At 34.8% G+C, this 72,089-nt stretch overlaps 7 protein-coding genes and 1 pseudogene across 7 annotated transcripts; 4 read left to right on the forward strand and 4 right to left on the reverse strand.

Annotated features, from left to right (window-relative positions):
- Nucleotides 1-6,840: 6,840 nt before the first annotated feature.
- LOC108329910 (putative pentatricopeptide repeat-containing protein At1g77010, mitochondrial) lies at nt 6,841-9,830 on the reverse strand. The gene has a single exon (XM_017564291.2). The coding sequence runs from the start codon at nt 9,586-9,588 to the stop codon at nt 7,552-7,554; it is 2,037 nt and encodes a 678-aa protein (XP_017419780.1). The 5' UTR covers nt 9,589-9,830; the 3' UTR covers nt 6,841-7,551.
- LOC128196261 (SWI/SNF complex subunit SWI3A-like) lies at nt 9,628-11,668 on the forward strand (annotated as a pseudogene).
- Nucleotides 11,669-12,276: 608 nt separating this feature from the next.
- On the reverse strand, nt 12,277-15,434 carry LOC108329863 (pentatricopeptide repeat-containing protein At3g26540). Its single transcript, XM_017564218.2, has one exon. It carries the CDS (start codon nt 15,329-15,331, stop codon nt 13,253-13,255), a length of 2,079 nt encoding a protein of 692 aa, XP_017419707.2. The 5' UTR covers nt 15,332-15,434; the 3' UTR covers nt 12,277-13,252.
- Nucleotides 15,435-26,588: 11,154 nt separating this feature from the next.
- On the reverse strand, nt 26,589-27,488 carry LOC108330431 (uncharacterized). The gene has a single exon (XM_017564916.1). The coding sequence runs from the start codon at nt 27,486-27,488 to the stop codon at nt 26,589-26,591; it is 900 nt and encodes a 299-aa protein (XP_017420405.1).
- Nucleotides 27,489-30,289: 2,801 nt separating this feature from the next.
- Nucleotides 30,290-32,405, forward strand: LOC108330705 (uncharacterized). Its single transcript, XM_017565216.2, has 2 exons — nt 30,290-31,165; nt 32,068-32,405. Exons 1-2 carry the CDS (start codon nt 30,417-30,419, stop codon nt 32,132-32,134), a joined length of 816 nt encoding a protein of 271 aa, XP_017420705.1. The 5' UTR covers nt 30,290-30,416; the 3' UTR covers nt 32,135-32,405.
- Nucleotides 32,406-38,988: 6,583 nt separating this feature from the next.
- LOC108331658 (TOM1-like protein 4) lies at nt 38,989-47,036 on the forward strand. Its single transcript, XM_017566501.2, has 10 exons — nt 38,989-39,153; nt 39,665-39,819; nt 41,315-41,393; nt 41,629-41,727; nt 41,830-41,943; nt 42,393-42,538; nt 43,221-43,302; nt 45,620-45,705; nt 45,790-45,981; nt 46,206-47,036. Exons 2-10 carry the CDS (start codon nt 39,710-39,712, stop codon nt 46,822-46,824), a joined length of 1,527 nt encoding a protein of 508 aa, XP_017421990.1. The 5' UTR covers nt 38,989-39,153; nt 39,665-39,709; the 3' UTR covers nt 46,825-47,036.
- Nucleotides 47,037-52,124: 5,088 nt separating this feature from the next.
- LOC108330991 (magnesium dechelatase SGRL, chloroplastic) lies at nt 52,125-54,615 on the reverse strand. Its single transcript, XM_017565594.2, has 5 exons — nt 54,279-54,615; nt 53,260-53,436; nt 52,975-53,133; nt 52,561-52,707; nt 52,125-52,459 (listed from the first exon to the last, which is right to left on the reverse strand). Exons 1-5 carry the CDS (start codon nt 54,435-54,437, stop codon nt 52,355-52,357), a joined length of 747 nt encoding a protein of 248 aa, XP_017421083.1. The 5' UTR covers nt 54,438-54,615; the 3' UTR covers nt 52,125-52,354.
- An 8,610-nt stretch (nt 54,616-63,225) lies between these two features.
- LOC108331784 (probable methyltransferase PMT24) lies at nt 63,226-69,791 on the forward strand. Its single transcript, XM_017566704.2, has 10 exons — nt 63,226-63,623; nt 64,566-65,695; nt 65,773-65,922; nt 66,620-66,890; nt 66,970-67,080; nt 67,169-67,343; nt 67,952-68,221; nt 68,918-69,118; nt 69,206-69,404; nt 69,665-69,791. Exons 2-10 carry the CDS (start codon nt 64,601-64,603, stop codon nt 69,725-69,727), a joined length of 2,535 nt encoding a protein of 844 aa, XP_017422193.1. The 5' UTR covers nt 63,226-63,623; nt 64,566-64,600; the 3' UTR covers nt 69,728-69,791.
- The last annotated feature ends 2,298 nt before the right edge of the window (nt 69,792-72,089 follow it).

Genomic DNA, 72,089 nt, shown 5'->3' on the forward strand with positions numbered 1-72,089 from the left:
GTTACATTGACCAGTTTAAGTATTCTTAACCACTCCTGGTTCCCTTAGTAAATCCTAGTAGGAATCTCTCTCTTCTTCAGATGTAAGCTTATGACTCTATAAAGCTTGGGAGTGTATTCTTAGAGCTTTTGTTCTTGTATAAGTGTGAGTTTCGCTTTTACATAATCTTTTCGTTATTCGTGTGAATATCCTTCCTGATCTTCTTTCAAGGGATTTTCTATTTATAGGCTTCATGGGAAAATATTTATTAGAAAATGTTTGTTTTCAATCTTCAGATCTTCATAGCCTTTTCGAAGGTGGCAACCATAAGTTGAAGTCAATGTTTCAGTATAAGCATGTTTTTTGCATTACTTTAACCAAAGTAGGTTGTATGAAATCTTCAACACGACTTTTGATGGAGAGAACATTCCATGAATGTCTTCTTTTGTTTCTAACGTCCAATTCTGACTTGTTCATGATGGAACAGGGTGGATACGTATAATAGTATCTATCTGCATATAATAGAGCAAAGATGTATGTTGGCAGATATGTCATTTTTCTTTATTACTTTTGTTGTTTGAAACGTTGTGCATTTAATGTTTTGCATTATGTGCTAAAAACAGTTTGGTGCTTATCAATTTTTCTATACTTATAGATCGTTTAAGTACTTCTGAAAAGATACCAAGTATTGATTCATAAAGATTTCCTTGTTAGATGAAAACATCGTTTAGTATAAGATATCGTTTAACCTTTTAAAGGCGCTTACTAACAGCTCATTGTTTAAGGATCTTTGTTTAGTACAAGTACGCGTTTAGGAAAGTGTTGTTCAACATATTGTTTTTGAAGCATTGTTTATAACTTTAGTGTATTTACCAAAAACATCATGTAACACATTATTGTATTGTTTAGTAAGATAATAAGAACGTATTTAGCAAAAATATCATATAGCATATTAATATGTTTACTAAAATATCGTTTAATGCAGTGAGTGACCCTTTCATAATAAATCATTGTTTAGTAATAACGCGTCTACTGTCAATAGAATCGTTTGGTCCTAACACGTTTACTGAAACGTTTCTTTGTTAATTCAGATGTCATAACGCTTGTTTCATAAGATGTCTTTCATTCAATGATATTATTTTCACAAGGATAATACTTTGTCAAATACTCATTTCATTTATATTGTGTTAGGTTCTTTTATGCATAGAACCGTAACAGATGATTCTCCCCTCTCACAACACTCAAACAATAACAAAGAAATGAATGTATGAGTATTTCATTAATTCTGTAAAGTATGTCAAACAGAATGACAAGTAGGAATCCCAAGGAAGCCTCCCTTCCTCCACTGGAAAAACAGTCCAGTCTAATTTCCCAAGAGTAAAATATTTGATAAAAAACCCCTCTCCACTTATTCTACTACTATTTATACTATCTTGCCCCTCTAACAAACTTCTAACAGACTTTCCCTCTTAACTTCCTTTCCCGCCTTTATTTCTCCTAACATACACTTTTATTCCTCTATCAATACCCCCCTCCATCTCAGCAACCTTGTCCTCAAGGTTGAAATTCGGAAACTGGTGCTTGATGTACCGTTCCTCTTCCCAAGTTGCTCCTTCTACTCCACCCTCCTGCCACTGGATCAGAACTTGGGACACCTTTTCTCCTTGTTGATCTATGTCTCGCCTCTGCAATACCTTCAAAGGTTTGTATAGTGGACCTTGCACCTGTAATTCTTCCGGCAATTCTCCTTCCACCTTATTCTCCCCTGCAGCTTTCTTCAATTGTGAGACATGAAAGATCGGGTGTATTCTGGCTGTTTCTGGCAGCTGCAATTTAAAAGCCACTGGACCCACTTTTTTTTCAACCAAGAAAGGTCCGTAATAACGAGCAGACAGTTTGGGATGCAACTTGGTTGGCATTGACACTTGTCTATGGGGCCTTATCTTAAGGAAGACCCAATCTCCTTCTTTCACACTAGACTCCTTCCTCTTTCTATTCGCATACTGCACCATCCGTTCTTGCGCTCTAGCCAAATGATGTTGCAATTGCTTGAGAGCTTCATCTCTCGTTTGTAAGTCCTGTGCCACCGCTTCTACCACCGTTTCTCCTGGAATGAATCTGTTTAATGTGGGTGGGGCTCTGCCATAAACCGTCTCAAAAGGAGTGCATTTTGCTGCTCCTTGATAGCTGGTATTATACCAGTATTCAGCCCATGCTAACACGGTGTTCCATGCCTTCGGTTGTTCTGAACAGAAACACCGTAAATAGGTCTCCAATATCCTATTCAATACCTCAGTTTGGCCATCCGTTTCTGGATGGTAGGCAGTACTCATTCTCAATTTGGTGCCCTGAATTCGAAACAGCTCCTTCCAAAAGATGCTAATGAAGAGAGGATCCCGGTCACTAATAATTGATACGGGTATCCCGTGCAGTCGCACCACCTCTCTTACGAAAATTTCTGCAATTACCTTTGCTGTATAAGGGTGCTTGATGGGGATAAAATGCCCATATTTACTCAACCTGTCCACCACCACCAGTATCGTGTCGAACCCCTGGGATTTTGGCAATTTAACCACAAAATCCATACTTACTTCTTCCCATATTGCCTTGGGAATTGGCAATGGTTGTAGAAGCCCCTGGGGAGATGATGCCATATATTTGTGTTGCTGACAGATCAAACAAGCAGCTACATAATCGGTCACCCTCTTCTTCATACCCCTCCAGTGAAAAGCCTGAGCGAGTCTCCTATATGTCCGATATACCCCTGAATGGCCTCCTATAGTCGAGTCATGGAATTCTGCTAAAAGCTTGGGTATCCATTCAGACTTCTCTGAAAGCACGAGCCGTCCTTTAAAATGTAATCTCTCGTTCTCCATGGTGTAAGCGGGATGGGAATCAGGATCTTGTTTGATCTCTTCCACTATTTTTTTCAGTCCTTCATCATTCTCTACTTCCTCCAAAAGCTCTTGAAAATCAGGCCAATATGGCCTGGATATCCCTTGCAGCATCTTATCCCCTTCTCCCCTATCTTCACCTTTTCTAAATAATCCATCGGCCACTCTGTTTGAAGCTCCCGTTCTATAATAGATATCAAACTCATACCCCATGAGTTTTGCTAATCAGTTCTGCTGGTTTTGAGTGGTTATGCGTTGCTCCAACAAATGTTTCAGGCTTTTCTGGTCTGTAAATACACTGAAACGTCTTCCCAGTAAATACGGACGCCAGTGTTGAATGGCTAGCACCAGTGCCATCAACTCCTTCTCATACACCGACTTGCCCAATGAACCTTCTGACAACGCCTTGCTGTAATAAGCTATGGGCTTCTTGTTTTGTGACAATACCGCTCCTATTCCTTTCCCGGAAGCATCACATTCTACTTGAAACGCCTGTGAAAAATCAGGCAGAGCTAGTACAGGAGCAGTAGTGACTGCCTTCTTCAATGCTTGCATGGCTGCCTCCCCCATTTCCGTCCACTCAAACTTTCCTTTTTTTAAGAGATCTGTGAGAGGCCTCGCGATCTTCCCATAATCTTTTACAAATCTTCTATAGTAACCGGTGAGTCCTAAGAAACCTCTCAGCTCTTTAATACCTCTGGGCGCTGGCCAATCAGTCACCGCTGACACCTTCTCGCCATCCATCTCAACTCCTTTCTTTGATATCAGATGACCCAAATAGCGAATCTGTCTCTTACCAAATTCGCATTTTTTCTTGTTTGCAAATAGCCTATGTTGTCGCAGCAACTCCATCACTTGTCTGAGGTGATCTTCATGAGCTTCCCACGACTTACTGTACACAAGGATGTCGTCAAAAAAGACCAACACACTCTTCCTCAAGAAAGGTCGCAATAGTGAATTCATCATATCCTGGAAAGTGGCCGGAGCGTTCGTGAGGCCGAAGGGCATTACGAGGAATTCGTAATGTCCCACATGAGTCCGAAACGCTGTTTTTGGGACATCTTCTTCCTTCATCCGTATTTGGTGGTACCCCGATTTAAGGTCCACTTTGGAAAAAAAATCTGCTCCATGAAGTTCATCTAATAATTCTTCAATCACGGGTATGGGATATTTGTTTGGGATGGTAACTTTGTTTAGAGCTCTGTAATCAATACAGAAACGCCAGCTCCCATCTTTTTTTTTAACTAAAATAACCGGGCTAGAATATGGGCTATTACTGGGCCTGATAATGCCCAAGCCCATCATCTCCTGTACCTGTTTTTCTATTTCAGTTTTCATCAGATGAGGATATCTATATGGTCTTACGTTTACAGGTTCGGTGCCCTCTTTAAGGGTTATCTGGTGATCAACCCGCCTGGCAGGAGGAAGTCCCTGCACTGCCTCGAACACTACCTCGAATTCCTGCAAAATTTCCTCTAAATTTTGTTTTTGCATGATGGTTAAGTCTTCTTCCCTTAGCTGTCCCTCTGCTGTTTCAGCTTTATTCAGACTCCATACCACCGCCACTGTCTCTATCTCAGCTTCCTTTTGCAACATTTCAGGGGTAATTAATTTTTTCATTAATGTGCTGTCTCCCCTTATCACCACCTCAGCATCTGCTGACCCATACTTCAATGTCATCTTCTTCCAATCCACCCTTATCTCTCCCAATTTTGCCAACCACGCCACTCCCAACACTACATCCACTCCACCTAAATCAAATATGTAGAAATCCTCTCGCACATCCGCTCCCTCCAACGCCACCGACAGCCCTTTGCAACACCCTTGTGTCTCCTTTCTCTGGCCATCTCCCAAACATACCCGATAGGGTGGCGTCTCCTCTTTCTCTAATCTGAGTTCATCGACCAAGTGAGCTGAGATAAAATTATGACTCGCCCCGCTGTCGATTAATACGATGATCCTCCGCTCTCGAATCCATCCGGCCAGCTTCATGGTGTTGGATTGCGTCACCCCCCCGGCTGAATAGACCGACAGCTCCATGCAACACTGTTCTGCCTCTTCCATCGTCTCCGTATCCTCCTCGTCGTCATCGGCTCCCATAATCATCACCTTAAAACTCCTCTCTGCGCAGCGATGCCCGGGACTATACGGTCCGCCACAGTGAAAGCAACGGCCCTCCTCCCTCCTTTTGAGATATTCCGAATATGGCAGTGTTCGCACTCCGCGATTCAACCCGCCACCACCGGACGTACTTTCGACTTTCAAACCGGCGGTTCTGGTCGTTGCCTCTTTCTTCTGACCCATACCTCCATTGCTGCTTGTGCGTCCCCCCGATGGCCCCCGATAGATCTCCGTGCTAGCTACTGTTCCCCCACTTACAGCGTATTTCCCCCACGTTGGTCCTCCTTTACTCCCCGCGCCTCCTTTGATCACCCTCGATACCAGCCCCGATTGCTCCACATCTCGTGCCCTTTCCATCGCGATTAACAAATCGCGAGGGTCGTATGGTCGGACAAGATCCCTTAATTCCTCTTGGAGTCCTGCAAAGAAATACCCCAACAACTGTTCCTCCGTCACGCCATCCGCCTGAGCCACCAGGATTTCGAACTCCCGAACATATTCCGCCACCGATTCCCGTTGTCTCACTGCCGCTAATTTTTCGAAGATCGTTCCCCGGTGTCTACCTCCAAATCTCCTGACCATCGCCTCCGTTAACGTCGCCCAGGTATGTTTCTTAACTTTTCTTCGCCAAAAGCGAAACCAGTAGTTCGCTTCTCCCTCCATACAAATATACACCAGCTTCATCTTCTCCTTTTCGGTTACACTCTGTATTTCAAAAAACTTCTCTGCTCTTGCGATCCATCCCGTCGGGTCGATCCCTTCGAAAGTGGGTAATTCCACTCTCTTCATCCAACTCTTCTGTACATCCGCCCTTTCTTCCTCCGATTCATCCTCCGCTTCCTCCTCCTCCGTCTCTCGACTTCCATTAACCGAATGACTGCCCTCCGAACTCCTTCCCTGGTTCCTTCTTCTCTCGTGTTTCACCAATCTTCTTCCACGGTCGCGATTCCCGTCTCGAACCCTTCCTCTCATCTCCTCTCGAATCTCTTCCAACATGGCTTCCATGGACTCGAACTTTCCTTCCCACCTTTCCTCCAGTGCATTCATCTTGTTCTCCATCGTGCCACTCCTCCGATCTGGATCCGGCAGGTCGGACCAAATCTGTTAGGTTCTTTTATGCATAGAACCGTAACAGATGATTCTCCCCTCTCACAACACTCAAACAATAACAAAGAAATGAATGTATGAGTATTTCATTAATTCTGTAAAGTATGTCAAACAGAATGACAAGTAGGAATCCCAAGGAAGCCTCCCTTCCTCCACTGGAAAAACAGTCCAGTCTAATTTCCCAAGAGTAAAATATTTGATAAAAAACCCCTCTCCACTTATTCTACTACTATTTATACTATCTTGCCCCTCTAACAAACTTCTAACAGACTTTCCCTCTTAACTTCCTTTCCCGCCTTTATTTCTCCTAACATACACTTTTATTCCTCTATCATATTGTTTATTAAATTTTAAAACATGTAACAAGATTGTCTATTATAAGACATGGAAAAATGAACCTAGAGGTTAAGCACAGTTAACTAAGGAACTATAACTAACTAAGCAATTAGAAAACTGAAAAATTAAAACTGGAACACAAATGAAATATCTATAGAAACAAACTAATCCAGTTTAGACTACTAATGGAAAACTGAAACAGAATTTTAATACTAAAAGCACTAGAAGAAAGTATTCAAAATCTAAAACAGTGAACTAGAATATCCTAAACTTCATGGGTTTATTTATACATTTAATTTCGGTTTGATTTACTTACATAAAATTTTCTTTAAAACTATTCATCTTCTTTCTTTAATTTAAAAATATAGTCATTTTTGGACTTGAACATGGATCATTTAAGCCAACTAATAAATTAGATATTTTTCAATAAAAATAAGTAAGCATGTGAAACATGGACATAAAATTCAGTCTGGTTAATTGTGGGCTTCATTGGAGCACTGCAGAGAGGACTAATTTACACATCTAAGTCCAAAACCAATAGCAAAGGAAAGGAGTGTAGAGAGTCAATTGTATTTGGAGGGAATGGTAGGGTCGGGGAATTATTGGGATCAAAATCCTTTTCCTCTTACTTAACGTCCCAAAACGTTTGCTTTATGATAAATACCTATAGCACCAATGCAATCACAACATTTGCATAATTCCAAATATTCCAAGTCTGCCAGAAGAGAGACTTTGTTCCAATCAGCTAGACTACTAAACCTGTGATAATTTGCAACGATCTGCACAACTGGGTAAAATGTGACATTTCAGAAACCATTTTTTGCTTTCAATAGTCCAACACTCAGTGTCATGTATTCTGGGTAAAAACATTGTGCTTCAGTCTCCTACTAGACACCCACAACACTTTTAGCAAGAAACGGACTTAATCCAACTTCTGCTACATACTTTTAAGCTGCTCGTTGAATCAGTCTCTTGAAAACAGCAAGTCAGCTGAAAATAAGCCAAAACAATTTGGAGGGTAACGGTGGTTCCAAGCTTATTGCGATCCAGAATTATCCTCTTAAGATTGGTTAATATTCACCTGGAAACTACAAAGGTCAGCAGATTTTCTAATTCAGTAATCTGCCCAACTGCAACCAGGAATCTTCTGAACATGCTTTTCTCTCATCAGTTCTCTTACTAGTGCTGACCCTTCCCAATCCCCAGAAGATGCAAGTATGTTAGACAATTGTATATAAGCACCTGCATTTTCAGGATCAAGCTGAATGATTTGCTCTGCAGCCGTCTTGCCAATACTCTTGTTTCCATGAGCAATGCAGCCTCTCAATACTGACAACCACATGTTTGCATCAGCCTGAAAAGGCATCCCTTCCATAAGATCCATTGCTTCCTCGAAGCATCCTGCTCGAGCAAAAAGATCAACCATGCAAGAGTAATGTTCACTCCCTGGATCTATATAATAGTTATGTTTCATAGTGTGGAACAGATATCTTCCTTCTTCAACCAGACCACAATGATCACAGGCTGAAAGAACTCCAGTAAAAGTAATGGCAGAAGGTCTGAAACCACAATACCTCATTTCGCTAAAGAGTGTCAATGCTTCATTTCCACATCCATTTGCGGCATACCCCATCAACATTGTGTTCCACGAGACTTCATCAGTTTTTACCATTCTATCAAAAACTTTACGCCCTATCTTAACAAAACCACATTTACAATAAAAATCAACGAGGGAGGTAGAAATAATCTCGTCGGAGTCGAGTCCAATGGTAATAGCTTTACCAAAGACCTGCTCACCAAGTTCAAGGGATGATTTGCTGCCACAAGCACTGATAACACTAGCAAAACTAAACTTGTCCGTTTTTAAGTCCAGTTTATTCATCTGACAAAAAACATCCAATGCTTCACTTGGAGACGCATTATGGGTTAAGCCAACTAGGATTGAATTCCATGAAATTAAGGTTTTAGTAGGCATCGTATTGAAAATCCATTTGGCATCTTCTATCCTTCCACAATTGGAATACACGGTGATCATAGTATTAAGTAAAACGGTATCATAAGCTTTGAGCTCACTAAACAACTTGCAAGCTTCACAAGGGCTTTGACATTTGGAGTACGCATCAAGCAGAGCACTAGCAACCACTACATCATGAGTAGCCCCAGCTTTAAAACCGTAGGCATGCATTTGCCTAACAAGTTCTACAACGAGTAAACCACTGCCTGCACTCAAAACATTAGCAACAGTAGACACGTCTCCCCTCATACCATTCCTAAGCATTGCCAAGAAAAGATTCACTGCTTCCGTCTCCTCACCGTTGGACACGTAACCTGAAATAATCGAATTCCACAGCACAACACAGGGATCAACCTTACTGTCAAAAACCCTTCTCGCCTCCCTCATTCTGCCAGCGTTTGCATAACCAAATATCAAAGCTGACAAGGAGAATTCATTCACTTCCCTCACGGAACTCATAACGCGAGCAGCACCATCCAAATCACCACACTTGCCATACAAGTTAATCAGCGAACTGCACAAAACCCTGTCAAGCTCCAACCCAAGACCATCAACGAAAACACGTGCGTGGACTTGTTTCCCACAGTTGAGAGCCAATAATTCAGCACAAGCCCCGAGAACGGTGGCCAGCACAAAAGCATCACGATACATTATTTGTGCAGGGTCAGAGTTCATGCTCTTGAAGAGAAAAAGTGCTTTCCCAGGATGCCCATGTCGGGAATAACTATGAATTATGGAATTCCAGACAAGGTGGTTCTTTGAGGGCATTGCATTGAAAAGAGAGTGCGCTAGTTGGAGGTGTCCGGACTTGGCGAATGAGGAAACGACCATGTTCCATGAGAAGTGGGTCTTGTGAGGCATGGCATGGAACAAGTGGAGGGCACTTTGGGTGTGGCCTGAGTTAAGGTGGGCTTGGACGAGGGTGTTCCAGGAGAAAGGGTTTGTGTTGGGCATTTCATCAAACAAGTGGGACGCATCCCGGAGAAAACCGCAGCGAGTATATAGTTGAAGAAGACGGTTTGCGACGGTGACTGAGTAATTCAGAATGCCAGTTTTAAGGAATGCCACGTGGAGTTGTCTGCCTTCATGAATGGAGGAGCAGGACTGAAACGTTCGTGCCAAAACTTGCAATTCCATACCATTGTATTTACATTCTTTGCATAGGAATGGGCTTAACAGGGATACTACGGCGAGCCCTCTGCTGCCGACGCGGAGAAGGAGGAGGAGGAGAAGCCGTGCAAGGTTCGCCTCGAAGAAGGAACCCTCAATGGGATTCGGGTGGCGGCCACGCCGAACTCGTTGAAGCCGATGTTGGTGCCTCGCGGTGCGAAGACTGATGGAAATGCGACCGGGGCTTCTCTCAAATTGCCGCCGCTCGCCACCTATTCAGATATTTATGGGGATTTGATTAGGCAGAAAGAGGGGAACCGTGGGCTTAGTGGTGGCAAACGTGGTTCAGGACATTACCGATGTACCCAGGTTATTTCTTTTTCTTAAAAAAATATTTTATTTTTTTTGTGTATTGATTGATTGTGCGATTCTTTGGTTCTATTTCCTCTTCATATGAGTGAAGGAGTGGAGGTCATCTAACATTTTGTTTCACGTAGTGCTATTTGGTGCTTTGCACTGGGTTCGTTTTAAAATCTTCTACATTAAATTTATGCCCGTAGAAGTGTGAATATGGGAGGGATTTTGAGAACTGCATGATAACCTTTATTTCTCATGCTCTGAATCGAGGAGACTGTTTTCTGCTTCGTATACTTGTAAACCATTTCCACCCTTACATATGTATTATATTGATCTGTTGGAAAATGGAGTTTATTGACTTCATTTAACATCCCCATGGCCTCTTGAATGTATGCTGTCGAAGCATGTTTGAGTGAGTCAAGTGAAAATAGTGGCAGGCATGACACTGTCTGGACCGAGGGTGAAATTCTTCTACTTTTGGAATCTGTTTTGAAGCATGGGCATGACTAGGAACTTATTTCACGAAGTGTTCAAACCAAGACTATACTTGATTGTATCTCAAAACTAATTGAGCTTCCTTTTGGAGACCTCATGTTTGACCCTGCTCACAGAAATGTAGTTTATTGACTTCATTTAACATCCCCATGGCCTCTTGAATGTATGCTGTCGAAGCATGTTTGAGTGAGTCAAGTGAAAATAGTGGCAGGCATGACACTGTCTGGACCGAGGGTGAAATTCTTCTACTTTTGGAATCTGTTTTGAAGCATGGGCATGACTAGGAACTTATTTCACGAAGTGTTCAAACCAAGACTATACTTGATTGTATCTCAAAACTAATTGAGCTTCCTTTTGGAGACCTCATGTTTGACCCTGCTCACAGAAATGTAAACGTTAGTAGTGCTAATGGCATCGTGGTTAACAATGCAAAACAAGTTCCATAATCTTCATCCGACTAGCAAGAAATTTCAAAAATAAAGGACCTACCTCCTAAGCTTACAAATGAAAATGAGCAGAACGGAAATGCTGTGAAGAGAAGTCCTTCCAAAAGACAGCATATTAATCCCGTGTCAGATTCCAGTGGTTCGATAATGAACCAGGTAGTCTTGAATTTCATGTCCTTCTGTTATTTTTCTAATCTGTTGCATTCCCTTTTTGTTGACTCGCTGTGGCGTTATCTTATGTGTAACATTTTTTAATTTTGTGAAAGGCTCATATCATACCTGTTTACAGTGTGTAAATGCCTCTTTTGCCATCTCATCTCTAGTATATATTGAATGTCCAGGAATAAAAAGCACGAAAAAACGTGCATATTGGTTGTAATGTTTGATATTTATTTTAAATAAAGTTGCTTTCGAATCAGTTATTGCTTTCACCTCCTTCAGTATGACCATGGATTTTATATGTATTGAATTAGGTGGGACTGATCTCTAACGTGGTTGACCCTCGTATCACAGCTGCTGCAGCTGATGCTGCTGTTTCAGCTCTGTGTCCAAGGGAGATATTTGACGTTGAAGAAGATTCAGCAAGGTCTGCCCGAAACCTTAGTTTATTTTCATTAATGACATTTTGCTGACTAGTAAAATGTCATACTTGTTATCATCTGTGTCAGACATCTTGAGGGAGAAGGTGGTATTTTGATATTCTTTTGACAATCCTATAATTTCAACTTCATTTTTTGCATACATTTGCATCCCCCAAATTTATTTACTTTCCAAGATATGTGAAACGAAAGAACTTTGGCTCCTTCGATGCAAGTTGTATAAATAATGATAATTGTGATACTTGTCCATTATTTTTCTTCATAACCTTTGCTGTTTTCCATGGTATACTTCTCAATACTTACAATACCAGATTAATTTGTCAGTAAAGTAAAGTTGTGTAATCAGGTGGGCATTGTATTAGGAAACCATATCAGGGAGGGCAATGGTTACTCAATGGTGAGTTCATGTTCCTTGTCAGATGAAAGTTTGAGCCAACACCTTATGATAGGGCATTTTAAGGATTTGGATGGGATTTACGTGGGATTGTGATGCTTCACTTAGAGCTTGAGCTATGAGAGATTTTCAATAATTTAGGATCATCTGCTAATTTCTCAATTTAATGGTCTCAAGTTTTCCGACGGTAAAATTGTCTCCCTGTTTCCAGATAGGAAACACTTAATATTTGATAGGTAACCCATTTTAGGGCAAGGATTGCTTACTTAACATGAGCTATAAAAGTCGAGGATGTAGTATAAAACATTTGAGAAAAAGGGAATATTTATAGGGCTGCTTAAAAATAATAAAATACTATAGACACGGAAGTATCAGGTTAAGAATAAAGAATTCAATAAAAGAAAACTAAGAAAAGAGTTAATAACTAAAAACAACAAAACAGTATAAATTTCACTCCCAAATTTTGGAACAATACACTAGAGCATAACAGGCACAACCCTTAGAACCTAAAGACTAAAGCTACAAGTAGAATTAGTAATAAAACCTGTCAACAACATTAAAGCAATGAAGAAAAGTAAAGAATCAAACCAGATAGAAAGAATGATACTTATTTTTAACATTAATTGGACAGCAGAAACATTAGAAATATTACGAGGGAAGTAAAGAAAATGAGGAAAACTTCTCCCTCTTTAAATGTTTACTCAGAATAATCCAGCTTCCTGCTTTACCATCTTGCCGAGAATAATCCACCGTATAGTTAGCAACAAACCTCCTTTCATTGGGGTAATTTTGATTGAGGTAGCAATCATACTTCAGCATGCCAACTGTCAATAACGATCCTTCACATTTCCCAGCAAATAATTTCGTTACGGTCTAGAATTTCAAATCCAGTGAAAAGCTTCCTTACGCAATTTATTCTCCAATCGAGAAACAGTTTGTTTCAAAATACGACACTTCTGGTCAATGCCTCTATGTAATATGATTTACTCCAATGAATGTTAAACAACAATCCAAGTATGTCAATCATCCCTCCTTGACGCCATTATCAATTGGCAATGTTGCGATAAAAGCGGAGTTTGTCCTTTCTCTTTGTATATGCTTATTATAACTTGAAACATAAACTTCTCATCGTAAATCTTAAAGCTTGCTGCATCCCAGGACAATAGTCACCACGATCATTTTGCTTCAGCAAAAGTGGAGAATGTCTTGCTCACTACAAGGGCAGAAAGTATCCATGCTCCGGCAGCACACCCATGTATTAACCTGATGGTCATCAATATAGACCTTGATCAGTCATATTCCACTGCATGTATTTGCCATGTGACTTACTGTCTTTATGACAACACCAACATCCTCTGCCCTGGCTGCTACAATGCACGCACCCTAAAGGTTGAAATTAATTAGTATTTGAATGCATTAATTTTTTCTGTAATACATTCTCCCAATCTTGACCACTCATTTTTCTGACAAGCATCAAGAACTCTCTCCAACATAGGAAGTGTGGGCTCAATGGTCATTGTCCTCATAAAATTTTCAAGCTCATGCATGGATCCATGCCGACTGTAGAGTTCAATCATGCAGTTATAATGCTCCAGCCGAGGAAGGACATTGTATTTACTGCTCAGTGAGAAGCATTCAGTTCCAAAATCAACTAGGCCTTCTTCAACGCATGCCAGCAGAATGCCCTTTAAGGTCACATGATCTGGCTTGACGCCTTCTGCTTCCATCATCACAAAAAGTTCAAGCGCTTCTTTACCCCTATGATTGTGACAACATCCCAAAATTATGGTGTTCCAAATTATCACATCCCTAGAAACTGCTCCCTTCAGAACCTCAATAGCAGACTCAAGACAACGGCATTTACAGTACATGTAGACCAAAGCAGTTCTCATTATAGTATCTATCTGAAATCCATGTCTAATGATGAATCCATGAATTTGTTTACCGTGGTAAAGGGCAAAGGTATTTGCACAAGCTAACAAAAGGGTTCCAAATGTATATTTGGTTGGTTTTGTCTCCCACTGCATCTCTGAAAACATTGTTAACGCCTGTTCACTTAATTGATGATGCCCATAGCTAGCCAACAAAGCATTCCAAGAAACCTTGTCACGCCACTTACTCATCTGGTTAAACCAAATCTTGGCGCTGTTCAAGTTCCCACACTTACCATACATGTCAAGAAGGGCATTGCTAACCCTAATGTCCAAGTGGAAGCCATGTCTGTAGATGTATCCGTGAATCTGTTTCCCCGTTTCATGATCCGAAATACCCGCAGAAACATTTAACATTAAACCGAGTGTGACATGATCTACATATTTAATCTCATTACGCATGAGATATACAAAATCTAACGCCTCGGACCATTCAAAGCACCGAACATATCCCGCTAACATTGCATTCCATGAAATCACATTCCGTTCAGGCATCTTATCGAAAAGCTTTCTTGCCTCCAAAGTTTTCCCACTCTTTGCATACGCCGAAACAATGGAAGTCCAAGACACCAAATCTCTCGAACCAAGCAGATCAAAAACCCGAGAACCATCCTCCAGCTTGTCACACTTGACATACATGTTCAGAAGCGAACTCGAAATAACATTATCATCTTGGAGGCCCAACTTCACAACCACCCCATGAATCTGCATACCCTCCTGGAGTGCAGACAAGCTTGAACACGCAACCAGAGCATTAGAGAAAGTAAAATTCATCGGCTGAACCGCCGTGGAAAACATCCTCGAGAACATGAAAACCGCTTCCCTTGCGTCACCAGCATCAAGATAACGCCTCACGATCACATTCCAAGTGACAGCATTAGGCTGCGGAATCTCATGAAACATCCTGCGAGCATCAATCATAACCCCGCACTTCGCATAGACATCAACAAGTGAACTCCCAAGAATCACATTGCCACAAAAGCCAAACTTTGTGACCAGCCCATGAACCTGCTTGGAAAGAAGAAGCTGAGAACCCGCACCACAAAAAGCAAGAACGCTTGCAAAAGTAACCTCCGAGGGCAAAAAGCCGGACCTAGTCATACAGAGGAACAAGGAAAAAGCCTGGTTTGGGAAACCCAATTGGGAGTAAGCAGTAATGAGGGCGTTCCAAGTGCCGCCATCTCGTCTGGGCATTTCGTCGAACAGTTCGCGGGCGTCCCGGAGACAGTGGCATTTGGCGTATGATTCGATGGCGCGGTTTAGGAGGAAGATCGGGGGATTGGGGGAGAAGGTGAGCAAGTGGGACTCGACCTTGCGAGCCTCGACGATGGCGCGGTAGGAGGAACATAGGCGAAAGAATTGAGCATAGAGAGAGTACGGGAAGGGTTCTGGGAAGGCGAAGAGAACAGATGTAGCTTTTCGGATACGACCCGCTTCGAGGTAAGTGAGGATCGTTTGGATCACTGCTTTGGTTTCGGGTGGTTGCCGTGGCTTCAGGTTTTCCTTGCGGAGGAGCTGGTTCAGTACGGAAGCGGCACTCAGGCCCATGCAACACGATTATCCCTCACAGCTATTCGCTCTTCACTGTATTTATTAGGAATGGGCTTCACTGGGATATTTTTTGCAACACCCAAATGCTTGGGCCCAAAACAAATCGCGGGTTTCGGCCCAAATCATTATTTAAATGAGAGTGTTGCTCTCTCCACCACCACCAAATCATTCACTGGAATAAATAAATAAAACTAATTTATTTATAATTATATAATAATGTTTTTAAAAAATTAAATAATATTTATATATTAATTTAAAATATAATAAATTAAATAAACTAAAAAAAACTTACAGATGTTATGTAATCACATCCGTTAAGAGATATGGGCACATCCATTTACTTAATAACATAAAAAGTTTTATAATAATTAATTAAATAATAATATATAAATTAAATTAATAAATTAGTATGTTACTAAATAAAATAAAACTAATTTATATATAATTATATAATAAATTTTTTTAAAAATTAAATAATATTTATATATTAATTTAAAATATAATAAATTAATAAAAAAAACTTACAGAAAACGGATGTACACATCGTTTACTTAATTTTTTGTATAATAAATAATTAAATAATAATATATAAATTAAATTAATAATAATTAATTTACTAAATAAAATAAAACTAGATTATATATAATTATATAATAAATTTTAAAAAATTAAATAATATTTATATATTAATTTAAAATATAATAAATTAATAAAGTAAAAGAAAATAAAAAAACCTTACTACACATCTGTTTAGTTAATAATATAAAAAATATTATAAAAATTAATTAAATAATAATATATAAATTAAATTAATAAGAATTATTTTATTAAATAAAATAAAACTAATTTGTATGTAATTATATAATAAATTTTTAAAAAAATTAAATAATATTTATATATTAATTTAAAAATATAATAAATTAATAAAAAAAAAACTCAACAAATGTGACACATCTGTACGGATGTAGCATATCTGTTTGAAGAATTTTTTCTTCAATAAATGTTGATATCTGTTAAAGAAAAGAAGTGGGATATAAAATATTTTAAATATAAAGAGTAATTTTAAAATTAAAAAAAAAACATGGTGGTACATTGATCAATATAGAATGCTACAGAGAAACCCTCTTTAAATGAATGAAACCATGGATAATAAAAGAAACGCGTGGAAGTAACAAATCCAAATAATTCAACAGAATTTGGCCACAGCAGTCTTCGCGCCACTCGTGGGGATTTTAATTTGTCTCTTTTTGTGGCTTCAGCTTATAAAAACTATGAATAAAGACGTTTTTGACTTTGAAATAGGCTTCTAGATGAGCTGCATCATTTTCTCTAGAACTTTTATTTGTTTAGTATTATTTAGGTGCTAGATTTCTTGGTGCTTGTTTGGTTATGTTTGTTGGCCCTGCCATAAAAAAAAATTGATGAATGAAAGAGAAGCATGAATAAGATTATTTGTGTTAGTTTATTCTCCCTCGTGATCTCGCCGGTGCTCTGTCTCACGTAGCTACCCTTTTCTTCATCAATATTCATATCTTGAAACACACGTAAGATAGGTATGCACGTTCCTAAAGTCCACGAAGAACATTTTAATTTCTTAAGGTTGTGCTTTGCAACAGGTGTAAAAGAGAATAGCGAGGTGAGGAACCAGTTGTCACTTCTAGAAAGCGAATTAATGGAAGAAAATCAGAAAAGGAAATTCAGCATGTTAACGAGATAGTCTCTGAAAATTACTTAGCTAGGGAAGAAACAACTATAAGAGGCCGTAACCACAGAATATGTTTTACTCACCAGTCATACACGTGTATGACATTCATTCAAAGTAAAACTCCAACCTTAATGAAACAACAAAAGGTGCATGTCATCAGTTGATATAACAACATCATTAAAACATACGAAGAAGATCAAAATATGAGCAAAGTCAAATATTAGCCGTCAGCTTTACGAACCATTATAAATCCTTTGGCTGCGCTGCAGGGGCTGCTGCCGATTCAATATGTTTACTTAAATACATTTTTCAATTCTCTAATATAATTACAATTTAAATTTTATTTATGTGAGGTTTTATCTCTCTGCTCTTAGATATTAAGTTATTAAGAAAGTGAAATTTTTATTTGTCCGCTCTTAGATATTGCAAGAAAGTGAAACTTTTTTATATATAAAAAAACTAGTACGGTTAAAACGGGTTATTAGATTTCATCAGGCTCGGCCTACCACGAGTCAGGTGAATTAATCTAATTTGATTCATTTATTAACGAATCGGAAAAATTTGAATTTGACCCGATCCACATTAAGTTGACAGATTAAACACTAACTCACGTAGTCACAAATTTTTTTAAAATAAAAAGATACAACCTTTTTGTAATTTAAATAAATTTCACTTTGATACAATTCAAAATAAAATAAAAAAGTAATATACAACTCAGATATAATCCAAAGTAAGTTTAAAAGACAAATAAATAAGTTTATAATATTGATTATTTTTTGTGTTACTAATCCACTTATAAGATTAGAGTCTTAAATGAATAAATTTATAATATTTTGCTCTCTTGAAAATATTCTTTATTACATAAAAAAAAAAGTGTGAACTAATAATATTGAAATACAAAATAATAAATAATTAAATTAAACTAGGTGGGTTGGTGAGTCAAATTGGCTCACCACGTGGACCAGGTTGAAAATTGACCCGTATAAAAAATTTCATTTTTTTCAAACTTAACTCATTCCAAACTTATGGTAGATCGAGTTGACCTACAGGTTATAATCAATCTTGACAGCACTAAAAAATTGATTAGATATTGCAAGTTAGTAAGAAAGTAAAATTTTCATATATAAAAGAACAATAAATTTAAATATGCTTTTCTATTGAAATACACTTATATTTATAGGGTATCGAAATCTTATATTTTTATTTGTGTAATTTAAATAAATAATATAACGGTTAAAAATGTAACATCCCAATTTAGTAATATAAAACTACTAAAATGAACATTACATGGATAATGATATAACAAGCACGACAAATTTACTATGAATAAAATTCTTCACCTGAAGAATAAAAGTACAACCTAAAGTGCAAGCTTCACTCCCAACCTCCCATTGAGTCAACTGAAAGATTGTATCCCTAAGCTCACATCATTAAAGTGATCATCGCAAAAGATAAACAACACACAAAAGACAACACAAAAACAAGGGTAAGCTAGATTTAAAAAGAATTCATACATTGATATAACATACCACATATACATAAGTATTCATGCAAAATAAACTAGTTCAAAACATCCTAACATGTTAGGACTTAGACTTGACTGTCCGGACTTAGAATGATTGTCGAGCTATGACGTGTTGTGCACTCGTGGTGGCTTCTACTGCTTTGCAAAGTCATTGTCAATGGGTTTCACCCTACCACACTCAGGAGGTTAGTCTGTTTCGGGCCTTGGAGCATACTGGAAGCCTTCAAGACTAAGACCTCCTACTACTCCTCACGACATGGACCAATCCTTTCTATGTGAGAATGAAAGACCATTGGAGTTTCAAGATAACCCCCAAGACTGAGCTCCTGCATTCATTCTAAAATACTTGAACCTCACCAAGAGCATTCACTTTGGAACTTACTTTGAAACCACATACTTTCACTTTAAATCATAACACTCGGCACCACCATGTAACCTCTCTGTGAGGATCATGTAATTACGTCCATCAACCATACTTCCAATACATAGATGACCTCAAGAATCAAACCTTATGTATTTCAATTCATATTACTATTCAATTCATACTCCACAACAAGTAGTAGAAACCAATCATTCAAACATTCACATACATTGTACACACTTTAAGAAAACATATAAATCTTAGTTAAAAAAAATTTGATATTTTCGCTCAGCGCATACCATTTGCTAAGCGAATAAAACTGACAGTGCTCCCAGACCTCAACAATTCGCTCCGCGCATACCATTCGCTAAGCGAAAGTCCTGTGGTAGAAACATCCACCTCTACCACCACTCGCTGAGCGAATCCACTCGCTCAGCGAGTCTGCATAATCTACAACACCAAATTATGCAGAATTACGCAACATGTACCAATTTTTTTACCAATTTTAACTATTTTTTCCAACTTCTAACTCTCCTAGATTGTGTTATATACTTAATTAAACTTAACTAAGTGTGTTTAAACCCTTCTACCATCAATCTAAACAAGTAGCTACAAGATCTCAATCAAAAACTCACAAAAGCTCAACTTAGAGACTCAAATTGAATTCTACCACTTGTGGTACAATTTCAAGTAACTTAAGAGCTCTAACAAATCTCAAATGACTTACCAAAACTCTCCAAACTGACCATTTGAGCACATAACCTCTAACTCACGTTTTCACTAGTTCACTTCCTCAGTTTGAGTTCTAGAATCAAGTTGAACTCTACACAATCACCACCACTCACTCCTAACTGAATTTTCTACCAAACAAAGTATTGAACGTGACTCAAACCAATTCATAAGCAACTCAAACTTCATCCAATTAGTTCATCAATCATTTCTCACCATTTCACTACGTTAGACCCTATTTTAGACCAAATAACCAACAACCAAGATTACTCTTTTCCTTTAACAGTTCAATTAGCACAATTCAGTTCATCAACATCAATTTCGCATCACAAACATACACACAACATGTTCCACATGTTTACAACATCCATCAACATACAAAACATGAATTTCACCCATTACTTAAATTATTACTAAAACAAAACAACATTTTTCAGCTAAACAGTTAAATCCTCATATATCATCAAACTCATACCACATACTTCAATTAAAAGCAATTATCTAGCTTCCCTTACCTCTATCCAACTCGCACAGCTCTAGAAATACCCCAACCGAGGCTTGCACCACAAAGAATTTCTAAAAACACCTACAAATCACCGATTGACAATTAAAGAGAAACCTTAGAACCTCAATTGAACCAAGAAACAAAGAAGAGAGTCTTGATCCATGCAAAACTGAAACATCGTGCATGATCAAGAACCCTAGAATACCAAAGAAAAGGGTTTTTGACTTACTTGCTCTAAACAACGAATTGATCGGTTGAGGTTGTAGACCTTGACGCCGTGATCGTCTAGGCACCTTCTGATCGTCAAATAGATGACTTGATATCAAGAACTCTTAGAGAAAAAGTAAAGAACTCTAGAAAAGTGGTTTCTAGAGAGATAATACGTTCTAAAATAATCAAACTCGCTTACAAAATTATTTATAATAAAAATGTTTAATATTAAAATAATCGAGTCTCAGTTTTTTTAGATTATCACCACTTCTAAAACACTATTTTTTCGGGTTTCAAAAAAAAAATATTATTAAAAGATATTTAATGACTGTTTAAAAAATATAAAATTATCAAAATTTTAGTAATAAGTCATTGTTGGATTGTGCTGTGTTGCCTGTTTGAACAAAAAATTACCATTTCTTTTGAAATAAATTAAAATAATTCATGCAGTATTCAATTTTTATGTTAGTTTTAGCCGTTAATTACCTAGGTAGAGGAATCAATGACAGTATGTTTCGGCGTCTCATGTAACACGTTACTTGATATAATTTTTATTTCAGTATACTTATTTTGATTTTAATTCCTCTATAAATAATACTTTGTTTTTATTTTAGTCCACAATTCCACCATCCTTTAAATTGTGGTTATAACAACTATTGTGAGTACTTTTCAGCATGATAGAGTAGAGTAATAGAGAAGAGTGTATCCATTGACAAAGCTAAAATCTTACATAATTTATTGATGCACAAATTTCATGAAAAAAGTAAAGATAAATTTGTGTAATTTTAAGGTTGTTAGTTAACTAAACACAACTAAAGATAATCTTACGTGATTAATTAATGCACAAATATCTTCAAACGGAGGTGAAAAGCGTGTAATTACTAATTAGTAGGTATTTGTTTATTAAAAAAGACTAATTATAGAGGATTCAGTAGTGTGTTTTTTTAGGGTTTTTCTACATCACACCATTTAGTTAGACTTGTGTTTATGAGGAAGTTGTTCCAAGAGAAATTTGTTTTATTCGAAATGTTTATCATCATTAACGTAAATTAGAAAGAAAATGTGAAAATGCAAGTTAACGAATAGAAAGAAAATTAGAATTAAAGAAAAAAATAGGGTCTAAACAAAAAGTATTAAGTTAAAAATAAATAATAATTTAATATAAATCAAAATACAAATAACATAAATTTATATATTATGACTTGACGTGCTAAATTTAATTAATGGCATTAATAAAAAAATAGTTAGATTTGTAACTAGTGAATAATTTAAAAACCAACCAACCTCAATTATAATAGAGAAAGTGGATTTTTCATTTACAACCACATAATAAATTATACAACTCTTAAAAACTCAAATTTCACTTTAGTATTATTAATTATCCTTAATCATTTAGTATTATCCTTTACCATTATAAGTAACATCATTAAAAAATTGAAGTGTCAGGTTCTATGAATACTATCACATAAAAATAAAATAATAATGTTTACATTTTTCTTTTTAACACATAACCCGTTTAATCCACCGCTTTACAAATCGAAAAGACTATTTGTTTATTCACTAAAATAATAATATAGGTTTCATTTTTTATGCATTAATTTACCAAAAAATATGATTTTTTAAATTTGTAATTTCATTAAATTATAATAGTACATTTTCTAGTACTACTTAGTTTCTGTAATTTTATTTATACAGCTTTAAGAATTGAATGTAAAATAGTACAATAATTTCAATTATAAAAAAAACTAAACTCTTTTGTATGTAAACAATGAATGACTTCAAGAAATTCAATCTTTGAACCTAAAGTACGCTAAAAAATGTTTATTTTAGAAAGAAACTCAAGAATATAACAAAAATAAGTTCAATGAATTGGGGTCGTGAATTGCTTACTACATGGATAGAACATGAGGAAAGATTATAAGAAGGATAAAAACGGTACAGTGTAAGTAAAATTTTACGTTTATATTAATTAAATAGTTTTGACGGATGACTTTGATAAGTCTTATAATTTACGTTTATAGTGTAAGTAAAATTTTAGTCACTTTTGTAATTAGTTCAAAGATTTTATACAGAAGTTGAATGTTTTCTAAGATAAATTATTTATAGTTTTTGTGAAAAAAAAAATAGTCTTATATGGTTAAGATAGAACTATTGTTTTTCATTTATCAATCATTTTGTATTGTTGTATCATTTTTTTTAGTTGAATTTATTAAAAAAAAAAAATCCTCTTCGTGATTCATAAGATGTATTTCATAATTAGAGTTAGGCAAATGTAATTTTATTTAAGTTATGAACCCATTTTGGTTTGGTATTTTGGTTTGGTATGTAATTAGTATACCAAAAATGGATTAAGTAGACTGATCCACACCACTAGAAAATAGGTCAAAAATTACAAGTTGTCTTATCATAGGATGGGTTGCAGATTGATCATCTAATTTTTGTTTTAATTTTTTTATTTTTAATATTTATTTATATACACTTATAGATAAATATTTAAAACATGTTTAATTATAAAAATATTCTATAAACTTTAATTAATTAATAATTTTAATTGAATAAATTAAAATAGTAATTATATTTATATATTAAATTATTTTATTATAATTAGTAATTGCATCTTTGTAAATATATATTAATGATTTAAATTATAATATTATTGTATATTTATATTTTTATAACATTATGGTATATATTTAATTATTTTAATTTAAAAAAAATAAAAATAAAAATAGATTTGGTAAGCTTGATGAGTTAGATAAACCAGACCAAAATTAATTAAGGAAAATATTCTTTTAACAATTTTTTTTATAATTTTTTTACATGATTAATTTGTTTTAAATATTTTTTTAAAATAAATTTAAACAAATCAATAAAATAATAATATATGACCTATTATCAAAAAGTTGTTAACATATTATAATCCATTAACTAATTAATTAATGAATTAAAAATGTGAATCTAACCCGTTCTTATTTTACAGGTCGCGGGTCATAGTCTTTGACACTCGTAAAGTAGCACTAACGTGAATGAGAATGAGAGTAAAAATCACTTATAAATAAGTTTATGGATATATACAGAGAGAGAAAGAAATGACGCACAAAAATTCCTAATAGATAGCATCATGAGTTCATCAGAAACAACTACGGAGTTGGTGGTGATCTCAAACTTTTGTTGGAAGAAAATCAGTGTTGATTGCAGAAACAATCCAAGTCAAAATGTTACTAAATGCAGATCGCAAATAATGCATCTGCTTGTAATTATTAGCACTCAATTTTTAACAAGAAATTGCAGAATAGAGAGGTTTGAAAAAATTATCCGGAAAATATTTAAAAAACGAAACAAAAGTAAGAATAATAATTATTATAAGGGAAACAGTAAATATAGTGTGAGGGTAGTTTATGTTATGGAATTGTGTGCAGAAGAAAAAGAAAGTGAATAGTGATAAGGTGTGGGTCCAAAGATTTAACGAAAGTGATAATTTGGTGGAGGATATAACGAAACGAGAAAGAAAGAGGGAGGAAACATATGCATTTGTTATGTTTAATTTCAACAAAATCTCAACAGAAGGAGTTAAATATCATATGTTTCCCTTTCACGTTCAGTAATGGAAACAGACAAATGCAGGGGCCAATTTATGTAACTTTGAACTAGCGGTGCAGAAACAATACAAAACTCTTCAATCTCTAATAATTCATCAAATCAAATCACCCACTGTCTTCTTTCGATCTTCTCCATTCTCTTTCTGCCACAACAACATCTGCATGTGCATGTCAACACTCTATTTAATGTGCCATGTTTCTCACAATTTCTTTTTAAGATTACTTTACTTCTAATAACCACTACATTCTATCTCACCAATTAATGGAACCTCTTTTCTGTAATAATTATTACATCTACTTTCTTTTACATTTTAACTTTTTTATTTATTTTTGCTAAGTAGATCTTTAATATCAATACCAACTAAATATTCTCGTAAATAGTATCTTCTAGGAATTCCATTTTTTCTAATATAATATTAGACTCTTAAATCAATTTTCCCGTATAATAATAAATAAATAATCAAATGTCTTTGAGTTGTAACTTTTCTTCACTTTCGTTTTCGACTTCCTATTCAAGTTTTACTGTATCATAAATCTTAGCCACCTACCACTTGACACTAGAGGTATTTTTATAAAATAAAAACTACATACACACACATATACATATATATATATATATATATATATATATATATATATATTTTGGTGCTTAAAAGATTATCATTTAATTTTTATAAAATGTATTTATAACATAATATTTTCTTATAATACTATAATGAACTTTAAAAATAAAGAGAGAACTAAAAAAAATCACCTAACTTTTTTTGCATCATGAAAATTGATATTAAGTTTGGTAAAGAATTTGTATTATATGGTCGGGTGGTCACTAAAGAAGAGTGAATGGCTTAGATATTAGATACTTTAAGCAAGACAAACACAAAGGTCATCTCGTCAAGCAAAAGTGGAGGTCAGAAATTGATCTCAACAACAAAATACTTCTTAAAGAACATAAAAAGTCAAGGTTAAGAGTAAGTACCAGTCTAATGAGTTGAGATTTGACCGTGATTAAGATTTCACTAATCTTACACCTAAATTCAAAAACTATAAATAGAGGATTAAGGTGTTAGAAAAGGAAGAAAACGAGCGTTTGGACAAGAGAACGAGCGTTTGGACCTAGTGCGCCTAACCGAACGCTAATGACCGAACACTAATGACCGAACGCTAATGCTTCTGCACCGAACGCTAGTAACGCACACCAATAGAACATTATCGTACTGACGCCAGAGAACGAACCAGCAGAGCACGAACAACACCGAACACTCAAGTACTGTTGCACCGCACGGTCAATGAAGTGACCAGAGAAAGAAAAGAGCAAAAATCTAAATGCACTGAAACGTTGTATTATTCACTGATCTCACTTACAAAATCAACTCTAAAATACGTACAGAAGTTCAGTATTTATAATAGGAAAACTATAACCGCCAAGACAGTTAAACAACAACTGCCTTGGCTAACTAACTAACTGAGTCGGCTTACACTCTAACACTCCCCTCTAAGCCGATCACCTAGGGAGGTAGCACCCATCCTCGCCAGCCTACCTTGCGCAGCATCGAGACTGAACGATGTGTTCGGTGACACGTAGAACTACACTTGCCAGTCCGTTGAGCAACTGTCCTTCCCAATCACGTGGCGAAGGTGGATGCCAATTTGAGCGAGCTGTGTGACCAAGACCAAATAGTGCGAAAGAGCGACTGAGTGACCTGACCGAATGGTGTGAGGGCACAAACTGAGTGCGCAGTTTCCAGTTTGACGCTCTTGAGCTACGCCCCGCTCGGTTGAATGAATGTTGTGGTCGTGTGTTTTGGTGTTCGCGTTCTTCATGTCTCGGTTCACCTGTGACTCTCGATGCCTCTTTGGCAGCATTCCCTTCAATGCTTTTCTTCTTTCCAGCTGGAAGGTCAACTAACTTCCAGGTTCCATTCTTCCCAATGGAATCAACTTTTTCTTTCATTGCCTCCCTCCACACAAATTTCTTTAAGTCTTCTATTTGATCGATCGATTCTGCACCTGCAAACATAGCTATGTGCACCAGATCTTCCTCATCACCAGTATGTGTATTAGTATTCACCTCACATTCACGAAATCTCTTGGCAACTTGTGTCTCCTTCTACTGCTTCTAGATTGCACATTTTTTCTGCTTCTAGAGTTTAATTTTGGCTCTACTGTATTGCCAGATTTTCCACACATTGTAGACTTCACTAGGTTGATCTGAAATATTCTATTCTTCGAGATCTTGCTCCTCAAGATCAGGTTTTTGCTTTTATCAAACAACTCAACCTTATTGAAGCCTCCCATTACTACTATAAAGCCTTTTTGAATTAACTGGCCAATATTTAGAAGATTGCACCTCATTGCAGGCACAAACAACACATTAGTTATAATGACACGTGAGCCATTCTTCCTTTTGATAACAACATCATCAATTCCCTCTACCTTTGAAGTGCTTTCATCAGCAAATTTCACCCTACTCTTCTTGGTTTCATCAACATTCAGCAATCATTCTCAGTGGCACATCATATGATTCGCACATCCCAAATCCAAATACCACAATTGATCTTGAGAGTATCTTGCTGTAGATGTAGTTGCCATCAATGTGAGGGGTTCTGAATCAAACTCTTCTTCAGCTACGTAGGCCTCCTTTCCTTGACCCTTCTTCTGCTTTTCCTTTTTCAGTATAATACTCATTAGAGTAGTGCCCATACTTATGACATTTGTAACATTCAACATTCCTTCTGTCTTTCTTGCGGAAGTTCTTATCTGGTTTGCCTTCTTCCTCTGTTGAAGACTTATCCTGATCTTCACTGCTCTTATCATTTCTCCACTTCCCTTTACCACGTTTCTTTTTCCATTTCTTGAATGTCTTCTTCTCTTCATTCTTGGAATGATGCACCTTCAATGCTTGATCATCCCTTCTGATTTGATTTCTGTCAAGCAGCCTCATCTCGTGTGCCTCTAGGGAACTTTGCAATTCTTTTATCTTCATCTTATCCAGCTCTCTTGACTCTTCTATAGCCACAACTATGTAGTCGAATTTCTGAGGCAAAGACCTCATGATCTTTTCAATGATCATTAAGTCCGAGATGATTTCTCTGCATCCCTTCATCTGATTGGTGATGACAATCACTTGGTCAAAGTACTCTCTAACTTTATCACCTTCCATCATCTCCATCAACTCATATTGCCTCATTAGCGTCTGCAACTTATCCTTCTTGATCTCACCTCCAGTATGACACCTGATCAAGATACTCCAAGCTTCCCTTGTAGTCTTTGCATGCTGGATTTTCTCAAAGTGAGCATCGTCTACACATTGGTGAATAATGAACAACGCCTTATTGTCTTTCTTTCTCTTCTCGGCCTCCTGATCATCAGTTGCACCTATAGGAAATTCTTGATGATCACCTTCAATCACTTCAAGCACATCTTGGTATTTGAGTAGAACCCGTATTTGTGTACTCCATCTACTCCATTTTTTCTCCGTGAGAATTGGTAGATTAGCGGACGACATATCACTACTGGCCATTCTTTACACCCTCGATCTTTCACCAAGAAACACAGTCTTGATCTTCTTCACGCTTCAATCACCTTTCCACCAAGCCTCCGCCAAGCCTTGATGATTTCTGAAGCTCCCAAGTGTCGAACCTGGCTCTGATACCATTGTTATAAAAGGAAGAGAACGAACGTTTGGACAAGAGAACGAGCGTTTAGACCTAGTGCGCCTAACCGAACGCTAATGCTTCTGCACTAAACGCTAGTAACGCACACCAATAGAACACTGTCGTACTGATGCTAGAGAACGAACCAGCAGGGCACGAACAACATCGAACGCTCAAGTACTGTTGCACCGCACGGTCAATGAAGTGACCAGAGAAAGAAAAGAGCAAAACTTTAAACGCATTGAAACGTTGTATTATTCACTGATCTCACTTACAAAATCAACTCTAAAATAGGTACAAAAGTTCAGTATTTATAATAGGAAAAATATAACTGCCAAGATAGTTAAACAACAGCTGACTCGGCTAACTAACTAACTGACTCAGCTTACACTCTAACAAAAGGTAGGAGATATTTGATCATATATTTATTGTGAATTTAAGACTTTGGTATGACCCATTCAGATTGTTTACTAAGCATCAGAGTACCTTTGACAAGTATCCCCGATCAGTTTCGAGAAAGGACGAAGGAGAATTTGGACTAAGGATGGATACAACTACCCAAACAGGTAAGGAGTAAAAGTGTAAAGGTGTGTTTTGTGGAATTATTTTACCCTGTATTCGAAAAAAAATTAATCTATATAATTCAATTTAATCACTAACCTAAATATTATGCTTTTTTTAGTTGTTCATTGGCGTTTTATATGAAGTTTAATAATTGTGGTAAAGAAAAAGTGCTCAATAAATGAAGGCAGGTTTTGTAGCCACTAAAAAACGAGAGAGAAAAGAAGACGTTACGCTTATAAAAAAACTTACAATAATAACTTTATCAAATGAAAAGGTGACAGACAGACTAGTTATTAAAATATCGTTTGTATCTCACCAAACACGTACTTGAATTTATCTAGAGTATGGTTCATCTCACTTGTGTCTTTGTTTAGAAATTCAACATTCTTGAATTTATCATCACCCATACTATTGCATAATAAAAGTTATTCGAAATAAAAGAAATTGGAAGTGTTGATTGAAAGCTAAAACTTGACTGGGGGACCAGTAAGCCTCACCCAACCAACGAATGTGTTTTAAAAGCTACAAGAAGCTTGAATTGTGGACGTGTAATTGTGTTGCCAAAACAATTATATGGTTTGGAGAGTTTGATTAGCACTCACTCCAAAATAACTGATTTTTTGATGTACCAACTACACATCTATGATGCTTGGGAAACATTCAATATTTTTTGTTAACAATCAGAATGATAAGCATAAATTCAGCAGAGATTCGTAATGGAGAATATTGCTATGATTATGTGTTGATGCATTGGAAAGAAAGATTAAGACGACCATGATGATTCATCGTCGCTAATTAATTCTTTCGTGCCGTTTTAGAGAATCTTTGTGGCATTCTTTAGTGTCCGAAGCAATAAATACTTGTAATGAACAATTATAAATAATTTCAAAGTATCTTCTCCTTGTATAAAACACAATAAACGTTGAGAAGAAATGGGCTTTACTGAATTCCATCGCCAAAAGCTTGTAATAAAAAGTGTGCAGACATGAAAAGGTCACACCCATAGGAGTCCAACGTATTGAAATCAAGTCCCTACATAATAAGGGCACTGCCTTTAAACTAGTAGGCCTCTCCATGTTTTCCTTTTTAAATTTCATTCAATTCATGTGTAATATTTGCAACTGTTTAATCGATAATTGGATCCATAAAATTTGGTGAAGAGGTGTCAAAGAATAGATAATGTTTGAATTGAAATATCAGTAAAATTTGTCTTCTCTTTGGTTAGCATTGGTACGTGTAAATGTTGTGAGTGGTTTAAAGAGGAAATGTTGATTATGTGGTGAGAGAATTGTGAGGTTGATTTGAAACGAGGGATGTTTAGGAATACGTGGTAGATCCATTTGGTTAATCTTAATGTTGAATTCTGGTATATAGTTAGGTAAACCCTCACCCAATGGGGCACAACGTTACATTTATTTTAATTTTTTTCAAAAATAATTTCGAGAGTGTTTAATAGTTTGTTTAAGAGATTATACAAAATGGAGTAATGGATAGATAAGATGGTTTTTTTAACATAATTAAAACTCATTATAAATATATATTTTAGAATATATATATATATATATAATATTTATATTTTATTATATATTAGCGAATAATATTAAGTCAACAGATAAAAATAAGAAAAATAATTTGAGATGATTAAGATTTTTTTAATTAACTGTTAAAAATACATTTAAAATAAATAAAAATTAAAAAATGATGCTCCATGCATCAAGTTTGATTAAGGTTGACTCAGAAACTTGTGGTTACAAAAACGTTTCAATTTTAATAAATGAATTTTTAAAGTTTATAACGATAATCTAAAGTATGATATGAATTTATTTTAGTTATTTCATAATGTATATAAAAAAAAGGCTAAAATATTGTTTGTGTTGTTGAGATTGATATAAAATATGGTTGAATGTATTATGCAGAGGCAGCTACAATTGAAAGACGTAGATATTAGAGAAATGTGAAAGGAAGCGGCAGGAATTGCAATACATGATCCTCAACGATCTAGAATCCTTGACTTTTTAGACCCCTCTTAAAGTCTCTCTCTTTATGTGTCATTTTAAATCTTCCTTACCACGAAATTAATAACATCACCCTACACCTTTCAGCCAAACTCTGACGTCCCTCAACACATCATCACGCTCTTCTCTTCTCAACACGGATACATATATTCGTTCCTTCATTCATTCCTCTGTTTACTCTAAAACAGAACACAAACAGAACAGAGAACCAACGCCATGCTTGATCCCAGGACACACCACCCCACCGATTCTTTTCATCTGTACGACGGAACCCGACACAGACCTCACACCACATGGGAACCCACCAACTCTCTTATGTGGCCTTCCAAACCGCCTTTGCAAGAACTAAACCAGGATGATTCCGGAATTTGTTCTCCTCCCATGTGGACCACCAGCCCCCCACACAGCAAAACCGACCACCGCAGCCTTTCACCCACGTCCAGGACCCAGGCCATAGTTAGAGGGCAGAGGGAACTCATGGAAATGGTCAAGAACATGCCCGAGTCCACCTACGAGCTCTCCTTGAAGGACCTCGTGGAGCACCACAGGCTAGAGACCGCTGTGGAGGATCGGAGGAATTTGACCGTCTACAATAGGGACAAAAGCACTGGCCGTGTCGGTGTCGGTAAAAGGGTTGATAATAAGATGACACAGGTGAAGAGAAACCGGAACATTGACCGTGGAGGTTTCTACCTCAAAATGGGGCTTCCTTTTTCTCTGGGATCTAAGGACAAGAGCAAGAGCAATAAGAAAAAGAGTGAGTCCTCTGGGAATAGCAGTTCAAGAGTTACCCCTAAACCTGATGGATCAACAAAGGGTGGTGTTGATAAGGAGTGGTGGAAGAAGAGCCCTTCGGCGTATAAAGGGAGTGACAGTGGTGAATCCAGTATCAATAGTGGCAGTTCCAAAAGTTCCGGTAGCAGTAGTAGCAACAGCAACAGCAGCAATAGTAGGAGTAACAGCAGGTATGTTCCATCTTCGTTCAAACCACTTCATAACAGAAATGCATTTTTTCTCTTTATATTGAAATGAAATGGGGAGTTATCGTGTGAATTTGTTGGGTGACTTGTTTCAGTGGTAATAAGTTAGCAGTCCATTGCAAAGTGGATGAATTCTGTCTAAGGACTAGACAAAATTCTTTGCGTCTGTTTTTATGCAATCCTCCAATCTAAACTCGGGTTTAACATGATTCATGCTGCCCTTTATGAAAGCACATAGGAAATTGCATGTTATTGGAGATTGAAAAGTAGCAGATTAAAACTACAGCTATAGTTTCTTTGATAGTTAAACCTTGCAGTTTTGGTTCTTGTAACAACGAGATCAGAACAGTCAGTCGTTTGTCCTTCAAATATAACTGGTTCTTAGGAAGCATATCTGCTTGAAAGCCGAAAAAATATCGTGGTGTCTCGATTGTTGCATTCAACCCAATACGTCAATGACTTAAAAAGTCAAAGTAAAATTTCAACGCCCAATAAGGTGCAACGCGCATAGGTTGTCGGGTTGCTTGAACTTCCCTTAAAACAGTACCTTAAATACCAATCCATGACTGTCACGGTTCAAGAGGCCACCGCACCTTTTTCAGTGCTTCTTTTAAGGTCTTTAATATCAAGAAGAAAATGTCCATACTCCAATGTCCAGTGTTCAAGATGTTACACCGAATGCTAATCTGATTAAGGATGGCATTGGTGTAAGACAACCTGGTATCGAGTGTATACTTTGAATTAGGAAAATCGGGTAACCAATTATGTAACATTGTTTATGAATAGTAACAAGGGTAGTAAATATAAATCCTGATACCAAATATTCATTTGCTTGTGTAATATGCCAGTTTAAATGAGTTGGTAATAAATTTTTGGATGTGATGCAGGCGTGAAAAGGGTGGTAGGCTTTGCTGGTTTTTCATTAGCAGACGCAAAAGCCAAACACAGAAGTAGTAAGATAAGGCAGCTTGTGATGGAACACAGTGCTCTGTGATGTTGGTGTTCATGATCCTCGGAAACTTCCTCACAAGTTTTACCGCAAGTGATTTGATAACTGGTGGATGTAAATGTTTATGAGTGATGAAGGTACACCACCTTGTAATCTCGTAAAAGTGCATTGTGGGGATGGAATCTGTATAAATGTCACTGTGCTTCGTGTAATTAAAGCTTTTCTGATTTCAAATATGATAAGGCAAACACAAGCATGCCAAGAGAAGATTTACTATGTTCCATTTTTTTTTGTTTATATCCTTGGATGAGTATGAAACTGCTTGGAAACATTTTATGATGGCTTCGATCCCACAATCGAGGTGGTCGTTACTTTAGTGTGATCCATAACTACGAATTAACATGTTCTACGCTGGTATTTGAAAAAAAACAACGATGTTCTTTACTTTCTTTCTATTTCTATTATTTATTTATTTATTTCTATTTCTATTATTTAATTTAGCGCCTCTATTTTAAAAATTTGATCCTCTAATTTAAAAACAAAGTACTTGCCTTTCTATTCAAAATGGAAAAATTAAATTGAACAATAACTACTGAATAAAAGGTTGAACGGCACTTTAAGAAATTCTCCATACTAAAACAATACAAAAAAGATATGTAGTGGTTTAATAGAGAAATTTTTTTCAAGTTTAATTTTAGTTTTATCACATATAAATTCTCTCAATATCAATAGCAAACATAATCATAACAAATATTCTCCTTTCTATACATACAATTATCATACTTACAAACATAATCAATCATAATCAATGATTACATAAATCAATACTAAACATTATGAAAGCCGAAAGAAAAAAGAAAACTAATATAAAGACTAATGCTTAAAAGTAACGACCAACGTGAAACCTTTTGCATAAAGATAACGTTCAATGACATTATTGATGCCCAATATCAAACATTTTGTGAAAGGTAGTGCTTAACGACAGTTTTAGTGCTTAATGTCATTCTTCTTGTAAAATGTCGCATTTAGCGATACTCTATTGCCACTCAAGGTCTTGAAACTAAATTTTTTTCCAGAATTGTTGTGCAAAATGGTGCTCAATAGTGAAAAGGAACACTTAGTTGTCTGGAGCAATTTTCCTTCCATATTTGCACAACTAAACTTGATTTCAATGCCACCCTATTACTCTTCAACGCTAAACCAAAATTCAGCATACTCAAATTTGTGATTTAAGGAAATTTGCAATTTAAGTGAGATGAGACTTGATCAGTTGCTCAAGTTAGTATTCTTTTTTCATATAAATGGTTCAACATAGTTTGTATACATTAAAATCATACCAATTTGTACAATTACTCAACTCTTCAATTTTCTCAATCACAATCGTCCAAACATAAGTCAAAACTCAATTCAATTAACAAACCATATCATTCAATTCAACACAAAACATCAATCACATTCAACAACATCCAATATAAATTAGAATTATCCAATAGATGCACATTCAAGCAACTAGTTTCCCTTACTTGAAAAATGATCAAACAACTCTAAAACCCTCAAAACATCTTTAAACGCACAAAAAACTAGAGCTAACAAAACGGGTAACCCGGCCCGACCCGACCCACCACAGGTTGGCCACTTAGTGAGACAACTGAACCCGACTCATTTATTAGCGAGCCAAAAAAATTTGAACCCGACCCGACCCACCACGGGTTGGTGGGTTAAACGGGTTGACTTATTGGCTCACTTAATTAACTTTTTTTTCACCTTCTTCTCAAATTCTTATAACATGTTACTTTGATCGATCAAATTGAAACAATAATAATTGGACCAATTGATATAAAAGAAAATGAAACAAAAGAAATATATTATTGCTATATATATTCTAAGCTATCAAGCATAAAATTTTGCCAATTAAGTTTAATGAGACATACACAATCGTTTGACCAAGAAACTACATATAGCCGTTAACAAAAATATACAGCACAAGATAAAACTGTCATGCTTGTAGATAGGTCTAAAAACAAGATAAAACAAATGATATATTCCTGAATTATCCATCTATTAAATTGGAGTCCTGAATGGATAAATTCACAGTATTATGCTCTCTTGAAGCATATTTTTCTTTATCTCCATCTATAATATTATCCAATCTATAATCTTAGGGTTTTATTTCCAAAGGAAAACTTTTGGAAAGACAGCAGCGCGAAAGACTCTATTGCTAAGTAAAGGTTGTGCATTTTGAATAATTAATTAAATTAATTTGATTTCAATAAAAAAAAAATAGGATTTGAATAATTAATTTAATTAAAAAAAATAGGTGGATTGGTGAGCCAACCCGACCCACCACAGGTTCAACCCGTGTGAGTTGGGTTCTTAGTGAGCTGGGTCAAAATTGACTCTCATAAAAGATTTTGCATTTTTTTCCAACCCAACCCGGCTCAAACCTGTGGTGAGCCGGGTTGACTCACGGGATTTCAACTCATTTTGACAGCACTACAAAAAACCATATCTATCCCCATAAATAACATAAACTATATCAAAGTACACTGTTAAAACCTCTAATAAGCAAAGATTCTTATAAAAAATTCACACCTTACATAAAAACCAGAATAAATCACATGCACCGAAAAACACATAGAAAAAAAAAACAAAAAACTAACTTACTCTATTTGAGAAGTTAATAAGATGAAAGTGAATAATAGTTCACTTCAAAATCACTTTAACGGTTTTCAATCTTCAAATAAATAAAGAAATAGTTAACAAGTTTAAAAAAAAATAAAAAATTCTAAATTTTTTTTAGAGAAATTATATAAGATAATAAAACTTATTTATAAAATTTTATTTATATTTAAAATTTAATTATTAAAATAATTAAATCTATCATTATATACATAGTATCAATTCTAAAATATCATTTTTTATAATTAAAATTTTCACGAATGTTTATGGTGTAGAGAAAAAAATATCTATTTACTCAAATTCTTTTATTTTTCAACGAAAACAATCAATAATAACTGTTTTCTTATTTTAATAGTACAATTGAAAATTATAAAACATAATAAAAAAAAAGCATTATTGACATGGATTAAATTTATTTATTAAAAGACCCATAACAAGTATGAAATATTAATGATCAACAAACGCGATTTCACACTAACTGTAATCGCATTCACACCTTTTTTTTTTCTTTTACATTTTCTTGTAAGTATTTTTTTTTTCAGGAAATAAATGTCCAAGTCAAGTCCAGAACCAAGTGGATCTTATTTTCAATCACAGACTTCTTTTAAAAATTCTATAGATCTTCTTTGCCTCATGTTATAAATTTCAAAACATGCATATAAAGTAGTACAACCAAGATTAATTAACGATTTTGTTTATGACGAGGAATAACAAGTCATGATCACCAAATATATAGTTATATTCAATGTTATATATATATATATATATATATATATATATATATATATAATTTCAAGTGATAATGTAAATAGTAAGAAATTTTTAATAGTAAAGTCTCTAAATAATAGAAGCGATCTTCTTCTTTCGTACTTGTAAAATCTATGCCAAATTGCAACGTTGTCTCTCCTGATTTGCAATTTACACCTTATATTTTATAAAAGTGTAATTTTGATTTGGTTTTTAATTTTGTATATGTTTTCTATTTCTTTTATTTTATTATAGGTAAAATTTAAAGCCATTGACAATAAACCATTTGTAAAAACTTAAATTACTTTACTAAAATATACTATTTGACAATTGTAGCAAAAAAAATCATGTTTTGATGTGTAATAATTGGGAAAAGAAATAATAAAAAGGGACTCTAGAGAAGTCCATAAATTATGACAGCACATGTTGGGCTATTGATACAAGAGTGCAAACAACACGGGTCTTAAAATGTCCTTGTTCGCCAAATCAGCAGGTTCTTCCTGCACCTCCTTTTCTTTTTCCTGTACCCATGTGGACTTGATAAATTGACCATTTTCCCCTCTCCTTCCCTGTGCCAGCCCCTCTTCCCAGCGGCGGCTTCTCTCTTCCACGGCAGGGCCCCTCTTTTAGCGGCGACAGCGTCACCACTTCGTCTTCATCTTCATCTCCTTGAAAATATTTTTATATTTCAAATTGAATATTATAATACATTTTTGGATTTGAAAATATTTTTCAAAAAAAAAAGGAGTGGAGATTTTTATTTTAATAAGGAATAATTTGGGAATTACAAATTGTATGGGATACAAGAAGAAAAAAGTGGGTGTACGAAGAAACACCGCACCAAATCTATTTACTTTTTTTTTTCTGTACTTTTCATGGCTCCATTTGTCCATGAGTAATTGGCCTTTGATGTTGATTCACCTCCATTACCACTCCCACTTTCACCTCATACATAATGGAGAATGTTTCTTGCATATCCAAAATAATTACCATATCTCATTTATACCTATAATTTCAATAATGACAAGGACTTAATTATGCGCATAAGAAAATTATGGAGTGCTTAGCAGCTACCATCGGACATTTACGTGACTAATCTCTTTCATATAGATGATGAAGAGAAGGTTTTCAACATATTCAACAATCAATTAATGTGGTTTCTGGCATCATTTATGCTATCTTCTCTTTAATCTAAATTCTATATCTTTCCTTTTTCTTTTCACCTTTTTCAACTCAGTATATGTCACTGATTGAAACGGAAGAATGGACGGAAAAGCGACACTGTTCTCAATTCAACAGTTTAAAAACTTTTTTTTATTAGGAAAATATATCCTACTCATTAAGCTGACAGATACACTAATTATCTACCATCACAGGAAAACATTATTAGAAAAAAATAAACAAAAAATATGGAGCCAAACCAAATCAAATATATAACATTAAAAAAAATGTTGAATGAATTCATCTGTTGTTCTTGGAGAAAGAACACATAAATCATAAAAAAGTAAACCTCTTCCAAGCACCTCCTTATTAACCGAAAGTCTCTTTTGCAATAATTTCCATAAAAGTATGCTGATGGGATAATAACATACCAAATTATATTTCTCTTTGCAATGATAAAGAAAATCTTTCTTGTTAATTTTTTAGTCAAAACTTCAGAATAATCTATTCTCCAAATTGAAATATCTTTTAAGAAAATTACCTCTTTCAAAATAAAAAGGTATTCTAATAAAAAAAAATATATTAACACTTGCTTACTAAAAAAAATCAATAATTACAAAAAGTAAAATAAGTTAAGTTGAAGTTTACCTATTAACAAATTAAGCTCATGTTTTTAATTAAACCCGATTAAAAATATACACGAAAATAAAAGAAAGGAAAAAAATGCTTTATTTGATAAAAGAACAAAAATCTAGATTATCAACCTTTTGTGTATACTTTTCCTTTTTGGTACATGTATTTATATATTTTTTATTTAATATTTTATAAAACAGTGATTTATTGATTACTAAATAGCATTACTGTACGATGGTTATTTCATATGGTTTACACTAGTTATTTTATACAATAGTTGTTTATTAATTACTATCAAGAAATACTTCTAAATAACCTACACAATTATATCTTACTTCTACATATTTATTCTTTTGCCTTTTTTCTTTTTTTACGTACAAGTGATATACTTCACGGATAAGAAAAAATGGGACTGATTGTCATTTTATCAACAAGATGGTTTGTTGCTTAAAAAATCAAATAGAAAAACAGAACATTTGATCTTACCCATGAGTTGATTCGTGGAAAAGTTCTCCACAAGAATAATATAGAGTATTATTTCATTGCATTATCTATGTTTTGATTTAAGGGGTGAAGGCACAAATAATCTTTAAGTCTCAAGGTTTAGATTCCTTTATCGTTTCGTCGAATTGGGTATTATTTGTAGAAAATATTTTAATACTAAAGTTAACGTTTATCTAAATGTTCTAATAATAAATACATAACAAAAGTAACTAATTAATTGAATATCAAATCTGCAATAAATTTCTTATTATAACTAGTTTAATTATAGTTCAAACGATAATAACTTAACTTAGTATTAATGTAATTTATTTTTAGCTTAATTTTGTTTGTAAATCGATTTACACGTAAGATCTATAAACTTGTTGATTATTCATTCATGACCAAACGCCAACTGTAAAATCTATATTTATAATACAAGCAATGCATACTTAATATATGTTTTGATCGTGTAAATAAATTGTTACAATAAAGGATATATAACATAAATGATATTTTTGTAAAAAAGAAAATTTATCATATTAAAATTTAATTTGTATTTGAAGTTTTAATCCAAAAAATAATGTTAAAATAGTAATAGTATATGTTTTTATATTGATTTAGTAGAAGACGTTAAAATGAAAGATTTGACTAGAACGTTGAATGGGAGCATCGAGAAGAGGGGTTTGTGTTTTGATTTGTAGGATGATAAAATGAGAAGTACAAATCCCGTTGACCCTTCCAAATTCCAACGTCAGCCCGTGATTCCCAATCCAATCCAAACGGAGACAAACAGAGAAAACATAGAAAACGCGCTTACGACTTGGAACCGATTCTTCCCTTCTCCATCAAAGTCATACTAGGAAACCTCACCAAATACTAGTATAAGACATTAGCTTCACTACATTTTTTAATCCACAAACATTAGCTTCTAATCTCTAAACCTTCCTACTTTTCTTAATCTTCCCAATTTGTCTGTTCACACGTCCTTGTACTAATCAAAATAAGTAGTATCAATTATGGCACATTTGGTTAATATTCGGAGTACAAATGTCAAAAAATATTAATGATAATAATAAGATTAATTTCAACAAAAAGACTTGTAAAAAGAAGTTTTGAAGATGGCATGTGGACATTGAAAATAAGGATTAATAAATTGATAGACGGAATAATAAAGAAAGAGAGCGGACGGTGACATAGAAAAAGCGTGGGTTGGGTGTGGGTGTTGTTGCTCTCACAATCCCAAATTCAGTGCTATCATCACTTCATTCTTCATTTCAGTTTCTGATTCTCGATTCTTCTTCTTCTTCTTCTTCCTACACAGGTATCGTTTCTTCTCGTTCTTTATTATTCACTTCGATTTCTCTTTCTCTTTCTCGTCAACTCTTTACTATGGGGTTTTAGCTTCCTTCCATATCTGCACAATCCTTTATCTCTTTCTTCTTATTTCTCTTCGTTCATCTGCTCCTTCTCACTCACTTCTTTGATTTGGAATGAATGATTATGATCTGATTTTTTCTTCGTCTCAACTTTCCAATCTATCGAGCGATTCGGCTTTTTACTTTCCCATAGGGTTTCTTTGCCATATCTGGATTTCGATCATCTACTGGATTGAGTTTCTCTACAATCAGTTTCGATGCTGACTTCGTTGCATTCTTTCTCTCTGTTTAATTTTGAGCATGTTTTTGTTTTACCACCTTGACTGAATGAATTTGGGTTTTATTTATTTATTTTTTAATTTTAGATGCTGATCAAATAACTGTTAATTTTTAGTACGATGCACTCTACATTTCTGCAAGGGCTTTATTATTGATATTGTTCCGTTGGGTTTGTAGAAAAGTTGAAAGTAGAGGGGCTTGACTCGCTGGAGATAGAGAGAGATGGCTAACAACGCTGCTGCCTGTGCTGAGAGAGCAACTAGTGACATGCTCATTGGCCCGGACTGGGCTATCAACATAGAGTTGTGTGATATCATTAATATGGACCCGGGGTATTGCTCTATTCAGTGATGCTTTGTTTAGCGTACTCTCTGATCACTGCTTAAATCTCTACCCGTGCTTTGCTTGGAGAGTCAGTGTATTTGCTGTATGAATACTGTCATACATGATAAGAGTTTTATTTTTCCACTCAAACTTGAACGGTTTCTTAGGGTCTGATTGGACAGACTTTTGAACGACATTTCTAAGAAAAAAGTAAGATCAAAAAAATGAAATGAGTTTATGCCTTAGCTAAAATTTGCTTATGCTCAAGTTAAAAGAATTTAGGGGAAGTTATATGAGAGAAAATTCACAAATTAACGTGCACATGAAATAATTTTATCTTTATAGTGAAAATAATTTTAATTTTTCTTCATATTTTGTTTTCCTGAAAGTACTTCCTAGGAAACTCGTCCATACGCACCTTTTGTTGGTTTATATTTACGATAACTGCCTCTAATCTGGTTCGGTAAGTTCATTAGTAATCTTGCTTCAAAAGATGTTAATTTAATCTTTTTTGTTTTTGGAAAATAAAGACTGGTCTTGTACATCTCTTACAATTTTATATGATGGTAAAACGTATCTGTGAGTATGTGTATGTGAGCGGGGGAGGGGGTTTAAGTTTTATCTTGCACTCTTCCTGTGCTAGAAAGAGTTCTTTGTGTTTTAGGTAGTTTGGACGAAGATTGTCTGGCTGATCATATTTGACAAAGTCACATTTATGGACATCTGTACATGACTACATCATTTATTATCTTCTCAAGTTTTGAGTTGCCATGTTCCTGTCACGCGCTGATATATTTGTGAATAAAAGGGCAGTGTTAACTGCTGGTAGCCCTTTTCTTTCTCGTAAAGCAACTGCTGTGTTCAGGGTTTTCATTGAAAAGGGAGCAACGGAATTTCTATTAATGTATCACAAATATAACTGAACTGAAAAAAGTCTAGGTTTTTATTTTTGAAGGATTATTGAGTTGGAAACTATAGAAAGTTCTTACCACGTAAAAAGACCATCGTAGACTGGTTTAATTCTGAGATTCAGTTCATTGAGTTATGTTTTGATGCCTTAATCACTCTTTTCGTGCCTCTAATTTCAAATTCATGCCCCCTCAGTTTTTCAAAATGTTGCAATTCAGTCTTCTTTCATCATTTTGCTATTATTAACGTGACACTCTTGCTGACATAGTATTATGAAGAAACACGTTATTACAGTCAGCAAAAATGTGCACTTGAATACAGATAAAAGAAATGGACGAGGAATTCAGTTGTATCAATTTGAACATTGTGGGCATTATGTTTTTTCATTCAAAACCAGGGGAATAAAACCAAAAATTGATGAAAACAGGAGGACTATAAGTGAAATTAAACCACTTATAAATTTGATCCTGCATTTTAGTTTTGGATTTCAAGTATGTAATTGATTTGGTTGATTGTTATTTTGATTTCTCATGGGTTTTCCTTATTGAAATTGCTTATGATCTTCTGTGTTATATAACTAATTAAATTTTATAGGCAAGCAAAGGATGCATTGAAGATACTCAAAAAGCGTTTGGGCAGTAAAAATCCAAAAATACAGCTTCTGGCACTTTTTGTGAGTATTTCTGTTGCTTTACTTTTGGATAATTGTGAATATTTCATTTACTTGGATATAATGTGTTAAATATGTATTTTGAGTTATTACGAGTTTTTTTACACTTTTTAAAGTTACAATATGCAAAAGTCGTCATGATTACAAGTTTTTAATCTGCCGTTATAAAAAGAGATTAGGTGTACAATTCTTCAAAAAGCAATGATTACCTGACTTGTGTGCTTTGTATTTAATCTAGGTATTGGAGACCCTCAGTAAAAACTGTGGTGAAAGTGTATTTCAGCAGATAATCGAGCGGGATATCTTACATGAAATGGTTAAGATAGTGAAGAAGAAGGTATTTATGGGTTTGGACGCTATATTTCTTTTTAAATGTTCCGTGTGCAATTGTATTTTGGGAGTGGAATACTTTCTTATCCATTGTTGTCTTCTTTTACAGCCAGATTTAAATGTGAGGGAAAAGATACTGATTTTAATTGATACATGGCAAGAAGCTTTTGGGGGGCCAACTGGGGTTTATCCTCAATATCATGCAGCGTATAATGAATTGAAGGTGAGCTGTTCTTTACCTTGATATTGCTTTCTGAAATTAATTTATGCTATACGTTTGTACTGTGACAACTGTGAAATTCTTTTCTACTAGAGTCGTGTTAGTTTCTTCTGCCTGTATTCAGCATATTATTATAGTTGCTTTATTTCTCCAGGGTCAAATTAGACTTAAGTCATCTTTGTTTCTTGTTTTTCTATTAAGTTAATGAGTTATACTGTTACCTGAGCTGCACCTGCATCCAACTGTGAGCTTGCGTTATTCATATCCCACCTCAGAAATCCCACCCTCTCAAATAGATATGCATATCTAATTAATAATATATTAGAAATTATTGTTCAATTCTAGTATATCATTGCGTTTGCTAATAATATTTCAAGCTCATTATTCTAATTTAATATATCATTAAGTTGTTGCTTTTTTGACACAGCTAATGTAATATTTTTGATAATCAGTCTGCGGGAGTTGAGTTTCCACCTCGAGAGGAGAATAGTGTACCATTCTTCACTCCTCCTCAAACTCAGCCAATTGTTCATGCTGCTGAAGAATTTGATGACGCTACTATTCAGGCTTCTCTCCAGTCAGATGCATCTGGCCTTAGGTGCTTTTTGAACTTTATCATGCTCATAATGTTCTAATACTTATTTTTGTTGTGGGTTGAAGTTAGTTAACAGTTTTATTATATATTCCACATTGTGCAAGGAAATTAACAGGGTATTCATCATAATAGTGGATCTTGTAAATTTTGGTTTCTTAAGTTTTTAATATACGCATTCTTGTCTGAGCTCTGCTTTCTATAAATGATGTGTACATAACTGTAGTTCACCATTGGTAATTAAAATCTTCTCGAGTGACATGTTAATGAGGTTATCTGAAAATGCTCATTGCTACCCCTATGCCACAAATTCACACTGTTAGTAATCATGCTTTGTGGCCAGTAGTTATGCTGTCACAGACGCTATATCATGGTCAAGTTTTCCTTGTTTTTTCTCTTCAGAATTTGTTCAATCGCAACATTGTTGACTATCACATTGGCCTGATGCATTTAGTATTATTAACTCCCTTAGGTTAAGATATGCCGTTGGTATTAATTTATTTGGGTAAAAATTGCTTACATATTTACAAGGGTATTTTGAAGCGCTTCTGAACTATTTTATTGTCATTGTTCTGGGAATTTTTTGTACCTCTGTTTTTCCTCGTAAGTAGTTATTCTTGTATGAAACATGCGAAATAAATGTTGGTGTTTGCTTTATCCATCTCATACTTGATTTGCTTATAAGCAGTTTAACAGAGATTCAAAATGCTGAAGGACTAGCTGATGTGTTGATGGAAATGCTTAGTGCCTTGAATCCTAAAGACCATGAGGTGATATTATTATTATTATTTCTTGTTCCTTTTCTGGTGGCTTATTTCTGGAGCCTTCGTTCAGTTTTCTTGTCTGTGGAAATATGTATAGGTTTGAGCTTTGAAATTGCTTTGCTTTGGTTTCCGTCTTTTCATATCCTGCTAGTTTTGTGGTACGATGAAATTCTGGATCTGGTTTTGGTAGCATTTGGCAAAATGAAATAAGTTGGCTGTGACCATTATTAGTTATATTCAGATTAAGTTAAGACTTTAAATCCCTTTCCTCCCTACCCTGGCACAGCTGAAGGCCTGAAGTGTCTCATTTTTAGGTGAGACTCCTATATGTTTTTGTGTGACTCAAGGGTTTTTTCCTGTTCTTCCTTCATTCTATAACTTTGCTCACAGATATAAATTTTCCTGTCTCAATATCAAGATCATTCATGACTTACGAAACTTAGCTGGCCCAGATCAAGTTACTTATTTTGTAGTGATTGTATAAAGAATAAGCATAATTTATCATCCAGAGGAATGAAAAAACTGTCAGGTCCATTATAGCTTTGAACAGATCACCAAATGTTAGTCCCTTCCGCTTTTCCTGTTTTAAGTCATAATTTGTTAAGTCTTGCTTGCCCTGGTGTTGTGAAGGCACATTGTTTTTAGCTGAGATTATAAAGTATCTGTTAAATCCTCTTTGGCAAGTGTACCGAGTTGTGCAAGTAGTCACCGGGAAGACTCGTTTTCCCCAGAGACTCATGTAATATTAAGTAATTGTACAACTAATAACTAATCTAGGTTACATAATATTTCCATAATTTGATGTTATGTGCAAGAAAGTAAATTAATGCATAAACAAGTAAACACTTTGGAAGTTAAACACGCTTAGACGATGTAAACGACAGTAAATGATACAGAATATTGTTGGGATTAGATTTCATCGACTTCATTCTCATGCATTTAATAACTCAACTCCTATTCATTATAATGCTAATGTCAACCCTCAAGTTTACTCAAACCCTAATTGCTTATTAGAATGAATGAGCATAGGTTTTCTTATTAAGAGTTAATCCCTTGAACCCCTAATAAACAAATCCGCTTTATGAACTAAGTTTTAAGACAACTAATGAGTCAAGCTCCATTCCTAGATACAAGTTTTATTAGGTATCTTGTTTCAGTTCTAGGTTACAAAAGATATTTTCCAACACCTAATAAACCAAGTATCAAGCTATAGTTGATCAAGTCACAACAAACATTAAGCAAAGAAACAAGAATACTAATATTTAATGGAAATGACATTTATATATTTCAAATCATGCAAAATACATAAGAGTTCAGTAGTTACATCTACCTCCAACAAAATGGGTTTAGTTCTCCATTGTCATGGAGAGTCGAAGCTTACAAAATGAAAGATGGAAGAAGATAGAGATACAAGAAGGAAGAAGGAATTGTTCCCACAAACCCTAGCATACCTCCAAGCTCTCCAAACGAGTGCTTTTGTATCCAACCCTCCAAAGATGAGTTTTCCTCTAGCAATAAGAAGAAATAGGGAAAAATTTGCCACATCAGCATAAGTCGCACTGAGCGCAGGTCCTCCACCACTGGGCGCTATTGCACACCTCAGAGAAGGGAGCTCTCTGTCAAACTGGAGCCCAACACCCTCTGAATGGTGCCAATGCCATGTTTCCATGGAACAGCGGCGCCCAACCCCTCTGAATGGTGCCTAGCGCTATGTTGATTTGTGCTTTCTGACTTGGTGGTGCCCAGCGCTGCTGAATCTGCTCACTGAATCTGGTGCTCACATTTTGTTTGTTTTTCATGCTTCTTTGGGATGCAAACATGTCTGGCTTGGGACAAAAGCTTCCTGTTACTAAATTAACACAAGAATGGGGATTATTGGTATAATTAGATTACTGTAACCCAAAGTGTAATTATTTACAAAAGTAAGATAAAATTGAAGACTAAGAAGGTTAAAAGCTAGAGAAGAATTGATTTTGTTAGTAAAAGATATCTAAAATAATGGTAAAAATTAATATTATCAGTAGCTAACCATGAAAATTTTGGGACATTATAGTCCATTACATGACCGGTTCTGTGCAAGCGCGCCTTGCAAGTGCAGAACTAAGGTATGATACAAATTTAATGCTGAGTTAACCATGAAATGTTTGGGGCGTGTCCAGAACATGACTGCATCTAGGAACCATCGCTTGCATTTGCAGCACTAGGATGATTCAAACTTAATGCCTTTGCTTGTTGTGGTATTAACTTTATAGTGCAGTGCAAAACTGCCATGGCAAGTTTTCATTATTCATTTGTTTCTTATTACTCTGGACAAATATGTCAGGGTGTGAAGGAGGAAGTGATTGTTGACCTTGTTGACCAGTGCCGTTCATACCAAAAGCGGGTCATGCTTCTTGTAAACAGTACTACGTAAGTATTTTTTGCTTTCAATTTTTAGGTCTCTTTTCTTTGTGCAATTATAAAGAGTGACTGTAATGGTTACTTCACTTTCAGGGATGAGCAGCTTTTAGGTCAGGGATTGGCACTGAATGACAGCCTTCAACGTGTGCTCCGTAGACATGATGATATTGTGAAAGGAACTTCTGATTCAGGTGCTAGAGAAGCAGAAACTTCGGTCTTGCCACTTGTAAATGTAAACCACGAAGATGATGAAACAGAAGAGGATTTCGCTCAACTAGCTCATAGGTGAACCCCAGAAGTTCTTGTGTAGTTACTTCATCTTTCTTAATGCGCACAATTGTGCTGGGGGGAGTCATAGGATAGGCTTGAACTATTTTATTAGATGATTGATATGATACCCTTGTAGTTGATATGTCTTCCCCTGTAACCATGACAATAGATCGCCTATCCCCCTTGTCTTTTTCTCTTTCTTTTTCAGTTTCATTAACATTTAAATACCATGATTTCAGGTCATCACGTGATGCTCATGCACAGAATAGGAAACCAATCTATGACAAGGCAGAACCAGGGAGGATAAACCCAGTTCTTCCCCCACCACCAGCATCAAAGAAGCCTGTCTACTCTGGCAGTGGTGTGGTTGACTATCTCAGTGGTGATACATACAAGACAGAAGGATCTCAAAACTCAGAACCCACTGCATTTGCAGCTCCCGTTCACTCTAGCCCTAATCCAACGTCACCAGTGTCTGCTTCTCGTCCCCATACCGTGAGTACCTCATCACCAATTTTGAGCAGCCAGCCTGTGTATGATGAACAGCCTTCTTCTGTGGACAAATCTTCTGAGAGGCTGCCTCCAGCTCCCTGGGACACTCAATCTACTGGCATCATTCCACCCCCACCTTCAAAGTATAATCAGAGACAACAATTTTTTGAGCAACAAGGTGCATCCCATTCAAGTAGTGGATCCAATTCCTCTTATGACAGCTTGGTGGGACAAACTCAAAATCTCTCGATGAATTCATCCACCCCAACCAAAGAACAGAAGCCAGAAGATGCCCTTTTCAAAGATCTTGTTGATTTTGCAAAATCCAAAACCTCATCATCTTCCAAACCCAATAGGTCATATTGATATATTGTGTTTGTTTGCTTATGCTGGTATAGTTTATGAATGTTGTTTTTCACATTTTGCTTCAGATCACTGAGACGACCGGTTTGTGGTTTAGGACCCTTCGGATATGAATTCATCATGCGTGTATTTACATATGTTGCGTATATTCATGTATATTGTTCATATTGAATTTGTTGGCTTATGTTTTTAATAATATCAGATTCTTTTAAGCATCAGAGTCTCTTCAAATACGCTGGTTTGAAAAAGGGAGTGGGTGGGTATTGCATGGCAATTTTAAGCTCTTGCACAGATTCGGGTTCCAACTGCTCAGATCCTACTTGATGATAGACAATTAGAAGAAATGCTGAAGCCCAGAAGCTCGTAGGCTAATAATATCATTGTACAGTCAACAGTTGGAGTCCGTGACCGTCAGAAACCTGGATTATGCTTTTATTTTGCTCAGAGAATTAAGAAACCTTGCATTGGAATTATAGCATTTTTCCTTACTCGGTGATCTGATCTGAAAAACCACTAAATAGATCCAGCAAACATTTCGATAAGGAGTAGGACCTAGGTGCAATCTATGACTAATATTCATCGAGGTGGCCAACTAATTTAAATATTCATTATGGATAAAATATTTTATGTGTGTAATATCGTGCTTGGATGGGTGTGGAGCTACATACGAAATAGCTGTTATGCTTTAAAGGTGGATCGGATGAACGGAGAGTCATACCCAGACACCAACCACATGAAGTTAAAAGTTGGTGTCTTTACCTTCTCATGGCCCATCGCCATTTTTATAACAATATAACACTGTTGGGAGTTGGGACTGAACTGAAGGAACTTTCGTCCTCAACAATATGCTGTAAGTGGTTGTGCAACTAATTTGTCCCTTTTAGTGGATTTATGTGTGCAGAGATCTAGCCCCGACCAACATCGTTAGAGCTAATAATATCTTGTCTCCAATTCCCTCTTCATCAATTTCCCCAAGCAATGGGAGTAATTTTGTATATGATAATATGATACATGGAAAAACCATCCTTGTTTAATACTTCAATGAGGTAACATTTATTTAGAAACAAAATATTACATGTTCCATGAGAAAGAGGTGGCAGTTAATTAATACGTAGTGTTTGTGGATACATGCATAATTTGTACTGGATCATGATATAATACACACGTAGTGTTGCAGGTTTTTAAAACCCACGAAGAGAATGGCTTGCTATGTTGAGGCGACCAGGTAAGCGATAATGCGTTTCTTTATCTTTGCACAAATGAAGATGAATATTTTCCTCTTGATGCTTCCTCTAATAGGAGGAAATGAGTCTTCTCTGCTGCTCTTGCATGATGCTTGCCTACTTCCATGCCCCGATTCCATTCCCACTTTCTTTTCCACGAAAATGAGATAACCTGGTTTATCTTACCAGAGAATGTGAGACTGAGGTAGTAAGTGACATGCATTTATATGAACACAAGATGTGCTGTATAAACTATAAAGTTAGAATAGGAACCTTCGTGTTTCCTAACAATTTGCTTGTAATGGCTATAAACTTCCGATAATAGCAAGGTTCATGCAAGAGCAGCTGTGTTCGTACAAACTTAATTTATCGCAGGTGAGGGTTTTGTCCAAGCACATTATATTCTTGGACATTGTTTATATCGTATACTTCATAAAAGTTAGAGTGAGGTAGGAATAATGTACGGTCATCTCCACTATAGAATTTCCCCTGGTGGTTGCTAATATATCAAATTCCCCCATAGTGTTTGGATTTACAATTTATTATACCATGTTTGTATTGTAGTTGTAATCTCCCGAAAATACAGTATCAAAACCATATAAGAGAATCTTCACATATTAATAATATTATAAATCAGTCTTACAAAAGATAGAATATACGGTTTTGGCCGAACGACCTTACAAAATAGCAGAGGGTTAAAATTGTACAATGGCTAAAACTAACAGAACGAACGATTTACAAAAGGTAAAATAGTAACAGACCGAACGTCTCTAAGGTTCGGTCTTCACTTCAGATGCATCTTCCAATATTTTTTCCAGCAGCTCTTCACCTTCTGCTCACATCCACACGGATGATTATTGCAACGAGACAACGACAGGACGCACAACATAGACAAAAATGGTAAACATGGTAAGCTTATGTAATTTAATTTCTTCCATAACAACAGACAACATTCAATAAATAAACTAACGGCAATCAAATCATCATTCATACATTCAAGGCATGCAAATAACGATCACTTGACTCTGACTGTCCAGACTGTATGAATCCTGTGTAGCTACGACGTTCGTGCACTCGGGTGATGTAGTAACTGGGATATTCTCAACAGTTGCCACCCGAGGTTGATCCGTTCCGTCCAAGTTAGCCTTATGGACTAGGACCTCCTGCCATTCCCACACATGACTTACTCCTCTCTACATGAGAACGAGTAACCATGGAATATCAGGATGAACGCCCGCTAAGCTTTGGCCACATTCATACTTTACCAATCAATAACCACTTTTTGAGATATTCCTCCTTGGAATACTCGTTCATAATCAAACTATATCATTCACATCACATCTCAAATTTTCTTATACTTAATCATCCATATATTCCAATGAAATAAAATCATACGCTCTCATCATAGCCCAAGTACAACTGGAATAACGCTTCTTAGAAACTAACATAACTGAGCACTACTCATCCGCTTCAATGAACAAACCCCTAAGAGTTCCAACCGGACGCCACGAAGCCTAGGCCAAGTACTAAGACTCTAGGCCTAACACCTTTTAAAGACCTACATTGTTTGACACACAATACTAATACGGATAAGAAACTATGAGTAACGAACGCTATCGAGTTTGAATGAAGACTCTTATTCTAAGAACGATAATAATATATATATTACAGAAAACAAGACCCAGCGCTTGGTTTAAGACCGAGCCCTGTAGAAACGAACACTATCGAACGAGCGCTGGTCCAAGACCAAACACTTATCAAGAACGAGCGCTACTGAGACTAAACACTTAGTCTAAGACCGAGCACTAATAAACTTACATAAAACGAATGAATATATATATATATATATATATATATATATATATATATATATACACACACACACACAACTGCGTCACACTTATTTATACATATCTAATATTATAACACGGTCTTTATTAACAAAATTCCTTGTAGAAGAAGAACTTAATATAGACAGACGCTTAAAGGAAAACTGAACACTGAATACGAACTCTCGTCACAGTTTACCTAATCCTATATAGCATTACAGAAAGACTCTTAGACACTATCCCCAAAGCATGAGGAATCAGGTAAGACCATGCACTCCCAATAAGAACCGAACACTCGCTAATGACGCTCGACCATACTATCACCTTTACTCATAATACTACAGTTTGAAGATCAAGCCCTTTCTCAACTCAATTCACAACATGTATTAGTCATCCATCCACACGTCCAAACAAGTAGTGCACACATATTTCATACTCATCAAATAATCAAACAATGTATCATGCAAACATACCAACGTTCAAAACAAGCATTTAAATCAAATTATATAAGCTTCCTTTACCTCTAAGCGTGATCGAACGTTCACAATTTGAACATAATAGCTCACCACCAATTTCTTAGAAGACTATGATCACGATTTACGAAACTAACCAAATGAAAGACCAGAAAGGCGTTCAGAAATGGGTTAAGAAACTCATGTAACTGAAAACTGAGTTTGCATGTACAGAAAAATCACTCGGCTGAGAGAGATGAACTTACCAGTCCAGAATCTGAAACTGTTCGGTTCAAACAAATGCCCTCGACGTCAGGAGTGTTCAAACGGTGTCTGAGTGGTGATCAGAAGAAGAAAAGATTAAGATTTCTTAGAGAGAAGTAGGGGGGTTTTAGAGAGAAGGAGGAGAAAATGAAAGTTCAGAACTTTTGGGAAAGAAGGATGCATGCAGAAGTGGCGTGCATTTTTGAAAACTTTGAGTTTTGCTTCTACCGTCAAAATCGAACGTCCAATCTGCATCACACACCTGTCTTTTACTATCTGATTTTCGGATCCCTTGCCTTGACACATGTAATCCACTAAGATAGGGTTTTAAGTGGATTTTAAGGGATCTAACAATAGTTCGAAAACTTCTAAAATATGCTTTAATACGGATGTTCACCTCTTACATGATAATGCAAACATGCTATTATTTTGAAAGCACTGAGTTATAATTTATTTTGTGATATAAGTATTTGTATAAAGATTTTAAAGAACATATTTGGAGATAATTCACTTTTCCTACTCTTGAATATAAGTAAACACATACAAGTATCTTAGTGTGAAATATAATTTTTTTAATTGATTTCATTCTCGAGATACGTACTCTTCAATTAAAATTCTATTTTTAATGATTTTTCTATTCTTGATATAAGTTACCATGAATGACATCAAAATAAATTTTATTTATTTTTATGTTAAAAATCATTTTATGAATAAAAGTAATATAACTAAATGATTTTAAACAATATTTTTAATTAGCACTAGTTAGTTTATATTTAAGATAAAAAAGAGAGTATAAGTTATTAATAAACTATTTTCTGATTTATTTCAATAACATTTTGGATAGCTTCATAAAATAACACTATTATTTCTATATTTAAAAGGATTCCTCAAACCTTGAAAATAACCCTTATTCGTTTCAAAAAGTATTATCCAGTATGGGTGACTAAAGACATAATTTATTATGTATTAAATATTATAAGATTTTATTTTCATCAACTGATGTGTGTCTGCTGGTGGTCTGGGCGTCCGAGTGTGATATATTTACTTCTTCCGGAAAATATTTCCCGTAATAAAAGAGGCTCCGAAAAAAAATCCTGAATTATTTATTGTGAATGATAGGGTGCCGGAAGAATTTTGTTAGGGTGCAAGAAGCAATTGCCTTATGCATATTTAGAGAAAACTGTTAGACTTGGTTTGATACCATGATTTGTTGAAGAAAATGAGTGAAAGAGAAAGTATACTAATTTCACTAATTTATTTCATGATAATTGAAGATTGAATTTTTAAAATCAGTGCAGGATTCACATAAAATTACAATATAAGTTCTTCCAATTTCATTTTTTTTATTTTCATCTTATTTCTCTCAAAACCAAACACTTTCATATTTCTTTAATCTCTCCTAAACACAAATTTAATGTTGAGAATTATCTGTGTATCATTATTTAATTTTAAAATTTAGTGAGGAAGATAATCTTTGGCGCACTTGAGAAACATCACATACATGTGAGCTGTGTTGTCAGATTGCAATGGTCACATAAATTAGAAAAGCAAATTAATTGCCTTGGGGGCACAAGAATTCTTCTTTTTGTGTAAATTTACATTTTTTTTTCTTTGGTTTTGAGTCTTCCCAAAGATACATAGTTTGGTTTTGGGATTAGTTCATTCCTGCAAGCTGAATTTTGCTCTGTCTAGCCCACCTGAAATTCTGAGCTGTGGAAAGAATTGGGATGAAGACAAATAATCCAAGTTTTGGATTTGACACAGTTCAAAGAAGAAAAGCAAAAAGAGCTTGAAAAATGGACTTTGGACTCCGCCACTTTTCCGGATTATCTCTACTTATTGACCCTTGGAACTTGTTTGCTTGTTTTCCCTGAAGAAACAAGAGACATATTTAGAAAATGAATATCCTAGATGTAATGAATGTGTTTGCTGAAATGACTAGAAAAAACTGAAAAGTGTTTATTTGAATACCTCCATTGCATCCTTGAGAGGTCCCCAACATTCCATTCTGTTGTAATTCTGTGAGCTAGAATGAAAATATACTCTAACTATAGAATCCAGCAATTCGGGATGCTCACGGAAAAGTGCAGAATCTCCAAAATGAATTGCTTTCAGAACCTGCCATACTCAAGTCATTTTTCAGCATAGGCATGGTTATAATTTTTTTTTTCTCAAAAATACATCTTAGAGAAATGAGAGTCTCATCCTTGTAAATAATAACAATAATAATACGAGAACATAGCATAAAAAGAGCTGAAAGGTTATAAATATGATCTTCAGGAAACAAAACCTCCTCAAAATTCAATTGAAGGAACGAGTGGAGCATATAGCAGATAGAACCATTGTTCCATATAAGTTTAAAGTGGAAGGTAAATGCAAACTTACCAGAGGCATTTCCTTGGAGAATATGTGATATCTAAATTCAGCAGCCAGGTCCGAGAAGGAATTGGGACCACTGACAAAGCAATGAACATGTAGGCACATTTCATTTTGCACTTTCTTCCATTCAGCTACAACATCATCCTTCTCGTACCACCCTCTCAACTGCTCACAAGGAATTACATACATAAAATACCTATTAACTAGGAAAACTAATGTTCTTGTTCAAAACACAAAACAGGCACAGGTTTTTCCAAGCCAAGCATGAAATAATGAGAATAGGAACCAAACCTGTTCTAGGTGGATCACATTGGACACTGCTAAAGTCAGATTAGCTGTAAAGTCGCAATGGGAAAGAATGTAGGTTCTGGGAAGAATACTTGCATATTCGTTTATCTGATCTTCCAATAGAACAACCTTCAGTTTGGAAGCTTCAAATTTTGCTGTTGGAACCAAGAGCCTAACAGCCTAAATAATAATAAAAAATCCCTCTATCAGTGAAACTTATAACCAAATCAAATAGTAATCTTTGGTATAGCTATATGAAAAGTTGTAAGCTTAAACTGAGTTCAACAAGGAGAAGGAAGGTATTTGGTGGTGTTTTCATTTCAGATTATAATCATTGATTACTACGAGAAATCAATTGGATGGATCTCAAATTGCAAATAATTGTCTCATGAAGCATATTAGTTTTTGTATGAATCTAAATCTTGTAAAATTGGGATTACAGATTGAAGTTGTTTATCCATAATAATACACTGATGACTGTAACAGAGCCACTAGTCACAGAATGCAATAGCAACTGACCAATATAAGTCAAAATCTTTGACGGCTACAATCTTAATATTTCAACAGATCAGGCAGTGAAATACAGGAAGCATAATTCCTTTCACCTTTAGATGCTATTAGTTTCTTCCTAATCTGAACTACATTTGTCCTTGACCATATTCTTGAAACAAGCAATTGATGGATGAATATATATGCCAAGGCCTGAATACCGGTGTACAAGACATAATAAAGCTTTAAAATTTCAATGGCACATTGTGAGCTGAAATAGCACTAAGAGACTAAAAGAAGAAAGAATAAAAACACCCCTCGTGTCATTACATAAATGCAATAGCAGATAAATAAGACGTTAAACAAGCAAATTGATAACCTTAAAGGCATACAGAACTAGTCATATTACTTTATACATAACGAAAAAACAAAAATTTCCCTAATGTTAGGCATTAAATTAAAAATGCAGGCAGATAACACTGAATGTAAGACAGTGGCAGGAGTCATGAAAGTAAAAAGAGAAAGAAGGGCACCTCAGAAACAAGGGTATTGTAGGATGGTGTGGCGTTGGTGATGGACAAGAGAAAGGGTCTGCATCTTGTGGATGATGGCTTATGCATGATATGGTTGGTGGTGAAGAAGTCTCTGGTTGGTGAAAATAAAAAGGCATTGTAAGCACAATGACATGCCATTGAAGATGCATAACAGAGAGCTGCTCTTCATGTTTCAGAGGTTACCATTGTCTTCTTCTCAAGGCTTAAAGAAAAACAGCGATGGAGAAAGAAAGAGAGTAAAGTGATGTGGGAAAATTGGTGTTCATGGTTTGGTTACTCATGTGGACTGTGATTCAGACCCCACACTCGAAAATCTCCATCACTCATTCCTTCCACACGATTTTTTTTCTTTGTTTTTAATAAATAATAGAAAATGGAAATTATATATATATATATATATATATATATATATATATATATATATATATTATAAACACAATGCATGATTTGAGAATGTAATCGAACGTTGTGCCACGTCCTGACAGTGCTCAAATTTTCGATAACGCATGTTGTGGATAATGTAGTGACGTGGCATTACGTGGTGAAGAGTTCGGTGTGAAGCGAATTGAGATCTGTTTGGGGCTCCTTATTTTCCAAAATTCCATATAAGATTAAATCGTATTTACGAGATACAACTTAAGAAGTCGTCACTTATAACACAACTTCTAACATGTGAAGATAAACTATGATCCTATAATCACTTCAGTGAAAATGTTAATATCATGCAATTTAAGAACAACTTCATTTTAATTAATTAGACTTTAATTAGTTAAAGTCATACAAACAACTTCTTCCAAAATTCATAAAATTTAATTGAAATAGTCATTAATTAGTGACTTCATCACTGTTTTTCAATACACAAAAACCATGTTTTGGTTTCAGTTCACCTATAATTATATTGAAATATTCACCTGCACCGCTTTACTGTTTTCAAATTTTAGAAGAAATTCAATCATTCTTTTATAACTTCACCTTTACCATATCTTTAATTCAAATCGTATGTTTGTTATACAACTTTAATTAACTAAGTCCAATTAATTAAAATGAAGTCGTCATTGGCTTGTATGATTTTAACATTTTCACTAAAATCATCTTATCGCACGACTTCATCTTCATATGGTGCCACTTATTCTGTCTAGTAAGCACGACTAAGCTCTCTATGTAATTCTTTTAAAGGAAACTCAGATATATAATTTCTAAATATAATTGGCCTAATTTTGTAAAAAAGAAAACCCTTTTCTATTAATTATCCATTTGTGAAATTATTTTTTTATATTATTGAAATTATTCATCTCAAATTTTATAAAATATGAATAATAAAAACAACAATATAACAAACTAATTTATATTAATATATTATGATCTATATAAAAGAGATATTAAATAATTGAAAATTAATATTATAAGATTTTGTACATATTATTTATTAGGAAGTTTAAAAGAAATATTCTATAGAAAAACATTCAATTATGTAATATATATATATATATATATATATATATATATATATATATATATATATATATATATATATATATATATATATATATATATATATATATATATATATATATATATATATATATATATATATATATATATATATATATATATATATATATATATATATAATCCAATCATTTCAAGTGAAAATTTTTCAAATCTTTAACAAAATCATTTAAGAAAGACTGATAGTTAAAAGATTTAATATATAATGGATGTATTAACAAAATCATTTAAGAAAGATTGATAGTTAAAGATTTAATATATAATGATGGATCTATTAAAGAAAGAATTCATGGATAATATATATATATATATATATATATATATATATATATATATATATATATATATATATATAATCCAATCATTTCAAGTGAAATTTTTTCAAATCTTTAACATAATCATTTAAAAAAGATTGATAATTAAAAGACTTAATATATAATGATGGATTTATTAAAGAAAGAATCCATGAATAAGAATGAGACTTGAACACCAGTATACAAAGATTAATATAATTTTTAATTCAAAAATAAACAATTTTTTTTATATAAACATGTTTTCTTATTAAATTTTTTTCTCCTTAGTGTTGGTCTTTTTATTAGATGTCGTGTACTCAATACTTATCTTTTTAAAAGATATGTGTATTTAATGGATTAATGAACTATAATTTTACTAACGTATCTTATGATTATGATAAATATATGAAAATTATAGAGGAATTTATGTGTTGCGTCCAACCTCCTTAACAGCCTCTTCTGTGTTGTTTTCATTCACTTCAACCACTTCATCAACAACTTCTTTATTGCTTGAATGATTTGTTATGAGTATGCAACATTTTATTACGAAAGTTACTCACAGATAAAATGACTTAAGTAAACATCTTACTTAAGTATATTAGCCAAACATGATTATGAAGGCCATAGTGTAATCGAAATGTTCATCATTACTCCCTTATTGCTTGGTTGATGTTAGAAGTTTATAGAGAACACAACCTAGGTTTGTTAGACGAGAGTGAGAGTTCATTGAGAACGCTTCTCTCTACTTGGTTTAAACTAGGAGTTCATTAAGAACATTCCTCACCTTTCGGTTTGGACCAGGAGTTCACGAAGAACGTTTCTTAGGTTTAGTGGACAAGAGTGAGAGTTCATTGAGAACATTCCTCACCTCTCAGTTTGGACTAGGAGTTCACGGAGAATGTTCCTTAGGCTAAGCGGACGAGAGTAAGAGTTCACTGAGAACATTCCTCACCTCTCGGTTTAGACTAGGAGTTCACAAAGAACGTTTCCTAGGTTTAGTGGACGAGAATGAGAGTTCTCTACATCTGGCGGCGCGTGCATTTTTGTCTCCAATGCCGACCACTTTCGTTGGACTCACCACAATCTACTCTCTTTGGATATGACCTTGTTGTGCTAATTGAGTCTCTTTCGATTTTTAGGTTTTTTCTCTTTTCTGCTTGTTCATGGCTTCTTCCCCAACTATCTCTTTGTACCATTTTTTTATCACTAGTATGTTTGACCCATTTATATATACTAACTGTGTCAATGTGCATTTATCTATAGATAAGTTATATGATATTAATTATACAACTTGGGTATCAATTGTGACAACTATTGATTTCACTATAGTTACCCCGTTGGTCGAAAGTTGATGCTTAGTTATGCATTGTTATCAAGGGTACTTGTACTTTTCTTTAAACCAAATTTTCATTCGCACAAAACATGTTTTGAAATCTGGGAACACAACAAATTATTATACACCAATGATACTCAATATATTTATGGTGTTTGTTATGATCTTTTCAATGTTGTTGCTCTTCAACATTAAAACTCTATGGCTATCATTGAAGCTATCAAATTAATACTACTTTTCAAGGCAACTTCAGTATTGTCAAGTAGTATTCAAGAAAGTAGATAGGGTTAAAGTAACCCTGAGTCGTCTCCCAACGAATACGGAATTGCCTTTTAATATTTGAATCTTATGAATGCAATGCAATGTTCAAGAATAAAAATGATGTTTGGAGAAAGTTTAAAGAACAAATAAGAAATTGAAAAACGATTATAATGAAATAGGCTAATTCCACTGTTTTTCCAAGATAGATTCATCATCGGTTATTCACAGATAATTGTTCAATTGATTATTATTTAATTTTCAAATTAATTAAAGTACATTCTTAATTAATTTGAGGACGATCAAGCACTTAACCAAAGTAAATTCTCAATCAAATGCAAAACCTTTCTAGATTATTCACAATGAATTCAACCAAAGTACATTCTCAATCAAATCCTATTATGTTTAATCATGTCTATTCTTAAATCGACTAACCAAATTAAAAACTAATCAATCAAAGTAAATTCTCAATTGATTATAGTTGAAATTATTACTACCAATCAAAGTACATTCTCAATTGATAGTAAAAATCAATTAATCATATGAAAGTTCCTAAATTAAATCAAAGTAGATTCTCAATTAAACCTAGAAACCCTAGAACTCATATAATCAATATGCATGTAGATTCAAACACATTATGATGCAAGAATCTTTGCTTTTAATTTGATAGAGAGATGAAAGACATAGAAAGAGAACAACTTAAAGCCATAATCAAAATAAACAATTGCATTAACTCAATCTAACCTTAGAATCCATAATGGAATTACAGCAGAATAGTCCTAGATGCTTAGCTCTCCATGAATGGAGTTGAATACAAGATGAAATAAGAGAGAGAAGTGGTGAATGCATAAATGAAGTGAAGTCCCTCCTAGGTCTCTTTATATAGGGCTTGATTGGGCTTGGACTCTGAATATTCAGTTGATAGAATCTTTTATCTTATATCTTCCAAATAACTAAAAGATTTAGATAATTATAACATTATTTGAAAGATATTTTTTGTTGATATTCCCAAATTAAATTAATTCAACAACTGAATTTTATCTTTTAGCTTTTCTGACTTTCCAAAATTGCACAAATATCCTAAAATTTCTTCTATCTGCACTTTAGTCCCTTCTGAATTTTCCAAAATTGCACCAGAAGTCCCTGTTTGACCAAACTTTGACCATAGAAGGCTTGTTGACCAGCTTTGACTCATATGATCGTGGCCAATGGGAACTCGCTACGTGTCAGCCCCTTTCTCACCCAAAATTAGGGTTTTACAGATTGGGGGAAAGGGCTTTCTCTGTGCCGCCACTTTGCCGTCATAAGGAAAAGATGAGACGCTTCTAGCACCGCTGTTGCGAACTGTCGTCGCTGATGGAAGAAGAAAAAGGGAAATCCGCGATTTCCATGGTGCTCTCGGTGGCGGCAACAATTTTTATTTTTGTTTCTGGATCTGTGTTGGCTTTGCAGGTAGTGGAGAAGATGAAGAATCGACAATGGGTGGCGGCAAGGCGTGAAGAACTCGCCAAGAAGAAAGGTTGCGGGATGGTGGAGATATTCACCTAGTGGTGGCCTCGCGACGATGGTCTTCGCGATTTTGGGTGGCTGATGGCAAGACTCTGTGGTGGCCTGTAGTGGCGCAGCGACAAGGTGGTGGAAGAAGGTGATGTGCGGCATGCGGTGGCTGCCATGGAGGATAGCGGCGTGGTGTGCGACGGAGGAGGAAAGTGACAGAGGGCTTGCGGCTCTGGTTTGGGGTTGGCTGCAGAGAAGCTCGCGAGGAAGAAGATGGTGGTCGACGACGTGGTTGTTTGGATCTGCGGCATGGTGGCGCGATGATGATGGCTATGACCGCGCATGGCCTAATGGAAGCGGAACGACGACTAGGGTTTCATTGGGTGGAAGATGATGCTCATGTGTTAGGGCTGAGGTGGCGTGTTCTGATTGGTTCACTAGTGAGTGCAAGGATCAGTGGTGTGACATCATTTGAGTGGTTCAATCTGTTAGTGGTGTGACATCATTTGAGTGGTTCAATCTGTTAGTGGTGGATTGTCACGTGGCATGATCTGGTGAAGTTTGGCTTAGGAGAGGTATGGGTAGAGAAATTTAGGAGGTGTATTTAGAATAAGGTTACTGTTTGGCTTAGTATTGGGCCTAGTTAAGAGAATAGGGGTGTATGTAGGGAAATTGGGAGGTGCAAGGGTAAAAGTTGCCTGTTTGGCCCATCTGTACATTATTTTCCAAATAAAACCTGATTTTGGGCTTTAATTTGCAATTTAGACCAATAAAGCTTTAATTTCAGCTGCACAAATAAATATTAGAAAATCCAAGAATAATTTATGCGCTAAAACTCGCTTTTTACGTCTCTTTAATTCTCAAACCCAAAATTCCAATCATCACAAATTCACTTTAAATCAATCATTTAAGCACATGAATCTCATAAAAAAATTTTAATTTTAAAGCATAAATGTGGGTATAAATATGCACTCATCAGAACACAACAAATTATTATACACCAATGATACTCAATATATTTATGATGTTTGTTATGATCTTTTCAATGTTGTTGCTCTTCAACATTAAGACTCTATGGCTGATTATATGGGAAAAATTCATGCTCTTTTTCATGAATTTAATGAGTTATTGTCTCCTACCTCTACTCTTGCTCAACAAATAGAGCAATGGTCAAAGTTCTTCATGAGTTGTGGAGTACATAGCCTTGCTGATAAATATTCCTATATCCGTAATCAAACTTTGGGTTCATATGTTATACTCACTTTGACTTCTACTTGTTCTACTCTTTTGTGTGTACCTACTAAACCCATCAATGATACACATGTTTATGTTGATGATTCTTCTACATTAGCATTTTAATGTGATGATCATCACTCTCGCAAGCTGGGAAAAAGACGTCACAAGTGTGACCATTGTGCCATGTTAGGCCACAAAATTGATAGGTGTTATTCATTATATTGTTGTAGTCCTAGATTTGCTATTGTTGTTTAGATTGCTCCTACCTCATAATCACCTACTGAAGATCCTTTTTCATCTAATATTGCCGATGACTTTGTTATTTTCAATAAATTTCTCAAATGGTATAAGGATCTACAACCTTCTAGTTCCATTGCATTTGTATCACACATAAGTACATCTTTTGTTGGTTTGACTCCAACTTCTTTTCTTGGTCCTTGAGTTCTTGACTTAAGAGCCATAAAACACATTACTCCTCTTTATGCTCTCCAGATCCTTTACCTTTTGTTATAATGGCGGATGAGTTTAGAATTTTAGCTCATGGTATTAGAATTGTTAACTTTTTTCCTTTTTTATCCATTGATAATGTTCTTTATGTTTCTGGGCTCATTTTAACTTATTATCCATTAGTTGTCTAACTCTCTCTTGATTGTGTTATTTATTTTAACAAAGATTATGTTTATTTATATGATCAAAGTTTGAGATAGGTGATTGGAACCAAATGTGAGTCTCAGTCTCTATTATCTTCGTCCTTCTACACATGTTAGCACGATTATAGATTTTCCATCTCTTCTTCATGGTAACATTCTTCAATACTTTTGGGTGATGCTATTATTACTGCATGTTATCTCATTGATCACATGTCCTCTTTGATTGTAGATAATAAAATATCTCATTCTATTTTATTTCCTCATGAACCCCTTTATCCCTTACCTCTAAATTTTTTTGGGTCTACATGTTTTGTTCATAACTTGGTCTTAATAAATTATCTCCTTGATCACAAATGTGTATTTTTAGGCTCTACTAGATCACAAGAAAATGATACAAGTGTTTTTCTCCTTCTCTTAACCGCTATTTTTGTTTTTGCAGATGTCACCTTCAATTTTGTTTTTGATATGTCTTCCTCTAATACAATCAATATTCCTATTATTTGTGCTCCTCTAATTGTACCTAGTCCACCATATGTGTCTCAACAATCACCAAGTGACTCAATTCAAGTGCTAACTACTTTGTCTCCTCCGACTCTAACAACTGAGTTTGCCCTTCCAATTTCCTTTTGTAAAGGTATACGTTCTACTCATAATTCCTCTCAACATTATATTGTTTTAAGTTATCATAGATTGTCTTCACCTTTTTATAACCGCCTTTTGTCTGTTTTTTTTGTGACCATCCCAAATTCTGTTAGTGATGGCTTAGTCCATCCTGGTTAGTGTCAGGCCATGCTAGATAAACTTTTTTCTCTTCAAAATAGTGGAGCTTAGGAACTTGTCCCATTACCATCTAGAAAATATGTTATTGGTTGGAGGTGGATTTTTGTTATCAAAGTTGGTCCTGATGGAACTATTGATTGCCTCAAAGCCCGTCTTATAGGCAAAAGTTACATACAAATTTTTTGGGTTGGATTATGGTAATACTTTTTCTTTAGTGGCAAAGATGGCATCCGTTCATTTATTTATAGCCATAGTGACTATTCAACAATGACCTATTTATTAACTGGATGTCAAAAAAGCGTTCCTTAATGGAGATTTGCAAGAAGATATTTATATGGAACAACCTTTAAGATTTGTTGCTCAAGTTTGGTTTGAAAAATTTAGTAATGTTGTTCAACAATTTGGTATGACTTGGCGTGAGACAAATGATTTAGTCTTTTATCATCACTTGAATATTGAATGTTTCTATTTGATTGTATATGTTGATGACATTATTCTTACAAGGAGTGACAATCATGACATCTTTCATTGAGGTGACACAATCCAATGATGGAACTGTTATATCTCAAAGGAAGTATGCATTGACTATTTTTGGAGAAAACTGAGTAGATGAATTCAAAATCTGTTGTCATATCCATGAATCTTAATACTAATCTTATACCAAAATAGGGGATCCTATGTTTGACCCTGAGCAGTATAAAAGATTAGTTGAAAAATTGAATTATCTTACTGTTACCTACCCATCTTGACATTTCCTTTGCAGTTAGTGTGATAAACTAATTTCTTAATTTCCAATAACCATTCAAGAGTGGTTTATTAATCAAATGCTGATTGGGTAAGATCTTCTTATGCTAGAAGATTTATATTCAGATATTGTGTTTCTATTGGTGATAACTTGATTTCTTGAAAAAACAAGAAACATAATGATGTCGCAATATTTAGTATAGAAACATAATATGACATTAACCACTCATAATTTTGTTTGGCTTAAGCAATTACTTAAAAAGTTACAATTTCAAAATGTCATTCAAATAATATTTATACGTGATTATCTTTTATTTTACTTTTAGTTAGTTTATTATTATTTTTTATTTGTATATTAAATTTTCTGTATTTCTTTTATTATAAATATAATATTATATATATATATATATATATATATATATATATTATCCTATATATATTTAATAAAAAGAAATTAATAATATCCAACACTTATAATTCTTTTGAATTTGATTTTCATTTAAAGACTTTTTATTTTGAAATCCCTACTTGTGATGTATAATTTACTTCTCTTTAGTTTTTTGGTCTTATTTTTTTTTTCTCTTCTTTCTTTCCTCTGTGTTATCCAAATAAACTCTAAAATCGGCCGAGATTTTTTTTCTTCCTTAATTTACAGTCAAGTTGTTGCAGGTAATTTTACAAAGCAAACCCGTCTGTGGAATTCTTCCAAGTGGGTTTATTCGGAGAAAAGTTCGTTGTCGTAATTATTGAGTAAATTCAAAGAACCATCGGTGATGAATGATCTCGATGTTAACTGTTCGTCATAATCAAATACTTAGTAGGTTCTGTCAGCTTGATATTTGAGTTAGTACACGCACACTGATATTCTTCTCCTTATCCTCAATCTCTTTACTTATTAGACCACAAAGAAACAGTGTTCAGTGTTTCGACTGTTTGGTGTTTGGCCTAAACGACCTTTCCCTCAGACCAGTCATTGTAGGAATGTGAGCAAAGTCTGCTCTAGGGATCTCACCTGCCCAGTAAGGTACAGTTCTAATCCTTCGTACCCTTTCCTGGCTTTCACATTTTGCATCCTTTCCTTCCAGAGTATCATCTATGAACCTTGCATCTGTACATTGATGATCTTGCTTTTTCAGAAGAATATGCCGACAACTGTGCGTATGTGGGTTCTGTTTTTTAGGGGAATGTGAGTTAAAAGCTGGATGCTTTACCTCAACTGCTTTTCTCTTGAACCGTTATCTTCATTTCCCTTATTTGGAAACATTATCTTAGTTTTCACTTTTCATGTTTTGGGTTTTTTTTAGTATTTTCGGTTTTTTCATGGTTTCATTCATAAGGTGTGTTCTGGGTATTTTGCACTGGATTTTGTTCAGTTTCAGCTCATATACCTGCATCCTCGTGTGAAATTGTCCTTCATTTGTTGGATTGTTGGGAGAAAGCTTTGATCTTTCTTGATAAAAGTTTATCTTTTATTCATCAAAGGTTGATTTTTTTTTTAATAAAGAAGAAAGAACGAAGAAGAATATAATATTCCTTTTATAAAGCTTGAGCATGTTTTAGTCGCTAATATAGAGTAGGTACTTGTGAATTTCTGGCTTCTCCATTCATGTTCTTTAGCTTAATTCATTGTAACTTTGAAGTGCTACCCCGGCTTATGTTATTACCTACCTTCATTCGACCCATTTTTGGAGTGTTGGGAACGCTAATTGCTCCCCCCCCTTTTTCAAGCTTCGGATTAGAAAATTCAGAAAAAAAAAAAAACATTTGGTGCCCTCGAAGGTTTTATTTGAATAAAATGGTAGAGCTACAACATGATTTTCCTTACATTTTGTGTATTGGAGATATCTAGGCAACTTACTTTCCAAGATTATTGTTTTTTTATATAAAAGAGGAGAAAACATCAACATGTAGCTGAGTCACAGGATTTTTTAACAAGTTCTACATATTTTATTACTCCCTTTTCTAGGTGCAATTATCTTGAAATAGCAGCAATTTGCAAACATGGTGCTGGGGAAGAATTCCCGAGGCGAGGGGAGGAACATACCAAACTACTGTTCAACGGTTTCTATAGCTGTGTTCGTTGCATTTTGTTTGGTTGGTGTATGGATTATAATGTCAACCATTGTTCCAATTCAGAATTCAGTCATTCAGGTATCTGAGACCATTAGTGATGTAAAAGATGTACAGAGTGATTCCACGCAATTTGAAGAAAAATCTGGTGATATACCAGAAGAACCAAGAGAGGGAGATAGCCAGACTCTTAAACCTCAGAGCGATAGCTTTGCAGAAAGCCAGAATGAACAAAAGGAAATTGGAGAATTGTCTGATAAAATGGCTAACGAAAACCAGGAGGTTGTTAGGGAGAGCGCAGATGAAAAGAATGATTTTGAGAAGGATCCCGGGAATACTGCTGAGGAGAATGATCAAATGAGGAATGTCAAGCCGAGCACTGACGAGAAGGAGAAAGAATCAGATGGAACATTAAATTCTGACTCTGCAGAAACAGAAACTTTGAATGGTCAAGTTCATAATGACGAGCTCATAGGATCAATGGAAACTTTAGAGGAAAAGGAATCTAACAAGAGTGCACATGATAACAAATTAGGGACAGAAAAAAGTATGGATAAAGTTACACAACAGGATAAGATAGTTAATGAGACTGAAGAGGAGATAGCAAAGATAAATACACATTCTGAAACAACACAAAGTTCTGGAGAGAGTAACACAGATAGCCATGAAAATAGTCAAGCTTCAAAAAACGATTTTATTACTGATACACAATCAGAAACTTTGATTGAAACTAGCGCTGAAAATGGAACCTGGTCAACTCAAGCCACAGAGTCACAACATGAAAAGGAATTACAGAAGTCTTCAGTTTCTATTGACAGCAGAAGGTATGATTGGAAACTTTGTAATACAACTACCGGATCAGAGTATATTCCTTGCCTTGACAATTGGCAAGCAATTAGAAGGCTTCAAAGTATAAGGCACTATGAGCATCGTGAGAGACACTGTCCTGATGAAGCTACCACTTGTCTTGTTTCTCTGCCCGAGGGCTATAGAAGCCCAATTAGGTGGCCTAAAAGCAGGGAAATGGTATGCAATACATAAACTTGATGAAAGCATCATATTGTTACTTGTAGTGAAATTCAATATTTTGGTGCCTCTTGCAGATATGGTACAAGAATGCCCCACACACAAAGCTTGTAGAAGTTAAGGGTCATCAAAACTGGGTTAAAGATGCTGGTGAATACCTTACTTTTCCAGGTGGGGGAACTCAATTTAAACATGGAGCTCTTCATTACATAGAATTCATTCAGAAAGTAAGCCTTTGAGTTTCTGTCTTGCAATGCTATCAATGGCTCGCAAATATGTTGTTCTGCATAACCAACTACTGTTAGAACCTGATTCTTATTGATGGGAAAACAGAAATCTCTTTCTTAAGTAACATAATGACATGCTGTCCACATAATATATTGACATTTCTTTAGAGGAAGTTACATCATTTATAATTTTTGTGCTTTCGCTTACACCTTTCTTTTTTAAATTGCAATGAGATAAAGCCATTCCATACATTTTTATCAGTCCTGATTATGGAGCCGATGTCTGGTTCAGACGTTGTAAAAGTGTGAATTGCAATAAATCTATATGATTCCTGCAATAGCTGTTTTTTCTCTTTCTTTTATTTTTGGTGATTTTACACTCTTGTAATACAGGGCACATAAGTTTCTAGAATATTTTATCATCTTAGACATAGTAATAGTTATCCTAAATTTGAGCTGACCTGTGTCATGTAAACTTTCATCTTATTGCACCTACTTTATTTAGCTTTTCTTGTTTTGCTTTGTCATTTACTCGTTGCAATATCACATCACACTGTAAGCTTGTATGATTACAGTGCCTTTCAAACTTGTAAATTCATTGTCTTGAAAATTAAGCAGTGTTTTGCCCGTCCTGCTCATAGTTATTGTGATGTATATGTCATTCTCCTCATAAATGGGCGTTTGTATAATGATGCAGTCTCTTCCTAAAATTGCATGGGGGAAGAGAAGTCGAGTGATATTGGATGTTGGGTGTGGGGTAGCCAGCTTTGGAGGCTATCTGTTTGAAAAAGACGTGCTGACCATGTCATTTGCTCCTAAAGATGTGCACGAGGCACAAGTACAATTTGCTCTGGAACGGGGAATTCCTGCTACACTAGGTGTCATGGGCACCATAAGATTACCCTACCCAGCTTCTGTCTTTGATCTTGTCCACTGTGCTCGTTGTAGAGTCCCTTGGCATTTAGAAGGTATGATAAACATTTCAATGGATTTTTTTTTCTCACTTACGCATGATGGTTCTAGTAATATATTCGTTGTACAATGCAGGTGGCAGGTTACTCTTAGAGCTTAACCGTGTCTTAAGACCTGGAGGATACTTTGTATGGTCTGCTACTCCAGTGTACCAAAAGGATCCAGAAAGTGTTGAGATTTGGAAAGGTACCCTATTAAACCCAAATTCATGTTCCTCTAATAAATGAAGTGATGAGTAGATGTCACGCAAAATCTGAAAACTATTTTGTTGCAGCGATGGGTGAAATTACAGTGTCAATGTGCTGGGATCTGGTGGTAATTGCAAAGGACAAATTGAATGGAGTGGCAGCAGCAATATATAGAAAACCAACTGACAATGAATGCTATAACAACAGAATAAAAAATGAGCCACCCATGTGCAACGAATCTGATGATCCAAATACAGCCTGGTAACTCTATTTTTATATTGAGCAATTGGCATAAATAGGATTCTAATATACGGTGGAATAGAAGCAACTTTTTGAAAATTTCCTAATAAGAATGAGATTAAAAAAATAATGACAACACTAATCCAAATGATTGAGGAGTCTTTTCTTCCAAGAAATATGAATTTATAACTCTTTATTGATGTATAAAGTAAATAATTTTTTTCTTCTGAAATTTGTGCAAGCTTTCTTTTGTTTGGAGATCCATAATTTTTTCTTAAAAGTTTTGCAAGTATAAATTGTTGGTATTTGGAGAGTACTGTTATGCTTGCCTGCACCTATCAATTTGTGTGTGAAGCTTGAGAAAAAGAACGAGAATCTTTATAGTTAATACTGAAATAAACTGACGTATTCTTCTATTAAAATCACTTCTGGGCTTGAATTGCTAGAGTCACTTGTTCGATTAAGAAAAAGAAAAAAAGAAAAAAAGGAAAATGGAATTGAACATCTAAAAATTAATCACTGAGGTTGAAATTGCTGAGAGCGTTCATAATGCATTACTTAGTTGGAGAAAATTCCTTTTTTACAATGTTTTTATCTTTTGTGATGTGTTCCAACTTGCATGTCTTCAGGAATGTATCACTACAGGCTTGTATGCACAAAGTGCCCATTGATGCATCAGAGCGTGGATCAATCTGGCCTGAGCAATGGCCACTAAGGTTGGAGAAACCACCTTACTGGATAAACTCTCAGGCTGGTGTTTATGGAAGAGCTGCTGCGGTTGAATTCACTGCTGACTACAAGCATTGGAAAAACGTTCTATTCCGCTCATATTTGAATGGAATGGGCATCAATTGGTCTTCAGTAAGAAATGTGATGGACATGAGAGCTGTTTATGGAGGGTAACGGTTTATTTGTACTTTTGCATTTTCCTGGTTCCTCTTTGAAATGGAAATTAGTTGCATTTTTGTTCTTTTTATTCGATTTAGTCTGGTGAAAAATCATTATTTTGTACAATGCATCTCTTTCTTTTCTCCCCTAACAATGTTTCCACAAGCAGAATTGTAGGAAAATGAGTAGATATTCTACTTTAGTGCCCATTAATTTCATGTGGTGTTGTTTACCAAAAGAATAAGACACCATTTTGGTCCTTGAAATATTTGAGGTTGGTCACATTAATTCCTGACAGATGGGAATCACAATTTTCATCTCTAAAAGATGAAAAAGTCGTCACTTTAATCCTTTTGTTACATTGCTAATGTTAACTGAATTGATAGACATTTTAATCCTTTGGGGGTGGAAATGGTGATTTCTATTTTTGAACTACTAATATGTTTCATTCGTCGGAAGGATTATCAGCTCTTTCAAGTACACTTCAGTATTTCACTCTTTTCCTTCTCTGTTATTCTTATTTTAATCCTTTTGAAAATGATAATTGTTTGTATATTTTGTTCTTTAGATATATCCTTTTAGTAATAACAACTTGTGAATAATTCCTTGTCTTAACTAGCAAGACTTTTTTGGGTTTATGCTTACAGACTTCATTGTCAAATATACCTTGTTTAGTATTATTTTTTTCTTTTCTCTCGTGTCTTCAGGTTTGCTGCAGCACTCAGAACCCTGAGAGTGAATGTCTGGGTAATGAATGTGGTTCCGATTGATTCTCCGGACACACTGCCTATAATATATGAGCGTGGATTATTTGGTATCTATCATGATTGGTGTGAATCCTTCAATACATACCCTAGATCCTATGATCTTCTTCATGCAGATTCTATATTATCAACACTTAAGAAAAAGTATGTTCAGTAACTTTAAAAGTTGTATACGAAGAAATCTCCTTGGTCTTTAAGCATCCTTCTGATTTAACTGACATTTGGATTCAGGTGCAACATAGTGGCAGTGATTGCAGAAGTGGATAGGATCCTAAGACCAGAAGGTTATTTGGTGGTAAGAGACAATGCTGAAACTATTGGTGAGATAGAAAGCATGGCTAAGTCTCTACACTGGGATATTCGGCTGACATATTCAAAAAATGGGGAGGGAATACTTTGCATTCAGAAGACATTCTGGCGTCCAACAAAGGTTGAAACAGTTGCATCAGCCATTGCATGATTAGGATGCTTCACTATCTTAGTTTCAAAATTTGAAATAGCTATGGTTCTATTGTGGAAGAGTGTCACATTCACTTCTCTATATAATATTCAATATTGTTTAATGTAAATTATACACACGACTTGCTAAATAGTCCGTTAGCACTCACTTATCTGCACAGTAGCCTGTCAAAACACCATTTTAATTGAAATTACCAATATGGCTAATTTTTTTTTTTTAAATTTCCATAGATGAGTCCCCGTCGTGCTTGGAAGGACGAAGTAGCAGTTCAAGTACGACTTCGTTTTTATTAACTTTCTCTTGTTTCCATATTGAAAATGTGCTTTGTAATTAATATGTATATTCTTAATTCATTTAGATATTGTGTTTAGAAGTATGATTTGAAGTTTTTTTTTTCAAATTTTAAAATGAAATTATGCTTGTAAGCAGGGAAGGTAAATAAATCGGTACTCGTAAATATTGTCTAAATTCATCTTTATTTGAATGAGAAATTTTTGCATTGATTATATATAGGTTTTGATAATATTATATTTTTTTAATTGAGTATGAAAACGATATTTATACATATCCTTATTTTATGAAATTTAGATCATTAAAAGGTAATCTAAAATATATATATATATATATATATATATATATATATATATATATATATATATATATATATATATATAATTTTTAGTTTAGTTTCATGAAATTTTTTTTTACCTTCAATTTTTAATATTTAATCGCATAAATCCTTTGTTTAATAGATAATATAAAAAAACATATAAAAAAACTTATCTTTTGTTTTATTTAAAGATATTTTGTTTTATTAAAACAATTTTGATTATCTTTTAGGAGTTCTACTAGTGTGATAAATGATTTTTTTTTAAATCTTCAAAGTTTTTTTCTTACAATTTTGTTGAATAATGTATTAAATTGTTTTTTCCAACACAAATTTCAACATTTTTATTTTTTTAATATTTTATTTGTTGTTTATTTTTATCACTATGCTAGATATATTATCTTTATTTATATTTATCTTTTATCTTTATTTAGTTTGTTATTATTTTTTATTTGTATGTTTTGGGCTTAGTCCATATTACTTCTATTATAAATAGAGAACCCTATGTGTATATTCAGTACAAGGGAGATTAATCCCATACATAAATTTCACTATATTCAACATAGTATCTAGAGTCGCTGTTGTCGTTATAAACTTCTATTATAAGGTTCTTTGTTCGTTGGCCATGCCCACTACAATCGCCGTCGCCGTTAGAGTCGTTGTCGCCGTTGTCTCCGTCACCAGAGCATTAGTTTCAACTTATGACAACAATTTTTCTCGTCTCGGCCAAGCAACCACAACGTCGTCAAGATCATCAACCACCTTCATTGGACTCATCACGACCTGGTTGTGTTGATTGGGCCTCTTTTGAGTTCTAGGTTTTTTACTTTCTCGCTTGTTCATAGCTTCTAACCCGTCCATTTATACTAATTATGTTAATGTGCATTTATCTATTGACAAGTTAGATGATACTAATTATGCGACTTGGACATCATACGTTAAACTTTGGCTTAAGACTTAGGGGTATCTTGATCATATGACTTAGAACGTGACAATTATTGATTCCGCTGTAGTTACCCATTGGTTGAAAGTTGATGCTCAGTTATGCATTGTTATCAAGGGTACCCTTCATTCATCTTTAAAACAAATTTTTCATTCCTACGAAACATGTTTTGAAATCTGGGAACACGCCAAATTATTATACACCAATAATACTCAATGTCTTTATGGTGTTTGCCATGATCTTCTCAATGTTCTTGCTCCTCGGCGTCAAGACTCTATGACTGATTATATGGGTAAAATTCATGTTCTTTTTCTTGAGTTTAATGAATTATTACCTCCTGCCTCTACTCCTGCCAAAGAAATAGAGCAACGGTCAAAGTTCTTCATGCTACTAGCATTGCACAACCTTGCTGATGAGTATTCTCATATTCGTGATTAGATTTTGAGTTCATCTATTGTTCCCACTTTGACTTCTACTTGTTTCACTCTTTTGCGTGTACCTAGTAAACCTATCAATGATACATATGTTTCCTCTACGTTGACATCTCAACGTCATGAACACAATCACTCTCACAAATTGGGAAAAGGACGTCTCAAGTGTAACCATTGTGGCAAGATAGGCCACACGATTGACAGGTGTTATGCATTACATGGTCGCCCTCCTAAATCTGCTGTAATTGTTCAGACTGCTTCTCCGTCACAATCACCTACTGGGGATCCTCCTTCATCTGATATTACTATGACTCTGTTATTTTTAGTAAATTTCTCAAATGGTATAAGGATCAACAACCTTCTAGTTCCACTGCATTATATGTCAATCGTCTAACTCGTTCTCTTGATTGTGATATTTCTTTTAACAAAGATTATGTTTGTTTACAGGACTGAGGTTCGAGACAGGTGATTGACACTGGTGGTGAGTCTCATGATTTTTATCATCTTCGCCCCTTTACATATATTGGTGCAATTATGGAGTCTCCATCTCTTCTTCATGCTTAGTTAGGTCATCCCAGTCTTTCCAAATTGCAACAACTTGTTCCTAGCTTATCCAAGTTGTCCAATTTGGTCTGTGAGTCGTGTCAATTAGGCAAACATATTCGTAGTTCCTT

Source organism: Vigna angularis, chromosome 4 (assembly GCF_016808095.1).
Source record: "Vigna angularis cultivar LongXiaoDou No.4 chromosome 4, ASM1680809v1, whole genome shotgun sequence".
Classification (NCBI taxonomy): Eukaryota; Viridiplantae; Streptophyta; class Magnoliopsida; order Fabales; family Fabaceae; genus Vigna; species Vigna angularis.

What these genes read in the sequence shown, in the direction of transcription:
- LOC108329910 (XM_017564291.2), bottom strand. Translation starts at nt 9,588, where the DNA reads ATGGAATTGCAAGTTTTGGCACGAACGTTTCAGTCCTGCTCCTCCATT.
- LOC108331658 (XM_017566501.2), top strand. Translation starts at nt 39,710, where the DNA reads ATGGCTAACAACGCTGCTGCCTGTGCTGAGAGAGCAACTAGTGACATG. An exon ending in TGAATCCTAAAGACCATGAG is followed by an intron (nt 43,303 to 45,619) that starts GTGATATTATTA and finishes CAAATATGTCAG; the next exon opens with GGTGTGAAGGAGGAAGTGAT. An exon ending in TTCGCTCAACTAGCTCATAG is followed by an intron (nt 45,982 to 46,205) that starts GTGAACCCCAGA and finishes CCATGATTTCAG; the next exon opens with GTCATCACGTGATGCTCATG.
- LOC108330705 (XM_017565216.2), top strand. Translation starts at nt 30,417, where the DNA reads ATGCTTGATCCCAGGACACACCACCCCACCGATTCTTTTCATCTGTAC. An exon ending in AATAGTAGGAGTAACAGCAG is followed by an intron (nt 31,166 to 32,067) that starts GTATGTTCCATC and finishes GATGTGATGCAG; the next exon opens with GCGTGAAAAGGGTGGTAGGC.
- LOC108330991 (XM_017565594.2), bottom strand. Translation starts at nt 54,437, where the DNA reads ATGGCATGTCATTGTGCTTACAATGCCTTTTTATTTTCACCAACCAGA. An exon ending in ACAATACCCTTGTTTCTGAG is followed by an intron (nt 53,437 to 54,278) that starts GTGCCCTTCTTT and finishes ATTATTATTTAG; the next exon opens with GCTGTTAGGCTCTTGGTTCC. An exon ending in TCTCCAAGGAAATGCCTCTG is followed by an intron (nt 52,708 to 52,974) that starts GTAAGTTTGCAT and finishes TGAGTATGGCAG; the next exon opens with GTTCTGAAAGCAATTCATTT.
- LOC108331784 (XM_017566704.2), top strand. Translation starts at nt 64,601, where the DNA reads ATGGTGCTGGGGAAGAATTCCCGAGGCGAGGGGAGGAACATACCAAAC. An exon ending in GGCCTAAAAGCAGGGAAATG is followed by an intron (nt 65,696 to 65,772) that starts GTATGCAATACA and finishes TGCCTCTTGCAG; the next exon opens with ATATGGTACAAGAATGCCCC. An exon ending in GATGATCCAAATACAGCCTG is followed by an intron (nt 67,344 to 67,951) that starts GTAACTCTATTT and finishes GCATGTCTTCAG; the next exon opens with GAATGTATCACTACAGGCTT.
- LOC108330431 (XM_017564916.1), bottom strand. Translation starts at nt 27,488, where the DNA reads ATGGCCAGTAGTGATATGTCGTCCGCTAATCTACCAATTCTCACGGAG.
- LOC108329863 (XM_017564218.2), bottom strand. Translation starts at nt 15,331, where the DNA reads ATGGGCCTGAGTGCCGCTTCCGTACTGAACCAGCTCCTCCGCAAGGAA.